The sequence below is a fragment of the Lepidochelys olivacea genome, assembly GCF_965140295.1.
Source record: "Lepidochelys olivacea isolate rLepOli2 genome assembly, chromosome: 1".
Lineage (NCBI taxonomy): Eukaryota > Metazoa > Chordata > Testudines > Cheloniidae > Lepidochelys > Lepidochelys olivacea.
In genome coordinates, this window is record NC_140411.1 from 153,837,186 (window position 1) to 153,909,274 (window position 72,089).

Below are 72,089 nucleotides of genomic sequence, written 5' to 3' on the forward strand. Positions count from 1 at the left end.
ATCAGTTAAGGTGAGCTATTATCAGCAGGAGAAAAAAAACCTTTTGTAGTGATAATCAGGATGGCCCATTTACAACAGTTAACAAGAAGGTGTGAGTAAAAGTAGGGGGGGGAAATAAGCAAGGGGAAATAGTTTTTACTTTGTGTAATGACCCATCCACTCCCAGTCTTTATTCAGGCCTAATTTAATGGTGTCCAGTTTGCAAATGAATTCCAATTCAGTAGTTTCTCGTTGGAGTCTGGTTTTGAAGTTTTGTTGTTGTAGTATTGCCACTTTTAGGTCTGTACTCGAGTGACCAGGGAGATTACTTACATGCCTCCAGCTTTCTTCCAGACCTTCCGTTGTCTACAGCCAAGCTCTGCGATACAACCGCATTTGCTCCAACCCCTCAGACAGAGACAAACACCTACAAGATCTCTATCAAGCGTTCTTACAACTACAACACCCACCTGCTGAAGTGAAGAAACAGATTGACGAAGCCAGAAGAGTACCCAGAAGTCACCTACTACAGGACAGGCCCAACAAAGAAAATAACAGAACGCCACTAGCCATCACATTCAGCCCCCAACTAAAACCTCCCCAACGCATCATCAAGGATCTACAACCTATCCTGAAGGATGACCCATCACTCTCACAGATCCTGGGAGACAGGCCAGTCCTTACTTACAGACAGCCCCCCAACCTGAAGCAAATACTCGCCAGCAACCACATACCACACAACAGAACCACTAACCCAGGAACCTATCCTTGCAACAAAGCCCGTTGCCAACTGTGTCCACATATCTATTCAGGGGATACCATCACAGGCCCTAATCACATCAGCCACACTATCAGAGGCTCGTTCACCTGCACATCCACCAATGTGATATATGCAATCATGTGCCAGCAATGCCCCTCTGCCATGTACATTGGTCAAACTGGACAGTCTCTACGTAAAAGAATATATGGACACAAATCAGACGTCAAGAATTATAACATTCAAAAACCAGTCGGAGAACACGTCAATCTCCCTGGTCACTGTAAGGTGCACAGTGTAGACGTAGCCTTAGTTTTTCCCATTTGTTCTGAGCTCATATTTTATTAAAAGGTGTTTCCAAACTAGCCAGGTTGCTCATTTGCAGCTTTATTTTCCTGTTATTCTCAAATATTAAGCTTGTACATTAAGTGAGAAAGATTTGCTTTTCCAACTGTTAAGATGTCAATTTTCAAACTCAGCAACACTAAAAGTTGAGTGAAAACAAAACGGAAAGGTACTTTAGAGAATATTTGTGGCAGAATAGGCTATGAAAGTTTTTTTTCACACTTGCATTTTTAACAAATACTCTCTTCCACTTTTGATTTTAGTTAAATATCTCCATCACATGTATCAGAAGAGTCTCTGAACACTTTAACAGAGTTGCCCACATTCTTCAATCATCAGCTTCCCCCTGACATATATGACAGCTGTAGAATTAGCAGTTTTCTTGGAACAAGATTACTTACAGCAAGTAGTCAACAAGCGAGGAGAATGGGGGAGCAGTTGATGAGGATATCAACTTTAGGGCTGCTTTGTCCCTTTAGAGGATGACAGACCAGGCTAGGGCATAGTGAAGAAATAAAATAACCAGAATTTCTCAATCTATTGCCAAATAACATTTGTGGATTTGAGTCCAGAAGATATGAAAGGGGATGTTTCCATAACCAGTGATGCAATGTAGCCTTTGGCAGAAGACATTTAGAGTAATATGATGGTAACTCTAGCTCTCTTATTGGTGATTGTAAAGACAGCAGTGTAATCTGTGAGTAATAAAATATTGCATTTCACAAACCTATAACAAGTGAGAAAATGTATAGGGTATGTAAAGCTTTCTTGAATCATTTGGCCTGATTCTCCTCCTCTAACACCAGCGTAAATCAAGAGTAACACCACTGAAGTCAATGCTGTGAGAGGAGAATTAGGCCTGCTAAATCCAGATATCTGCTTTATGAAGTTGTGGATGTTTTCACAGTTGCAGGGCTAGCTGCACCTCTTTCCCCTCCCTGGTCTCTGAGTGCTCCCCCTCGGTTGTCAGGCCTTATACCTTTACCTATCCCAGATGGAATTCCATAATTTTCCCTCTCTTAGCCTCTGCCCTGGGCTACAGTACCTCATTTATCAATTGTGCTTGCTCAGCAGATCCAGTGGGGTTTGGCACACTTTGGGAGTGTGTGACCAGTGGTATACAATGATCAGGCAGTCTTCTGAAAACCAAAGTATTATTTATTTTATGTGTAGGAACAAAATACTGTATGCAGAGAAAAAGGATTTTTAGTGTACATGCATGTCTGCCTTACCTAAACCCCTGCTATACCCTGATGGTAGCCTAGGAAAGCCTAACTTCTTCAGACACTCCTGAGGTGCCTGCACCTTAGTCTGGTCTCCCAAACAACTCATTGAACAGCTACTGCCTTCTTGAGAGAGAGAGAGAGATCCTTTGTAAACTGCCAGAGTTTTTTTGTTCTTCTGAATTCCTGAGCTTTGGTCCATTAAGACAAACCTAGTTTTGCAGGTTGACTAGGGAGAAGTAAAATCTTTAAAGCTAAGAAACCAGGTGTTGTCTTTTACCTCTCAAGTGTTTGCTGAGGGGTGGCTTATCTTGAGTCATTCTTTTTCCTTTCTGCTTGTTTTCCTTACAGCCCCCAATAAACTGAACCTATTTATTCAAGTAGTAAACATGACAGTAACCAGGTCAACATACAGTATTTATAAATTATTACAGAACAGCTCCATGACCATCATAAATGTCATGCAACAATGGTACAGAATCAGAGAAGGCATCTTTCTCCACTTTCTCTGTGAACCAGAAGAATGATTAGAATAAGGAAAACAGTATTTTCTCTCTCTCAAGCTTCTGCGTAGAATCATCCCCACTCCCCCCACCTCATACACACTCCACCTTTTAAAGAAACAGTACAAATATCCTCAGAGACACCTGAACCATGCCACACCTCATAACATTTTTAATATTTTTGGGTGGGGAATTTCTCGATTAAAAGAAGATATGGGATGCATTGGTGAAATGAGAAATAGCAATCAAAGCATGGGCTGTGGGTGGAGCCCCCCTTCAGGGAGGCTAGCCCCAGCTCTGCCCCTTTGGCCCAAATGCCTCCTCCATGCGGCTGGAGCCCTTAGACCCCCTGCAAACCCCCACCCCACACGGTTGGGGCCCCCATGCCCAGAGGAGCTCCGGGCCAGCCGAAGCCCCGAGCCCACCCCTCCCCCCCCGCCTGGAGGAATCCTGGGTCAGCTGCAGCTGCATCTCCCCTCCTTGCCCTTCCCAGACCCCAAGCTGCCCGAAAGGGAAAAGTGTCTCTCAGGTCCAGAAGAAGCTTTTGATATGTCCCATGCAGGTTCCAGGGTGGCTACAGAGGTCACTCCTTGATCTGCACAAGCTGGCAACTGACAAGAATGACCCTCATTTGTGTGACTTCTGTTCATCACTAATCTCCCTGGAGTCCATGGGGCATAATAAATCAAAAACATCCCCCCAAAACCCTGCAACTGTGGGTCCGGAAGACACAGCAGTTCCAGGGGAGGCTGCCTATTATACCCGCCGCCCATGAATCAAAGGTTCAACTAAGCAAATAAATGAACACAAATTACTTTGCAACTTGACTTACTTAGCAAAGTAAAGAGGGTAGTCAGATGCCAAATATAGTTTATGAAAGGGATGAAATTTGGAACATTAAAAGGAAGTAGTTTTTGATTCCAAGGTCGAATGAATAACAGAAAACATTTTTTAAAACAGTCTCAGGGCTAGCCCTTGTTTTCTGGGCAAACAGGCTGGAAAGGAGGACAATAGCAACTCTTTTTGATGATGTATGGGACTGTCATAAAAATAAAGGGAAGGGTAACCACCTTTCTGTATACAGTGCTGTAAAATCCCTCCTGGCCAGAGGCAGCATCCTGTTAACTGTAAAGGGTTAAGAAGCTCAACTAACCTGGCTGGCATCTGACGCTATAAGGGGACAAGATACTTTCAAATCTTGGGGGAGGAAGGCTTTTGTTTTGTGCTCTTTGTTTACGTGGTTGTTCTCTCTTGGGACTGAGAGAGACCAGACAGAAATCCATCTTCTCCAACCCATCCTAATCCAAGTCTCCAATATTGCAACCAGTATAGGTAAGCCAGGCAAGGCAGATTAGTTTATCTTTTGTTTTATGTGAATTTTCCCTGTCCTAAGAGGGAGGTTTATTCCTGTTTTCTGTAACTTTAAGTTTTTGCCCAGAGGGGGATCCTCCATGTTTTGAATCTGAATACCCTGTAAAATATTTTCCATCCTGATTTTACAGAGGTGATTTTTACCTTTCTTTATTTTTTTAATAAAAGTCCTTTTAAGAACCTGACTGATTTTTCCATTTTTTGAGGGGTTTGGGTCTTTGATGATTTTGTAATAAATTGGTTAGAATATTATTCTCAAGCCTCCCCAGCAAAGGGTATGTGTAGGGTTGGGGGGATATTTTGGGGGAAGACTTCTCCAAGTGGGCTCTTTCCCTGTTCTTTGTTTAAAACGCTTGGTGGTGGCAGCATACTGTTCAAGGACAAGGCAAAGTTTGTACCTTGGGGAAGTTTTTAACCTAAGCTGGTAAAAATAAGCTTAGGGGGGTCTTTGATGCAGGTCTCCACATCTGTACCCTAGAGTTCAGAGTGGGGAAGGACCCCTGACAGGAGCAATATTAAAAGGCTCTAGAGGGAGCAGTGTCCAGTCTGCCTAAGCTGAAAAAAAGTTAGCATAGAGGAGGTCATTTGAGAATGGTCAGATCAGATATAAAAGAAGGAGGGAAACTGAAAAGATATGAGAGATCCTGAAGGTAAATTAGAAATCTTGTCCATTTCAGTTTTGACTGAAACCTGAAAATCCTGTTTTCTAGAAGTTAGGATGTTGTGGATGTTGGCCTTGGCTCTTGCAGTAATTTTGTTTGGAAAACAGTTTTTAATACCAATGTGTTTGTAAATAAAAATACAATTATGGTACTCAAAATATAGTTCCTAATTTAAAACCCCATTTCTAAGTCAGTTTTTAAAATTACACTTTATTTTATAATGTGAATGATTTTTTTATAAAACAAACACCATCCAGCTTGGGCCTCATGCCTCAGAATGTACTCTGGGTCATCAAGTAAAACTTCATACATTATCACATGTCCCTGTAGACCAGCGGTCAGCAACCTTTTAGAAGTGCAAAAAGAAAAGGAGTACTTGTGGCACCTTAGAGACTAACCAATTTATTTGAGCATGAGCTTTCGTGAGCTACAGCTCACTTCATCGGATGCATACTGTGGAAACTGCAGAAGACATTATATACACAGAGACCATGAAACAATACCTCCTCCCGCCCCACTCTCCTGCTGGTAATAGCTTATCTAAAGTGATCATCAAGTTGGGCCATTTCCAGCACAAATCCAGGTTTTCTCACCCTCCGCGCCCCCCCCCCACACACAAACTCACTCTCCTGCTGGTAATAGCCCATCCAAAGTGACCACTCTCTTTAAAATGTGTATGATAATCAAGGTGGGCCATTTCCAGCACAAATCCAGGTTTTCTCACCCCCCCACCCCCCTCCAAAAACCACACACACAAACTCACTCTCCTGCTGGTAATAGCTCATCCAAAGCGACCACTCTCCCTACAATGTGCATGATAATCAAGGTGGGCCATTTCCAGCACAAATACAGGTTTTCTCACCCCCCCCCCACTCCCATACACACACAAACTCACTCTCCTGCTGGTAATAGCTCATCCAAAGTGACCACTCTCCCTACAATGTGCATGATAATCAAGGTGGGCCATTTCCAGATCACTTTAGATAAGCTATTACCAGCAGGAGAGTGGGGTGGGAGGAGGTATTGTTTCATGATCTCTGTGTGTATATAATGTCTTCTGCAGTTTCCACAGTATGCATCTGATGAAGTGAGCTGTAGCTCACGAAAGCTCATGCTCAAATAAATTGGTTAGTCGCTAAGGTGCCACAAGTACTCCTTTTCTTTTTGCGAATACAGACTAACACGGCTGTTACTCTGAAACCTTTCCGAAGTGGTGTGCCAACTCTTCATTTATTCACTCTAATTTAAGGTTTCGCGTGCCAGTAATACATTTTAAGGTTTTTAGAAGGTCTCTCTCTGTAAGTCTATATTATGTAAATAAACTATTGTTGTATGTAAAGTAAACAAGGTTTTTAAAATGTTTAAAAAGCTTCAATTAAAATTAAATTAAAATGCAGTTCTTATCAGTTTAGTGAAGTGGTTCTTAACCTAGGGTGCGCAATGCCCTTTCTGGGGGTGTGAGATGCTCTTTCTGTGGGTGCGAAACATCGAGATTTTTTTAGAAGGTAAATCATCGAAAACACAAATTAAGCACAAGCACATAAATACAACTACTTTGTTTCATCAGACCTATGTATTTTTTAACATACATTTTTTAACCATTACTACAATATACAAAAAGCCTGAGCAGGGCAGTCAGTGGGCAGGGGGTCCCAGGAGGGGGTGGTCAGGGAACAAGGAGCACGGGAGTGGGGGTTGGATGGGTCAGGGCTTGCGAGGGGGGCAATCAGGGGGCGGGGAGTGGGCCGGTTGTTTGGGGAGGCACAGCCTTCTCTACCCTGGTGTAGTGTATTACATTTCTCCCCATAGGAATGTGTTACTTACAGTGTACTACTTACGGCTGCCAGTCCTGGTGATCCACAAGTAGCACATTCCTACGGGGAGGAATTTAATACACTACAGCACGAGACAGAACCCCAGGCCGGCAGCGGGCTGAGCAGGGGCAGTGGCCGGGACCCCGGCTGGCAGCAGCGTGCCAGTAAAAATCGGCTCGCATGCCGCAGGTTGCCGACCCCTACTGTAGACAAAAAGAGATAGGGAACAAACGCTCATGGTAACTAATGCAAGTCATAAGGTTGCCTGAACATCAGAGGTCAGATGACATGGTACAAAGAACTAAGTTTCAATGGTTTCTGGGGTGATCAGAATCCAGACTGGTTCTTGTTCATAGCTGGCTAGTGCATAATATGTATGCATATACTCAGCACTGCCAAACCCTAGCATTCACTAATCATGAGTCAGATATCCAAAAATCATGAGATTGCAATATATAGATATATATTTTCACGTTCTTTTTACTTGCCTTATAATTCCTGAACTTTCAGGGTGCACCTAGGGCACATTTTCAAGCTTTTCTCCATAGTTATGTGGGCTACAAACTTACTTTAAAAAAAATGAATCCTGAAATTCTCACATAATCTCCTGATTCCAGGAGCTGGGGCTTTAAGTAAAAGACCAAATATCATGAGACTTGCAATAAAGTGATAGGAGTTGGCAACAGTGCATATTGTATTGAGCTGTACCTATTACGTGTCTTGCTTGAAGAAAAATATAGCAATCTATACTCTAAAAGTGCATGTACAGTACCTAGCAAGAGCAGGTCCTGGCCCATGACTAAGGCTGCTAAATGCTGCTGCAATATAAATAATATAATAAAAAATGAGTTTGCTGATGATTCTGCTTTCATCTCGGTATTTTTAAACGAATACAGTAGTCAAAGAGGAAGCCCAGTGACAGAGGAGGAAACAAATATTTTTATACTTTATTATATTATTAATTATTATTATTACACATTACCTGATTGCATCTAAGGCTGCTACATTTGTATTCAAGGACAAGCTGAAATACTCTTGTCACTACTGAGCTTGTAACTGGTGAAGTTGTAGTCCTTCCATTGATTTCAGTGGACATTGGACTGGGCCCTTTTATTGCCAGTTCACATTATATTCTATAGTTTTAAAATACTGCTGCCAAATGTTGAGGGAACAAATGACTGTATGTCGACAAGCCTTAATTTTCCTTCTGTCTATGGTACTGAGACACCCTCCCCCCCAGCCTCCATCACTGTAGTATCTGAGTACTTCATAATCATTAATGTCTTTATTTAGCCTCACAACACCCCTATGAGGTAGGGAAGTATTATTATCCCCATTTCCTAGATGAGGAACTGAGAAATTAATGGCCAGATTTCCAAAGGTATTCAGGTGCCTAATGACAGAGAGAAGTGTCTAACGGGATTTTTAAAAATCCTTAAGAAGGTTAGGTATCTAACTCTCATTTTATTTCAATGGGAGTTAAGCACCTAATCAGCGTAGGTACTTTGAGCATCTGGCCCCAAATTGGGTTGTGAATGTCACACAGGAGATCTGTAGCAGAGTAGGCAATTGAATCCAGTAGGTCTCTCAAATCCCAGCCTAACCCCCTAACCACTGGACCATTCTGCCTCTAATTAAATTATTTTCTCTGCTGTCAGCAATACTTCACTATGAGAGGGCAAAAAATAAAACAGATTTCCTTGCAAAAACACTTTAACAAAATATAGAGCATTGCCCCAACTAGGTTGGGCACATGGCATGTCCCCTTGCCTTCTCCATAGAGAATATCAAAGAAACAGTGAGAGACAAAGTGGGTGAGGTAATATCTTTTATTGGCCCAACTTCTGTTGGTGAAGGACGAGCTTTGGAGCTACACAGAGCTCTTCTTCAGCATTTTGCCCTCCAACAGAAGTTGATCCAATAAAAGATTTACTTCACTCACCTTGTTTCTCTAATATCCTGGGACCAACAAGGCTAGAACAACACTGTACACAAAGAAACATATCGGCCATTAAACAAAAAAACAACATTTTGCTTGTTGATTAATTAGGAAGCTTTGGAAAGGTTTGGACTAGTTTATGGGATCATCACAAAACATTAAACAAATGTAATCATGAAAAACAGAAAACTGGAACAAGATTAAAAAACAAAGAAATGAGGATCAATTCTTCTTCTCAATTCAGTGGGAAAGCTGCCATTATTTTCAGTTGAGGTAGCATAAAACCAAAGTTACCAAGAATATATGAAGTTTCTAGATGAGATTCAGAATGTAGCGGATAAAAAAATGCGATCAAAGGAGCATATTTTTCAGTACCATAATTTACCAAGTATAGGGTGACCATATGTCCTGTTTTTGGCCAGGACAGTCCATTTTTAAGTCCTGTCCCAGCCATCCTGACTTTTTTGGCAAAAGTGGGCATTTGTCTGATGTGCTTTTGCCAACTTGATCAGTTGGCAAGAGCAAACAGAACAAATGCCCACTTTTGCCAGAATAGTAGGGTGCGGAGTAATGTGTGGGGTGGGGGAGGCAGGGCTCAAGCAGGGTGCAGGAAGGGCTCAAATGAGCAGTGATCACGTCCCAGCCTCGCGATGGGGAGGGAAGGTAGCAAGCGGCTTGGGCCAGCCCTGCAGGCAGGGAGGGGGGCGCTTTGGACTAGCCCATGCAGTGTCCCATTTTCCCTTTAGGAAATATGGTCACCCTAACCAAATATTGTAAAAAGAAAAGGAGTACTTGTGGCACCTTAGAGACTAACAAATTTATTTGAACATACTGAAATTTTCCACAGTATGCATCCAATGAAGTGAGCTGTAGCTCACGAAAGCTTATGCTCAAATACATTTGTTAGTCTCTAAGGTGCCACAAGTACTCCTTTTCTTTTTGCAAATACAGACTAACACGGCTGTTACTCTGAAACCTGTCAAATATTGTAAGCAGCTTAAGATGAAGGGGTAAATTTCCAGAGACAAACAAAATTATTAAGCTCTTTACCCTCATTGGGAATCTTACATGTAGAGCACCGTGGCACAATTTGAAAGTTTACTCCTAAAAGGCAAACTATTTTAGAACACTTAAAAATAAATTTTGCTGCTCCACATTCTTCTTAGTCTGTATCCACCATCTTGCTCTCATGTACAAATACCTAACAGCATTGCATTGTTAAGAAATAATATTGATACTGCCATAATGTAATGCTCCCTCATGCAAACGCACAATGAGTTGTGCAACTGACCTTGTGAGAAACATCTAGCTGTAAAATCTGAATAAGGGGAGATTCAACCTCAGCTCTCAGCTGGTTGAAATTTCACAACTAGGAAAATACAAGATAAGGTTGCCTCATCATGATACTACCTTTGCTCTCTCCCTGAAGCATAAGGCATTCTCTGCTTCATAGAACTTCAGATTAGTTGACTTTGCTCCCCGTACTAAGGCAACTTTCATTCTAAAAGAAAATGCTCTTTAATTTGCGGAACCTGCTCAGTGCTGCAACTTTAAGAAAGAGCAGCAAGCAACTGGTGCAACATTTTCGGTAAGTGTATCATTTAGATTTGTCCTTCAGTTAGCAACATTTTGAATCATAAACCTGGAAACTAAAGTAATGAGTTCTGTAGAGAGATCAGTATCTCAGCTAAAGGCCTCCTTCAGCGTTCTTAGAGCTGTTTTGCTCTTTGTTTTCAGGCAGCAGACTGTAATTGCACATGAGACGGGAGGGTTTTTATCCTTTCACTTTTCAGCCCTTCTGGAATCATGTTCCATTCTTTGCAAATGGTTAGCAGCACACACTGAAATATTTGTTTTTTCTTAAATTCAATTAACCTTTGAGTGCTGGAGGTAGCATCATCACGTATCATAAACACCCAATCACATATCTGAATATAATGTAAGGGACTGTAATTTCTACAGACAAGTATTTTGATCAAATATTGAAGGGGAAAATTCTCCTTTCACAGCTTCACGGTGAATTTCAGCTCTAGTGTTCTGCTCTCTCTCCATATAATACATGCATGCAGGAAGAGCATAATACCAGGGTCAAGACTAAGCATGGAGATCTGAGAGCAGCACTTGGATGTAATTGTTTCAACAGTATAGATTGCGCATCTCATGTGGGCCTCTGAAAAATACATCTATGACAATATTTAATTACACCATTTTCAATCCTTGTCACAACTTGAAGAACAAGTTAAAATTAGAGATTTAGGGCTTGAATCTGCATCACTGAGATCTTTAGGTGTTTTGACATTGACTCCAATGGGAACAGGATATAACAAGTTTTAAGTGTTCAAAAACTGTATGCAAGGGTTACATACGCACAGATCCTATTAAACTATAAAAGTCATTTTCACTTGTCTTCTTTCTCCTTTGGACCAGTTTGAAAATGTTTTCTGAACTCTCTGATTTATTCATCCCCGCATGTGAAGGATGCCCTGTAATAGTCCAGCTTTGCATTTGCATTGTTGGTGACTAGCAAAATCTTGCTTTGGTTAGCAAACTTGATATGGAAGTCATTATGGGGAAATAACTACAGTGGCTCTGCTTTCTCAAATGTGGCCACATAACTTAATTGGGCTCTCTATGCTATTTTTACAGACTCACTTTTTTACCATAACTACCCTCTAAATCGGATTATAAGGGAGACTATGTTAACACAACCCTTACTAACTTAAGATATCACCATAAGCTCTGATCAATGCCAGCTAACCAAATGATGGTTTAGAGCTCCAGGAAGTCAACCAGTTATGATAATGATTTAAGGAAATTGCCTCTCTCATTCAAAAAGAAAAAACCTATTTGGCTTATGATTTTTCACATTGATTTTGCTTCCCTGTATACAAACTGCCACTAGTATTTATTTGGTCAGTTATGCCTCATTTGAAAAGACACTGGCAGCCCTGAAAGGAACACTACACATTGCTGAGGACCATAGCTAATAAATCTTGAAGATCAGTTTGGGTCATGCAGAATTTGGCTGAAATTTTTTTAGGGCTGGAAACAATAAAATGTTAGAGACAACTCAGTGAGGGAGAGTGGAGTGACTGAGGAGCAAGAGGTTGCAGAGCCATAGAAGTAGAACTCATGCATGGGCCCCAAATTCTGGTGACATTTAACATTAGGCTTCAGATTTATCTGCTAAAAACCTGGGAGTCAAATATTTGAATATTTCCATTGGCTCCCCAGAGCCATTCAGAAAAAAGCAAACAAACAAACAAAAACCCATGCCATCTCTTTATGTTCCAATCAATTCAGTGACCTGCTCACCCTGCCCTAATCTAAAAAAAGGGAAACAATTAAGAAACAAAGTTTCCTTACAGTATATATCCATAAAAGTTAGAAGCAGAATCACATTTAAGCTGTTATTTAGTCTGCCTTGCTATTTTATTTTTCATGAGATTGTGAGAACTGCCCAATACATATGAAGGCTCAAAGTCAAATCTGCTCTTCAGTGTCCAAATATATGTCAGTGTGTATCTTGTAAAATCAGGTAGAGCACTTGAACATATATGCAAATAAAGGATTTTGCTGGTTATACCATACCTGTATTGATTGCAAGGTGCTTTGCAACTGAGTGCTTTGTGTGATTTTTAGTTGTTTTCTTAGTTATTCAATTTGAAATTTTATTTTATTGCTTTATTTTTATAGTATTTTATTTTTAAGTTTTGCTAGACAAAGGTATAAATAGATCTCAATAGCCCACAGGACCTATCCTTTCAGAAATATCTTGCTAAGAACAACAGAACACATAGATTTAAAAATTAGGATCTACTGGTTTGTTGGGTTAACAAACATTGTGAACTTCAAAGCCAGATTTCCAAAGGGATTTAGGGGTCTAGATATATGGCTAGGCATCTAGTGGGATTTACAAAATCTCCTAACCATGAGAGTTAGGTGCTTTTGTATATTGCACTAGATGAGTAACTACTACTAGAGCTGGCAGGAAAATGGAATTTCCCTCCCAGTGGAAAATTTCCATGTTTTGAAGAAAAAAAATTGTTCCAAGTCAGGGCAAAGTCAAAAAAATCAAAATTATTCTGGAGGAAAATTCTGAAAAATTCCTTTCTGAGAAAACCAGAAATGGGAGCCTTCAGCTTGATCCTCGCTGCCTGACTCCAAGGGTAGCTGCCACTTTGTGTTGCCTGACTCCTCAGAGAGCTGTCTGCTTGCAGAGTTAGGAAGCTCCAGGTGGCAGCTGCCCAGCAGGCTGGGGATCCTGGGCTAGCAGGAAACTAAGCAGGCTAGTTTCTATGGAAAGTTTCAATGGACGTACCACCTTCCCACAGAATGTTTCCACAAAGCAGCATTTTCTGGAGGAAAAGTTCTGTCAGAAAATTTTCAACCAGCTCTACTACACGTCTTTAGGTGCCTGTCTTTGTAAACCTGGCTCAGAGCTACTAAAATACAACTAATAGATGTTTGTTACTAAGCAAATGTAAAATAATTATGGGTGAGGTTTCCAAAAGTGCTCCAGGTTGGCCTTACTCTGCTCCCATGGAAGTCAGTGGGTATTTTACCATTGCTTTCGCACAGTTATACCAATGCTTGTGAAAATTCCATCCTATAATAACCTATCAGTGCCAGATTTAAAAAACAATGTGGGCTACTCTAGGGTGCCCATACATCCTGTTTTGGCTGGGACGGTCCCTTTTTTAAGCCCTGTAAGTTGGCAAGAGCAAATGGGACAAATGCCCCGTTTTGTCCAAAAAGCAGGGTGCAGATGAATATGTGAGGGGATGAGCAGCGATGCCAGCCCCATATAGGGGGAGGTAGGGCTCGAGTGAGCAGCCATGCCAGCCCCAGCCTTGCGCAGAGGGGGCAGACAGGGCTCGCAAGCAGTGACGCCAACCCTGTGCATGAATGGGTGCTTGAGCCATCCCCGTGTGCGGGGAGTAGGGCACTCGGGTGAATGCTCAGGCCAGACCCGTGGAGGTTGGGGGGCGCTCGGGCTAGCCCCACATAGTGTCCCATTTTTCCTTTGGTAAATACGGTCATAAGGCTACTCTTATTCCTTGTCTCTATGCTATACATATCCCCTGAAACAGATGTCACTTTGGGAGGGGGGCGGGGGTGGAAACAATCCAGTCTGATGTTGTAGTTATTTCATATGCAAAACTCCCTGATGTTGTATGTAAATGTGCAGAATGAATGCAGAATCAGGCCCAGATGCTAGTGCACAGTACTAACCACTTCTGACCAGGTAGAAATCTTTTTGAATCTTCTGAATCATTTTAAATAGGAAAGTTTTCAATTGACATTCCTGTGCCAACGTTGGCGGAATCTCTTTTTGTGCTAGATCTTCCACCCGCTGACATCCATGGGTGTTCTGCAATTGACTTCAGTGGGAGCAAGGTTGCAGCATATATCTTTAATGGCTAGAATAGCCTCTTTGGGGATAGTTTTCCTTGCCCCTGGGGATAGGAACCAGGTTAACTTCGCGGTGGATCCAGTGGTGACCCAGCACCTCCCTGCAGCCCACCACCCCTCTGCGTGAGAGCATATAGTGAATCCTGATCGGCTGGGCTTTATGCCACGCAAGACAACTGCCCCACATCCTGCCCCTGCTTGTGCAGCTACTGCATCATTTCCATTGTAAAGAAGCCCCCTGCACCAAAAGAGTTGAGGACAGAATTTACCTGGTGGAGCAAACATTTTTAAAGGGGTCAGTAATAAAACAGTGTTTAGAATGGATATTTTCAGTTATAGGGAGAACTACTGCTTCTTGGGTTGAACATGTGACGGACTGTGAGATCTGTCGTATTTGCACATGAAGATTTAAGAACTGCCGTGACTGTGTGTGGTACCACAACTGTAAGGTCTGGAACCTTGTGTGTGCAGAGTTCCATGTCTTGCCTACGCCAGGAGGATCGTAGAAAAAGAGTCCCACTAGTTTGACATGATGGTAAAGACAGCAGAAGCCTCGAGAGCTTCATATGGCACTGGTGCTCCCATTCAGCTCAACTGCTAGTAGCACTCCTAGGGATTTTTTTGTCTGCAATTCCTGGCCTCAGAGACCTGTCAGCTGGAAGCAGTTTCAACTGAGCATTGGCTTGAGGCTTTACTCAGGAATGGACTGGAGTTGGAAGTATTTGCAAATAAAACCCCACTAACTCCATTCATTTATTATTTTATTCTTCTTGGTGTTTTGACTCTGATCTAATTAAAGTCACTGCAATTAATGAGAAAGACATACTTGGCTTAGGACCTTCTAAGCTTTAGTACTAGTGAAGTGCAAGTTGTGTTATAATAAAGAGGGTTGCAGATATAATCAGTCCCTGTTTAGCAGAGAAAGGGTTAAATTACCTATCAGTCTTCATTATTCGGTTTAAGGTTATAGGAATATTGGCTTTACTCTGCTGTTTGATCAAGTCATGTGCCATGTAAGATAATATGAACTTTGCAGTGTCACTTCTGTGGGAGACTATAAACATTCCATTTCATCTGGTTCTGGAATGAGCCCTCAAACCTACTCCCTTCATCAAATATTATTGAGCAATGAGCTGCTGGTTTCTCTTATTGGCAATATCAGTTTCTGGAAACGAATTTGAAAATTTGTGCATGTGGTTCACAAATCAAACATTATTTATATCCATATGAGCAGTCCTGGGCCAGCACCCCAAAGTTGGGATTGGGAAAAAGAGCACAAGGAGCCATCTTGCCCCAATTCTTTGCACCTCTGTTCAAAACAAGCTACAATGCAGCCTTAAGTGTTTAACCAGACCCTGAGTGGTTTTCTACATTTGGATTTATTTGATTATATAACCCAGATACAAATATTAGAAGTTAGAAGAAACAAAATCAGTTTCATTGATGATAATAAGAGAGATGGTTACAATGGTGATTAATATAGCGAACAACGCAGTGTTGTGGCTGTGTGAGATGAAAAGTCACAAACTAATTACCACATTCCATGAAGGTTATCTCACTGCATCAAATGATGGTAGTGAGAGAGATTTAGCTGGTTGTACATTAGCTTTAGCATGCGCAACAAATTAATACCCAATGACAAACAGCCTGTTTTTGGTGTAGGTCTGGGCAAGCAACTCAAACTAATGTTAATCTGAAAGGTCGTGACCTCCTAACTCTGCAAAATTACACAGCAGAAGAAATAAAGTATTTGCTATGGACGGCATCAGATTTGAAACAAAGAATAAAGGACAAGGGAGAGGTATGTAAAATTTCAATTAAAATCCACTTTGCTTGTTCAGTCACTCAGCTCACCAAATCAAGATTGTCATACAAGATCATGTGAATCAACAACTAAACTGGCTTGTCCTAAACAACCACTTCAACTCTTAATTAGTGTAAATTGTTTACATCAAATGAAGGGCCAGCCAGTAAAAGGCAAAGTGTTGTTCTTTGGATGAAGTAGGGGATTTATGCTGTTCAAAGGTGTGTACCCCTTATCTAATTCCCTGTTATTGGATATTCCCAGTGATTTTCAGTTGGGCTACATGCAGAAGTAAAGGTTTGCAGGAATAGGAGCATTATTCTGCATGTATTGTGGGAGCAAGATAAGAGTCAGAGATCTCTCTCATTTGTTTAAAATAACAAAACAAAAAAATGTAGATGCTTTTTGCCCCTAGAACTTTCTGTTTCTCCCAAACTCTTCCCAATGCTAGTGACTGCTTTGGCGGGGCAGAGGATTAGAACGGATACAATTACTGCTTTTATTATTAGTTTCCTGCAGCCATTAAACTGTGAAGAAAATATTAGATAATGGACAATGAGTGAACAATTTTCCAAATCCCTTTCCATTCTTGTTTTTCAGTATTTGCCTCTGTTGCAAGGAAAATCTTTAGCCATGATTTTTGAGAAAAGAAGTACCCGAACAAGATTATCCACAGAAACAGGTAAATTTAGACAAAACCATGTTATAATAAATACTTTCTCTGCGGAGTACATTTGTCCATATCATGAAACCATTACTTAATCATGTAGTTAGCAGTTTCTAATTAGAAGACATCTGAGGTTGGCGAGCAGCAAGGATGAAACTCAAGTCTGAGGAGAATGATAGTTTACTGGACAGTATGAGCAGTGTCTTGTTCCGTTATGCCTCATTAATACTACAGGAACATCTCTTTGTTCACTAAAATCTCCCAGGGTCAACTCTAAACAAGTTAGAACTGAAATAAAACAACAGGAAGCAGAAGGTTTTCGTGATATAAGCTTCATGCCATATTAGCTAGCTGTACGCTTGCCCTGCACTCATTTTAGAAATAAAACCAATTTAACCCGGCACAGGCTGTCATAACTAACATCTTTCTAATTTATTATGCATAACTGTTGTCAGTCTCAAGGCTTGTCTACATGGAAATTTAGTGTGCGGTAAGCCAGGATGTGAACACAAGCCTGTTACGTATTAAGTCACCATGTAGACCCTGCTACTGTGCACTACAAGTTCCGTAGTGTGCTTTGACATACTGTTGTTTGACACAGTGGTATGCCAGAGCATGATATGGACTTTTTAGTGAGTGGCAGCAAGATCCCTACAACTAGAAAGCTAGTGCACTGTCCATTCACACACTGGTTTGCTGCACCCTCAGGCTTCATGTAGACAAGCCCTCAGAGCATGGGTTTAGACTGAGAATCATAGCAACATCTTGATTTAAATTAGAGAAAAAAGAAAAACCCCATGACTACCTCTAGAGAAACAAAACTTGATGGGATGGAGGAACAGGGATACTGGCCTAATAATACTAGGCACTGTAGACGTGGATGCTAAAAGAATAAACACATACATAACTACTCATGTTCTTAGCAGAGGCTTACGTGTTTGCAGGATTGGGCCCATAATGTTTTTGCACAGACCTAACTATTCTAACGTTGCATCCAAGAAATCATTTAGGTTTGGTGTTCTCTTTATGGAGACATTTATACCCACCAGGTGAGGAAATCTTTGCTCCCACATTTACCCTGAAGTAAACTGTACTGGGCCCAACCTCCCTCAAGTAGAATTGTCCCATGTAAGGGACAGGTTAACTTTGTAAGGCCTCTCTCACTGAGGTTCATCCAGATTTCTCTGTAAGAAGGAAGAGAGAACATAGGAAGAAGGGGAGGAAGGAGCAGACTATTCTGCTCTCAAGTCTGAAGATTCCCCCAATATACATATGAATCTTAAGCAATTTGAGGCACCACAGGTGTCTGCATGGAGGTCCTGTGTCTTCCTGCTGACTCCATGCCCCTCTCTACTCCTTCTTCCAAATCACGATCAGCATAGCTTCAGAGGGGTTTCAACTAGGGTGACCAGACAGCAAGTGTGAAAAATCGGGACAGGGGGTGAGGGGTAATAGGCGCCTATATAAGAAAAAGCCCCAAATATCGGGACTGTCCCTATTGGTCACCCTAGTTTTAACCCCAGACCAATGTACCCACAACTCCCTTTAAGGTCAGCCTTCCCCCTTATACATCAGATCTCATAGAGCCACCTAGTGTCAGTTTCCTGCACTTGTGCACCAGGCATGTGTCAGACTGTTCCCTGCACCCCCTCCTCTGTCTAGGACAGATACAGACATCATGTTGCCCTTTGCTTCTAAGATCTGACTTCCACAGCAGATTCATGTATTCCCCCTCCCTCCACCTCCATGGTAATTCTGTACATCCCAGCTGCTATTTAAGATGAAATGGCAGCTTCCTCCGCAATCAGAACAAATGCCTCACACTGCTTTGTTGTGAAATAAATTCATTTCCTACCAATTTTCTAAAGTGTAAGTGAGGCCTACACTGGTTATTTGCAAGACTTCAGAGGCACACATTATCTCTAATGGCATTTCTCAGGCACAAATCACCCTGAGGTCTTGAAAAAGGTCACGTGTGGGCCAAGGCTTTGATAATCTGTCCTTGTGAATTTGCGTAAGCAAACATTACAACACTCCATTAAGCTGGTGGACAATTGAGCTGGAAATGACTGTATTTCACTATTGCACAGTGCAATATCTAAGAGTGTGTTAACATTGTGGAAATGTTAAAAAAAAAGAAAAAAAGAGAGAGAGAGATCCTGCCATTCTCATATCTGTAAAGAACTCAATTCTTAAAAAAATAAATACATGTTAATTTGCAATGCTATATGAGAGCATATTTTACATTTATAGTTCTTCCAACGTGTATTATTTCTAATTCATTATTCTGATAGGATTTGAAATGTAATGGAGAAATGGTGTTCTTTTGAACAAATACAATCTTGATGTTAATTTGATACACTCAAGATTTCTAGTACACGTATTATTTTAGCAGCTTATTAACATTAAAACTATTAGTGTAAATTAAGACTCGTCAATAACTTTCAGTGTTTGTAAAATAAACCCGTTTTTTCAGAACCTACCAAATGTATTGCTATCACTTCCTATTACAGTGGGAAAGGTCATCTGTTTGCAGTTACAGTCCCATACTCATTCTATGTACACATACACATAGTCCTTGTATGTTGAAAAAAGTGCAGTCCACATGGTTATATATTGGCTGTAAAATAAAGCTTCCTCTCTGTCATGGTATAAAGGTGAATGCCATTCTATGTTTCCATTATATCTGGCATAAATCATGCCGCCTCTCAGTCATGTCTTGCCGCTCCGATTGTAACTGCACTTAAATATCAGTGAACTGACTGGTAGTAAATCAGGCCATTCTACAGACACTGAAATATGGACAATATGCTGCAAGTTTGAAATAAGGGAGGGACACACAACTAATACTCAACGTTGAGGGCAACTTCAGATATATTCTTTCATGTCATGAGACCCAGGGCCTGATTCCTCTATAGTGGAATACCACTATCAACTACAAAGGAGTTACTCCCAATTCACACCAGTGTGAAAGAAAAGTGAGGTCCATAATGGTATAAACACACCATGTACTTATATTCACACAAAATTACATCATTTTACATCATCCTAAAGAATGAGTGAAACATATCCGGGAATACACTACCTGGCATTTAGAGTGCCCAGTAGTGGATACTGTCTGAACTGGCTATACTACTAAGGCAGATTACTTTGGTACCTTGTTATCCTCTTCCAAAGCTATCCTTAAAAATATTCATTAGGTTTCAGACTTCAGCCTAATTTAGTGAATGTTCCTCTAATTCAGTGGTTCTCAACTGTGGTCCACCTCTTGTTCAGGGAAAGCCCCTGGCGCACCGGGCCGGTTTGTTTACCTGCCATGTCCACAGGTTCGGCCGATGGTGGCTCCCACTGGCCATGGTTCACCGCTCCAGGCCAATGGGGGCTGCAGGAAGGGCAGCCACCACATCCCTCGGCCCGTGCCACTTCCCACAGCCCCCTTTGGCCTGGAGTGGCGAACCGCGGCCAGTGGGAGCCACCATCGGCCGAATCTGTGGACGCGGCAGGTAAACAAACCAGCCTGGCGCACCAGAGCTTTTCCCTGAACAAGTGATGGACCACAGTTGAGAACCACTGCCCTAATTGCCGCTAAGTAGAGCTTTTAATTTTAAATCTTTAAAATGCATTTTCTACACTACATGCCAAATTCTGTCAGGCAGTGCCAGCCAACTTACAGCAGAAGTGGAAGAGCAATGAGGAAATTGGCCACTCAAAGAGATTATTCCTCAGGGCCTCCATGATAGAACCAAGCTGTCGAGGTGTGTGGGTGAGGATCTCAGCCCATGACTCTACAAAGATAGGCGTGCACAACTCTCTGCACCAATTATTCATAATCTTAGTAGAAATGGATTGTATAGGTGAATTCTATATATAAGGCAACAAAAACAACCACTGTTTTTGAAGTCTATTTGCACCAGGCTGAGGAGTATTCAAACCTTTTCCACCACACTTCATGGAATGTGCTCCATGGATGTCCAGCCTTGACATCTCATTTTGTAACAAGCCCCCAGATAACTTTTTATAGGAGATTGTAACCGGGTGGTCATTTTACTGAGTGCTCCCTCATAGGTAGGGGTCACTTTGCAGGCACGCTACTCTGTAAGCCCCCTTTCACAGGCCCCTTAAGAACACCACATAATATCTCTTTTGGTTAACCACCCAGGGCTGGTTTAATCACAGAAATGGTTCAAGCAATCCTCAAAATCCCCCAGATAAAGTCCATAACCATAACACAAAAGTCAATACAGTATTCACCCTTGTTCTTTTGCTACACACAGAACTCTTCCTCTGTCCCAGTCTACTCCACCCAGAGCTGTCAATCCCCATCTTTCTGACTGGAGTTCAGCCCTCTGGCCATGGCTTCATTCTTCTGTCAGCTCTAGCCTGTACCTTCCAAACCCCCGGTATCAATCCAGTACTTTCCTACAAGGACCTTTCTTATTTCATGAACTTTCTCCCCTTCACTCCATCCACCTGCTGCCCTTTATAGGAAACTACCTGATTCCATAAAGGGCTGCATCTTTAGTAATGAGGGTTGGGTAGCCCATGGCCTTCCAGCCCTTTAAGGGGTAAGCCACACTGCTAGATGTTGAGTGATTTTAAGGAGAGGGATTTTCCTACAGGGACACGTTCTGCTCTGAGTTATGCGCCATGAAATCTCACTGAAGTGTATATTTTACAAAAGGCACATGTTGCTCTATGGACATATGCTTTGCCTCCTACACACACCTCTTTGTTTCCTTTTTAAAACTGGCCACAGTGAGAAGCATGTGCATGGCTTCATTACCTGTCTCTGCTTTCCAGCATGAGCTCGGGTCCTCACGATAGTTGTTTCATTTTAGCTACTAATATTCACCCCAAGATCAATCATTTATAAAGAACAATAGTTGTGGTGTTATTCTTTTAATATTTAATATGCTTGCAAAAGCACATGTGAAAAGCTGTAGTAATGGAAATGCCTGCAGTGCTATCTGCTGGTGAGAACAAAGCTGATCTACTTTAAACTTCCTTGAGGTTTAACAAAGCTACAGTTGCCCAGCACCTTTTGGATCACAGCTTCCCAGACAAAAGATTCTAAACTCTCCTATAGTTTATGTGGTCCTCTCTTCACACCAAATGAAAAACGACGTCAGCTTATTTCCAGAAAATGCTGTGTTTAAACTACTCCTACTTAGCGTATGTGCAATGTGCCTCAGGTGGCACATGACCAGGATTCATCACCAAATTTGGTCCACTGGGTTGGATCCTTAGCTTCCCCTGCCCAGCCTAGGTACTGAGCAGGAGCGTGACATGAACACTGATTCATGCTCCCCTTTAAACTACTGAAGATGTGTTTTCTGCTCCAGAGGATAGCAAATTACCATGACAATGCTGACCTGCCTGTGGGATGCTATGATGATACTAGGGTTTGTTTGGTTACTTCCTATAATCAAAATGGGAGATGGGAAGACCTGCTAGATCACCCAGTCCATTCTCCTGCCAGGGAAGAACTGTTCTCTAGTGCAGTGGTTCTCAAACTAGGGCCACCACTTATTCAGGGAAAGCCCCTGGAGGGCCGGGACGGTTTGTTTACTTGCCGCGTCCACAGGTTCTGCTGATCGCGGCTCCCACTGGCCGCGGTTCACTGCTCCAGGCCAATGGGGGCTGTGGGAAGTGGCACAGGCCAAGGGACGTGCTGGCCGCCCTTTCTGCAGCCCCCATTGGCTTGGAGCAGCGAACCGCGGCCAGTGGGAGCCGCAATCGGCCGAACCTGTGGACGTGGCAGGTAAACAAACCATCCCAGCCCGCCAGGGGCTTTCCCTGAACAAGTGGCAGCCCTAGTTTGAGAACCACTGCTCTAGTGGATGAAATTTACCCCAGTGCAGAGGGAGCCTCACAAGGCCACTTAAGCCCAGTTTAAACCCTTAGGCCCAGACCTTCAGTTGCACCAGAGCTAGTCACTGCATCTGAGCAGCTGGGGCACAAATATGGCTTTAAACCAGCCTTGTGCTCCCTCAAGCGTATCATTTAGAACATTGTCAGAGTGGTGCTAAATTATACCCATGTGCAACAGCCCTCATGGCAACACTCCAGCCAGGCCTCCCCCACCCAGACTGTGCCCAACATGCCCTCTACGCTGAGGCTGGGAAGGCAGGTGGCATAGGGCTATTTCCCCTTATGTTGGGATAATTCTCAACCAACTCTTTAAGATAGCTGTTATCGCACACTGGAGCAGTGAAAAGCAGGCAGAACAGAGGCCAGGATCTGGCCCGTAAGGTAAAATTCACATCAGCGCAGAGCCCCAGTACTTGGGAGAGCTCAGTGGTTTGAGCATTGGTCTGCTAAACCCAGGGTTGTGAGTTCAGTCCTTGAGGCGGCCATTTAGGGATTTGGGGCAAAAATTGCGGATTGGTCCTGCTTCAAGCAGGGGGTTGGACTAGATGACCTCCTGAGGTCCCTTCCAACCCTAACCTTCTATGATTCTACTTAAGTCCCACTTAAAATGGTGCATAGGGCTTGTGCCTGCACAGGAGTGAATTTCATCCATAGGGCCTGGTCCTAATCTCCTTAAACTAGATTTACACAAATATGTACCTTCACTCAGATCAGTGGCTATAAATTAGTGTGAGAAAAGAATAACCCAGCCCTTAATGTGGGGATTCAGTGATATTACCATGCATGAACTTGCATGGATTTTGCCTTGAACATAGGTTTGAAGTGGTGTCTAAAGGCCTTTTGGAGGGCTGTCTGAACTTGAATTGATTTCACCCTAGTGCGTATTTACCATTGTTTTGTGAAGTCTGGCATTAAATGTCCCAAACAAGGGGGTGCCTTCCTTACTGCTGTTGTTGTTGCAAATACCTGTTCTCTAGGATTTATTTTTAAATCTCAAATTGTAACCATTCAGATTGTGTTTTGTTTTTAATCTTTGCAGGGTTTGCTCTCCTTGGGGGACATCCTTGTTTCCTTACAACCCAGGATATACATTTGGGCATTAACGAGAGTCTCACAGATACAGCACGGTTGGTAAAATATCATGGGATTGTTTTACATATGTGAAAGTGCTAGATCTGGCTGAAATTGGTGAGAAAATGTTGTGAAATAAACACACCAGGTTGCCAATAACTTTTTGCATGATTTTAGACTCCCTAAGTATTATTTTCCATGAAATTTCAAAGGCACCCAAAATTCTCCACATTTTTGCAGTTTGCAAAAAATTCACTTGTCACCTTTTTGCATTTTTTCCATCCAGTGGGGGTGAATTGAGCCCTTGGATTCCCCCCCCCCCAGCCCATTCTACAGGAAGTTGACCAGAGTTTTTAAAACCACAGAAGTGGGAGGCTATTTCTTGCAGATGCTGTCACTTTGCCTCGCTCCCCATTAAGCCTTTATTAATGACTCATACAACCTGGAGTATTGTGCTGCTTTCTAAGAAGCCCCTCTGTAGTTTAAGATTAATGTGTCAGGGCTCAGATGCTCCAAGGTTAGTACCTTTCGAAAGGTCCTTTCTGCTCCGTCGAAAGACACACAACCTCAGGCTTGTCAAGCTCAGTTCAAGAAACATAATCAGCAAGCCGTGGTTTTCTCTCTCCTGCTGACTGTGTTCTTTGCAGTTGTTAGCTGGAGTGATGGTTTCTCAATACTGCATTGCTTTTCCCTTTGCAATGAAATCCAAGGAAAACATAGAAAAAGACCAAGCTTTTGGACATTTTAGAGTGTCCTTTTCCACCTTCATCAGTTGAAGGAGAGTGGATATGGGGCAGTGATGATAGAAAGGCAGGCTTGCAGTCTCTTCAGACTGGATATTGAAGACACCAGAATATGCATTAATTGTAATTCATGTTAACATGTTTTACTTAAAGCACCACCCAATGGCTTGCTTTGGTATCTATACGTGTAGGTTTCTAACACCCATTGAATGATGGGAGCTGCAGAGAGAGGCAGCCTAAGCTGTCAGGGAGGCACAGTACAGTCTCAGGTTCCATCTCTGGGTTGTTCCTTTGTTCAGTCCTACTTCATCTCCCTTCTGTTTGAATTCAAATGCTACAATGGGATTCAACCTCATTTTCCCAAAGTGACTTTCTTTCTACACCTAAGAACGTTGCCTCAAATGAAGCTGCTAGAGCAGCTATTGTTATATCCAGGTACGCCATCCAAACTCACCAGACCACATTCATCGCTGGTGTAACTCCAGGGACATTAGGGACAGGGAAGTATTACAACAGAAGGGGGACAGCTTCCCCTGCTCTATTAAAGGCAGAGGGAGAGCTCCTCCCCCAGCTCGAGAGAGCACTGTTCTCCCAGCCCCTTCCTGCCTGCTGGTTTCTCACTGGCTAGCAGTAAAGTGAGAACACACCATTTAAGAGGGTTTGAAAAGCAAGCAGCAGGAAATTGTTGACAGGCTTGAGAGAGGGAAAGGGGATCAAATGGACACAAAAATCACAGTGGCAGTTGGGAGATATTTGCCAAAGCTGGAACGTGAAGACCACATTTGATCAAGGCAAAGGTTAGGGGATTTAAAGAGCGACTGGATGTGGTCAGAGCAAAGGTGCAGCTGCACTTTGGATGGAATGAGGGGAGGGTCCATGATGCCAGAGAAGAAAAGTTGCAGTAATTCAAGTGAGAATTGTTTTTTTGTTTTTTTTTTTTTTTGCTTAAGGAATGGATGGATTTTGGAGAAGGGCAGGATGTGGTGGCAGCTTGAAGGTAGGGGGTCAAAGGAAAGAGGGAAGTGGAGGGTGGCCTCCAGCCTGCAAAGCAAACTGACAGGGAGGGTAGGAAGTTGCCAAAGGTGACAGAGGGAGGAAGAGAGGATAGTTTAGCAGGGAAGATGAGGAGTTTAGACTTTGCTGTTAGCAACTGGTTCCAGGGACAGGGGAAAAAGGGTGAGACTTACCAGGGAGAGTACCCCCCACCACTTAAAAGAAAGCCATCCCCAGGCAATGCCGCACAGAAAAAGCACAGACACTGTATTTAGTTTGGAGGCTGTTGGTCATTTACTGACCTGGCAGGCAAGCTGCTCGACTTAACAAAGACGTTCTGATCGATACAGTGGGCCTGCTCCTGCTCTGAATAAAGTCAATAGCAAAATCCTTTTTGACTTCCCCAGGAGCAGGACTGATCCATTCACACAAAGAACAAATGAAGCATTGTGAGTGACCTCCCTAGCATTATTAGCATATAGGTAGATACCAATATAGAAGCCTGGTTCAAGGAGCATGAAAATAAACAGACAATAAAAAACAAGGAATACTGGAGTTTTAACAAGTCTGGAGAGTATTTCAAATAATTACAGCTTCATACCTAGGGCTCTAAAGGCTTAGAAATAGTGGAGGCTGAAGCTTAATGTAAAGGGGAATAGAGGGCTGTAAAAGGCCCACAGGTTTTATTATAGTTGAAATACAGCCTCGTTGCAGGTCAGCGTTTGTCAATGTTTCCACTGAGAACACGTTTTAGTGACTTATAATTTGGCCATAACAGAGCTCCTCTGTGCTACGTAATAGCTCTTAAAGACATACACTTACACAATAACAGAGTTCTAGCCTATGAAGGGTCTTTAACATTTTCACTGTTGCTTAGTATGTCCAGCCCCTCAGGAAAATGGAAACGCTGCCAGCATTCCGTGTACCTGCCATGCCATATTGTTCTACTGTGACATCAGTACGGGTCACCACACATTACGACAGCACAGGTGCTGAGCTGCAGCACTGGCACTGAAGCAATCAGTTGTTAACCTTGAGAGTCCACTGAGATGAGCAGGAGTCAATTCCTACATTTGTAAGGGATAGGCTTGCACCCTTCACCTGCCCACCACTATATGCCCCGAAGCCATTTTAACAACCCCACTAGTGGCTTGGTAGCGTTGAATTAGAAGATTAAACCATTTATTCAAGAACCGTTTTTAGGGTTATACATTTTGGATAGAAACACTTCCCTGTCTCCTTGAATCTTTGGGCGCTGTTCCATGAGTCTGCGCTATTGCCACACCCAGTGCTCCCGAATCTCGAAATTAGCTTTAAAATTACAAGACTTTCAAAAAAATAACCAGGGAGTTATTTTTCTTTGCCTTTTGGTTTTTGAGGCTTTAAGGTGCACTTGGGTCATATTTTCAAGCTTTCCTCCACACCCATCAGGGCTAGCAATTGTTTTTAAATTAAAGTTGAGAGTCATACATAATCACATGTCTGCAGGACCTGGGGGCCTTATGAAAAACACCAGACATCGCAAAACTCCCAAATATCATAAGCATTACATTGAGTTAGTATCAACATAGAAATCTTGGTAACTTTCCCAGATACAGGGTAACCACTGGTAATCAGCCCCAGGGTGCAGGGCCTTGCCCCTCCGATTGTCTTCAGAAACTCACAGACACCCTCATGGGCTCCAGCTTCTCTCAAGATCACTCTGATTTAGTCCAGGTCTCCCTTTCTGGGCAAACCCAGCTATAGGCTATTTCTTTCAAATTAGCTTCAGCCCGATTCAGCCATGGGTGAGCCTGGTTTCCTCTCAGGCCAGCTCCAGCTTCCTAGTGACTTCAGTCTGGTCTAGATTCTAACAGGACCTTCAGTTCTCAGTTGGACTTTCTAGTAGCATAACAAAGGTATGTGTGACACAGTAATGCTGGTAAGAGACTGGCCTTTATTTCCTGGCTCCAGTTCTGTGACATGAGTCAGGGTTACAAAAGGTGATACCTTAATCATAAGGCATGTGGTCAGTATTCACTGATTCCAGTATTCACTGCAGTGGCTACCTTTTCAACAGGTGAGGCAAGAAATCTAGCATTAGGCCATGTTATGGCTGAGTTCCCTGTAGCTACCATACATTGAAAGGGATCTATCTTCTTGAAGCTCTTTATCAGTCATATGATGACGAGTTTGGATAAAACTACATTTTTCCCAAACACGCATCCAAGGTAGATTAAACAAAAGTCATACCTTTATAACGTGTTAGCTAGAAAAAAATAATGGCACAAACAGCAACCTTACAGGTTATTCTGTTCAGTTCTTCCTCTTTACCTGTATAGGTGGCATCAACAATTTAATCTGCAAAGACACTTCAGTAAAGAGAATTAACTCCCTTAATGGGAATCTTATCTGAATAAAGAATGTTTGACTTCAGTTGTAACAACAATATAATTGACTTCAATGGGAGACTTGCCCATGTAAGGACTCTGACACTGGGACCTATCTTTCCAGAGGAGATGTAAGAATCCATCATGGCAGGTCAGCAATCCACCAATTGTAAGAGCATTCCTGTGACATTTTAGGGTTCAATCAAGACCAGTAAGGGATTGTGTCACCACCTGCCCTGCAACTCTGGGTGCCTTAAATGCTATGCTGCTGGAGTGTCCAGCCCTAACGCCTGCAGGTAACACCCTGGCTCCCACTGCTCAGTTACTTTTTGCAGAGTGACCCCAACACCCTCCCAGTCCCAGATTTCCCTAGAAACATCTTCCCTGCAGTGTCCAGCCCTCTCACCGAACCCTTGCAGAAGTTATTAAGTTTGTTCCTCCTTTAAAGAGACATTACACTGCAGCCTCTTAATTTAACTTGGGTTAACACACCCTGCACTGAATTGGTTTATAGTAAAAGTAAAACAAGTTTAAGAAAAGGACATAGGTTTAAGTGATACCAAGTATAAGGAATAAAGATAGAAAGGTTACATGCAAACAAAAATAAAAATATGCTTCTATGACTAAAACCTGATTTAACTAATTAGACTCTCTTGTTCAAAGAAGTGTTTCTCATGAAGTCTCTTTTCCAGTATAGCTGGCCAGAACCCTTCACAGATCTCAGAGTCCTCAGTTCCTTTGTCTCTTCAGGTGAAAGATACCAGAATGGTTTTTTCTCTCTCCTTATATCCTCCCAAAGTTCATTGAGTCTACTTCAAGAGCCAGGAAGCCTTGCTGGGAACTCAGCTTGCTGTGTCCACCAGGGAGCTGAGACCATGTTCACTTTTGCAGTCTGCTGCCCCTATTGTGATAGTTGTGATAGGCTGTCTCCCCAGCTTGATGGCTTTGTTTACCTCTTATGTAAATATAGCATCATTGTCTCTGACAGACAACCAGGCTGGACAGACAAGCAAATACACATTCCCTTTTTTAGGGCAGACTAGGCCTATGTACTGCTTGCCAAACACATTTAAAGAATCTAATTCTAGTGCATATTTATAACTGTTTGTACATATCCTGTACATACACCTCACAATGATTTTCCGGACCAGTGTGAAACCAGTTTGTGTATGATACCTTACACGACACTTTTTAGGTCCAGATCATGACAACTGTGGAAGGTGCAGTGAGTGTGCCAGGCCTGACAAGAATTGCTGACAGAGTAATGAACCACCAATAGCCTTTGTGTCACAGTTCCATACCCTTCTGTTCACAGTTTTGCCTTTTTGGTTTTAAGATGCTACGAGAAAACATTAGAACATACAAAATACTTCAAAATCATTATACTTGAGTGCCTGATTACTTCCACAAAAGCACAGAATTGCAAAGCTAAGCCTCTGATTTCATGCTAGATTCACCTAAGAATATCCATATGATATAGAAAATGCAGTGCTCTCATTCCATACTCCTCTGTGAACCCCCACTTCCAAGGCACAACACCATGAGCTGTAGCTAGAGTGCCAGTGATGTATGCTAAATATCTTTATCCCTGTAGTTTAATTTAGAACTCTGATGCCACTTTAATAGTGTTACTGTGTGGGTCACAAAATAGATTTATATAGGTTACACATTAGGATGGTACTGTTGTTCTTTACATCTTTCTGAGTTATTGAATCCCTGTCATTTTATATTGTCAAACAATCGCCTCTATTACCTGCACATTTATTAATGTTGCATCATTAGTTCTGCTTTAGTGACAATCAAAAATGAAATAGAAAATCATTGAATGGGATTGCGTGTGGAGCAATAATTTCCTTTTACTTCTTACAGCTTGTTAAATGCCTGCATTTTAGTGGATTATTCAGACATCGTATATTATTCAGGCAACTGCAAAAAAATTATTCATTACCACCACTTATTAATATTTATACATTGCACATTGAAGAATAAAGCAGCAATATATTTATGATGTTTGACTTGGATATCTTTTGCTTTACCGTAGGGTGCTGTCTAGCATGACAAATGCAGTCTTGGCCCGAGTTTATAAACAATCTGATCTGGACCTGTTGGCGAAAGAAGCCACAATCCCAATAGTCAATGGTCTGTCTGATTCATACCATCCTATCCAGATTTTAGCTGATTACCTTACACTGCAGGTAATAATACCCTTCTCTTGATAAGAACACAGCTTTTAGAAAACTAATCAGTCTTGCTAAATATTGGGAAAAGTCCTATTCCAAGCAGTTTATCCTTAGATATTTTGAGATGGAACTGATATGTCATTTGGAATATGTGTTGGTTATAGAGGCCCCAATCGGACAATATACTTTAAGCAATTGAATAATCCCATCAATTTATGTGGGAATGAAGTTAAGTTTATAATTAAATTACTTGCTGGACTGAGCCCAGGATGTAAAAAAATGTGGAGGGTGCTTTACAGATTAGGATAACTGTGAGCTCCTGTCCCCATTGAAATCAGTGAGAGATTTACCATGGAGCCAGCATTTCATTCTGAAGTCCTTGCCGTAACCTGTTTATAGTTGAGACTGAGACCTTGTCTTCTGTTAGAAAGATGCACTGGGTCAACTAGATTGATTAAATCAATCTAGTTAAACTAGTGTAAGTCCCTAATGAGGATACATTAAACCTTGCTTACATTGAGAAGGAATGAATTAGGATCACATTTTGTTGTTCTGATTTTAATATAGTATTTTATGTGATAACTATGTAAAATTGTACACATACAGGGCCAGATCCTCAGCCAATGCAAATCAACATAGTTTTACTGAAGTTAATAGAGCTATGCCAATTTACAACCAGTTGAAGAACTGGCTTATAAAAATTCATCAGTACATTGTAGGGATGGATGAAAATTTTGGCAAATGCTTCCTTACTTTCTGAATGAATAGAAACTACTTTGTATGGATGTGGTTAAAGGGGGATATGACAGAGGTCTATAAAATCATGATGGGTGTGGAGAAAGTAAATAAGGAAGTGTTAGTTACTCCTTCTCATAACACAAGAACTAGGGGTCACCAAATTAAATTAATAGGCAGCAGGTTTAAAACAAAGAAAAGGAAGTATTTCTTCACACAATGCACAGTCAACCTGTGGAACGCCTTGCCAAAGGATGTTGTGAAGGCCAAGACTATAACAATGTTCAAAAAAGAACTAGATAAGTTCAAGGAGGATAGGTCCATGAGTGGTTTTAGCCAGCATGGGCAGGGATGGTGTCCATAGCCTCTGTTTGCCAGAAGCTGGGAATGGGTGACAGGGGATGGATCACTTGATGAGTACCTGTTCTGTTCATTCCCTCGGGGGCACCTGGCATTGGCCACTGTTAGAAGACAGGATACTGGGCTAGATGGAGCTTTGGTCTGACCCAATACGGCCGTTCTTATCCATTTCCTAGATCATTCAGTCATGTCTCAGCCTGTGAAGGCCCAAATGTAGGAGAGTATATGGCTAAGAACCAGAATGAGGGGGAGAGAAAATTATTCATGCAGGAAACTTTACATGCTGTCGGGCTCGTTCCTTTAGTGCAGTGATACTCAGACCTCAGTGGTTCAGGAGCCAAATTAGCAATCAACATTACCCAAAGAGCCCCAGTAGTGTGAATTCATTGTTTCATTTACTATAGTACTATGTATTCATATTTAAACAGTATGACAGGAAATATTTCATTTTTATATAGATATATATTCTTCTCACAGCAAAATGACTGACCAAGTATTATTACTATTTTATCAACTACAGCTGGTTAATAACATAGTTAAAGCATCCTGACTGGTTAATAATTAAATCACACAGCGTTTTAATATGTGCTGCAAAGAGCCGCAGGAGACATGTTATGCGCTGTTTATGACTCGGGAGCTTCAGTCTGCTTTAGCGTAAATGACTCCTTCTACATTTGATGACCCTGTTTTTGTTAGAAGTCATCTTCAGCTGTAAAAGTGAGGGGACACCAAGTCTTTATGGAACAGAGGTAACCTTGGAACTGAAATGAGTCATCCCTCAGAATGAGGTACACTTGAGAGAGATGCACTCAGCCAGCCTTTGTGTGCAGCTTAATTTATGTAAGGCAGTGAGTCATAACTAGAATTTTGGAAGTGATAAAAAGTCATTTGTTTCATTTAAATGCTGAGTGTAATTGTAAAACAGTTTCATCTGGGCTTTTATTTTTTGTCTTATAAACACTCTACCTATTAGCACTTCTTTTCCTACCAGAGATTAGCAAGTTTTCAATAGCCATATGACTCCTATGTTTTATATAACAGTATTATATTCCATACTTACCAGCTGCAGTGCTGCTCACTAGTGCACTGTCACCTGTACTCTGGGATGCCTTTCTGCTGGAGCTTAAAAAGCACAACTATTAACTTCCATGTTTCTTTCTGACTTTACTTCTATGGTTTGGAGAGAAAAAACATGACACATAGGTAGCAGGTTCCTGTTAGGGGGCTTATTCCTTCACCCACTTACTTCCCTGGTCCTTCTCACATGAACAGTGAGCAACAATACCTGAAGTCCAAAGATGCAAACAATTCCATGTTTATTGGGGTGAACTTCCAGCAAGCATGATTCCAGTTTCCCTCCTTAGTGTCCTCCTTCCCAGCTCTGATACCACAGAGCCTTACACCTGTGTCCTTGTTCCCATTCCTGCCCTCAGCCAAACATGATTCCAATTTCCTTACCCCTGTTCCCATCTCCCCCACCCTGCCTGATTGACTGCAGACTATATAGTAAAACTTGAGTTCAGCTTAGCTATACCTTAACCAATCATTTTCCTGAAATTTAACTAACCAATCCTAACATATTGTAACATGATTATGTAACCAATTATATCCCACCACCTTAATTAGTTTACACCCAGCAAAATTAATTATAAGCAGACAGAAACAATCACAGAACCAGACAGAGATTATACAGACAAACAATAGCAAAGTAGGAACTATAATGACAAAACAATACAGAAGTGAGGATTTCACATCCCAGCTATTGATAAGTGAGTTCTTGCCAGACAGGATGCTATCAAACTAAGTTTCCTTTTACATTTTCTAGGCACTTCCCTTTCTCTGGAGGTGATAGGCACTATCGGGACAGGATTGTATTACTAACAGCCCAATAGCACCTCCTTTCAATGTGACTAATTTGGAATGTGAGGATATGACCGTTCACTTTCCATCTTATGGCTGCCTCGGTTGCTTAGCCAAAGACCTTAGCCTAAGAACAGGGCCTCAGACTGTCACAGTAAGAGAAGGCCCCTACGCTGGCAGACAGTGATTTTGATTCTTTCTTTTATACCTCTATAACTAGCCAAGTGATAAGAATACACCTAAATTCTTAGAGTACAGGCCTTTGCAGACAGGCCTGAATATCTATATCCTAACAGTTCCTGACTCCCAGCCCTGCCCTGTGTTTTTCTGGGAGAGGTTAGAGGTAGACAGATAGGATGAGATTTTGTGTTTTGTCTGTAAGAGGGCACCTTGGGGGAGTGGGAGCTAAGCCACTTTAGTACGCTCCTGATTCTGGACTGTTCTGCTTCCCTCCATATAATTTAGACAAGTCCAGGCTCCTGTTTATGTTACTTCACCCTTACTGGGCTGCCCAAAATGTAGACCCACCCTGAGAGACCGCTGCCAACCCCCAACCTCTCCACCACATCCTTCATACCAAGGTTTGCAAGGGGGTCTTCAGAAGGTAGACTCACTGCTATCTCCCACACTCCCTGACTCTTCCCCCAGCCAGACCGGGCACTTTTGGCCTCTTCCCCTTATACTGCTCTGGCCTTTTTACCCAGAGTAAAAGAAGTGGAGCCTGGGTAAAAATCTCACCCATAGACTATTGGTGATGGCTACCCACATAGCCTCTTTTCCTCTCTGGCTTGCACTTCTGCAGTGGGATTTCCTTGGTTTTGTTCTCTCATGTATCAGACAGTAGCAGGGAACATATTGTCCTGTTGCATACTGTGTTGTAGTTGCAAAAACCAGTATTTTAATAACTCAGTGAATTTCACCAGTTCCAAGAACAGAGGTAGGATATTGCACCCGAACCGTTAGCTCCATAGAGTCCAGATGTTACTTCCTGTAACAGGACTACAGGGTTTTGCAAGATTTTCAGGGAGATGAAGGCATATATTATCTGAACATTGACTGTAGGAAGACTAATCTAGGGGAGCATCCTCCTAGTTATTTTTAAAATCAGCTAAAATGCCATTTTTGTGATATTTGAATTGATAGGCTGCGTACATATGAAATCTGTCGGACAGATGTACACACAAAATGCAATAGCAACAGAGAAACATTAAAGTAGGTGTGTATCTAAACAAGTCTAACCCCAGAAAGGTTTTTTCTTTAATAATAGCTATTACCTTAGCGTTATAAATATTTTTCTGCAATTTCTCTTTTGTCAGTATGCCCCCAGAATTCTTCCAGTAGAGGACTGATTTTTCTTTTTACTGTGCGTGCCAGTGGATCTCCATTTTCCCCGAATCTCTGCATGCTTTAACATCATTTTATTCTTCTCTGTTATAATTCCCATTAATTTGTTCTTCTTCTTTTTTACAGCATCACTTTTGCTATTTTAGTTTACACATGCATACTTCAGAAAGTGCTTCTGGTTTACTTTCAGAGCTTTCTCTATTCCTGTCCTGTGTTCAGAGCACTGCATTTCTGACAGGCTGTGAGTTGTGCTCCAGTCACGAAGACTGTGTTCATATGCCTCCGATTCAGTGTCTTATTCTGTAGCCATTGCCTGACTAACCTGGAGTTCTCACATGTTAACTCCATAAGACAGCTTTCCCTTTGCCAATGCTCAGCTTTAACTCTGTCACCTAGAGTAGGCATTGTGGCAAGAAAAGTATTTTTTCTTGCCACAACTATGATCTTCTTTTTCCAACCAGTTGGTGAGCTGAGTATCCTCCTGGGTGTAGTTATGACCCACCAGATCTTCTGCAAGTGTTTTGAGACCCAATTTTGGTTGTTCTTGAGACCTGGCCTTCTAGGATTATAGGCTTGTATGCCTTTAGTGTACACACAGGTTTTCCATTCTCTTCCATGCTTAAGGCGCATGACTGCCACTTCCATAGTTCATCCAATGCTTAAACTCTGTTCGATATAAGCTCTGGCTTACTTGGTGTTCTGTGAAGCTTGACTGATGAACAATTTTGCACTATTTAGATCTTGATCTCTCTGTCCATGTCAGCTGACTCACATGTGAGTGTGGATCAGTTTGTCAATGCCTCACCTGGTTCTTATCTCACTTGTCTGAAGTCATATGTTTCCTACACCACAATCCTTTTTGTAAAGAAGTGGTCAGGCACAATGCTCACTCTTTCTCAAGGCTATCCTCACCTCTGCTAACCGGTTAGTTGACCAGTGATATATAAATATCATTGCCCTCTTTGTCCACAAAGTAGCAGAAGTGAAACTTGGAATTTCAATATCAAGTAGAGCTGACAGATTTCGGAGTCTGCTTGTCTATTTCTGCCATTGTTGAGTCACTGCTCCATCCTCATAGATAGTGAATGCTGGGCATGTCAGGAAATACAAATACCATGCTGCTTTTTAATTTTTGTTTGTTGCTCACTTTATTATCTTTGTTTTCTTTCAGAACCTTTCTTTCAGAACATGCTCCTTCACCCCCTTTAAGTTTTCTATTCCTTTGTTGTTGTAGACTTTGAGAAGTTCCTCTTTAAGTATTTTCAGTACCGTGAGTTGTTGCACTATTGCCCAAATCAAAGACAACTGCCATATTGTCCCTGTTAGCTTCTTTTGCCATCAAAAAGCTTCTATGTGGCCCACAGAACCCAAACTAAGAGATTCTTGTCACTCACTTCATGAGAACGGCCATACTGGGTCAGACCAAAGGTCCATCTAGCCCAGTATCCTGTCTTCCGACAGTGGCACATGCCAGGTGCCCCAGAGGGAATGAACAGAACAGGTAAGCATCAAGTGATCCACCCCTGTCACTCATTCCCAGCTTCTGGCAAACAGAGGCTAGGGACCCCATCCCTGTCCATCCTGGCTAATAGCCACTCATGGATCTATCAAATGATGAGTGCTCATATTATGGTAGCACCTAGAGATCCCAACCAAACCAGGTCTCTATTGTACTAGGTGTGGTATATACACGTAGTAAAAGACAGTCCCTGCCCTGGAGACTTTACAGTTTAAATAGATAAAATGGGAAACAGAGGTAAAGTGACTGGCCCAGGGTGTCACAGCAAGTCAGTGGCAGAGCCAGGAATAGAAGACAGGTCTCCTGACTCCCACTCTGAAGCACTATCCACTGAACCACGCTGCCTCCTGTACAAATATGTTTTCTGGCTACCCCACTAGATTTATGTTTTAAATTATGCCAAATTATTGACTCATTAGTCAAATGCATGCTATAATTGAATCCTGTATGATTAATATTGTCAATAATTTACAGTATCAACTCAAGCTGGTGTTACAGTTTGTGGCTGGCTAGAAAGAAAATCAGATGATGAGATAGACCTGAAACTTCCTAATTAACTAAACTAGCCTCTTCCACTTTCAGAAGGAGAGGCTTGCGGCATGGCTTCCTTTAAAATAAGCAAGCAAACAAAAATAACAACAACTGATGTGTATTCAGTTTGTGTTTTTTCTGAAATTTTCTGATAAGCTGCAGCCCAGGGTAGGGACTGCATGAAACCTGGAAACTAAGTCTCGACATGAAAAGAAATAGATTGTATGGGCAACTTTAATCATATAGGTGGGTCTTTTCAGTAAAGAGCAGAAGCCAAGTTTTGTTGCATTTCAGAGCACTCCCAGACTGCCAAAGGGAGGCAATCATGTGGGGGAAAGGGCTCCAGACTTTAAGAACATTCAGTTTTGTGGTTTTACTTAAAACCAAAATACTTGGTTGTCATGCCTAAAATGAAAAGGGAAACTGTAGTGCAATCTTGGCCAACTGGATAAAATACCTAAGGCCGCGTACTAGGGTTGAGGGTGGAATGACAGCAGAGAAAAGTCACATGTCACTCTCTGTGGCTTCATTGTCATGGTCCTGGTTTAACCTAGATTGTTACCATTACAGCAAAAGTCTCTTGCTGTATTCCTTCTGTGCAGTTTTACAAGCAGTGAACTCTAAAATAGAAAAAGGAGAAGTGCAAACCATACAGGGTAGCTCCTAAGCTTCCTCAGAGCTCCTTCCTCTGGATTTGGGTCAGCACAACGCCCTTGTATCTCGCAACCATTTTTAAGGCTGCGTTTCTCAATGTTTTAGCATGGGCCGCATTTTAATATAAAGTTGGCTGTGTGGACCATCTCTGCTCCTATTTGCCATCCCATAGCATCTCTGTGGCCAAACTGGCTACATGAGAACATCACATAGGAAAGTATTTAATATATGTTTGCTTCTTTTAATGCAGTTTAGCATCTGGAAATAAAGAGGAGCTGGCACCATAGGAGTGGCCAGCTTTCCATGGCCCACCAACAAGTGCCTCACACACTACAGTTTGTAACTTCAGTTTTAAAGTAATGAGCCCAAAGAGGCTCAGTTGCAACTAATTAGCTCCCAGCTGGGAGTTCCACCCTGCTACTACTGTACCCTAGATGGGAATTAACCCCTGAAACTAGAGGCTTGGCATGGCCTCCTCTGAGGACACCACTAGAACGGGATACAGTGGGGCTTTTGGGGATGCAGGGAAAATCTGTCCAGCTGTTACTCTCCAATACCCTGTATCCACCAAGTCCTATCCTGTTCTTTTGTAAACCCCTAATAGTATTCCAGAAACATCCTTTCAGCCAGTGATCTGCCTACGAGTCATTTGCATTATGATTCCAGCTGGTGAAATGGTTGTAGCTGTGCCGGGAGGAGATGCAATTGCCTGCCAGCTACAAGGACAAACCAAATTGGCAATGCTGGGCTTACTACTGGGGATTTGTGAAGCCTCCCAAAGGATGATATGGGCCTGGGGTGAAGTCAGGCACCAGAGATTGGCTCTCAAGTACTTTTCTATGAATTACATTAAATATCCCAAATGTTGCTATTTTTGACACAAAAAAGCTGTGGCCACTGTCAGAAATTACGATATTTTTGCCCTGGAACAAGTCCACAAAAGTTGCTTTGGAGAGGCCATCTCTGGGAGAGAAAGGGGAGTTCCCTCTCTATTCTTGTTCAGGCCCCCAGATCTTTGCTGAGACTGTCTACATGGATGCTTGTCCACTATGCCAAACCCCAAGTCTTTTAATTTAAATAATTGTTCAATGGCAATGGCTTTTGGCTACTACAATACAACAGCAAACTGGGCGGGAACGGGTGACCTAGGGCTCTAGATCATGTTTCAAGTCCTCTCATCCTTACTGGGGGCACAGGGGAAAGAGTGAACATATTTGGTTTTATCTTTGTATAAAAAGCATATTGCCCTGGAGTTACTATGGTACATCCAGAGATGCTTATTTTAAATAAGCCCCTTTTTTGAAAAGGACCTTCAATTGGTCTGATCAGCAGAACTGTGGAGCTCATTTCCAGTTGCTCCTTCTTGGGTCTTGCATATACTGAGTATTTGCCCCCACTTCCAGCCATCAATGGTATATACGGGTATAGCTGCCCTGGTACAAACCCTAACTGTAAACTGACAGAGCCACTATTTGTACTGGTGGCATTTACCTCAGTTTGAAACCTCTACCACTACTAACTGTGGCTTTCCTTAACTATACAAATTTGTACTGCTGCAGCTACACCAATGGCCGTAACTGGGGCAAATCCTCAGTGCAGACACGGACTGACCGTGAGTGCCCATAGCTGGTTTTAAAATGTTGACGATTGCTAAACCTTTTGATACATGTGCAAAGCTAAAAATAGAAATAGGAATTTCACTCCACTTGACTCCCAGTAGACTTGGAGTGGGATTTTCAAAGCATCTAAGTGTCATAGGAGTACAATTCTCCTTGGCTTTCAAGACAACTTCTCTTTGTAGATCACCTAAGAGCTTTTGAAAATCCTGCCCTTTACCTTTTGATAGCTATATATATTTCTGCTATGAAAACACTACAATAAAAGTTTAAGTCAAGGTGAAGCAATAACACTCTGCTATATATAAGACGGGGTTCTCAAACTTCATTGCACCGTGACCCACGTCTGATAACAAAAATTACTACACGACCCAGGGGGGCAAAGCCGAAGCCCAAGGGCTTCAGCCCCAGGTGGGAGGCCTGTAGTCTGAGGCCTGTAGTCTGAGCCCCGCTGCCCAGCGCTGAAATCAAAGCCTGAGCCCTGCTGCTCAGCCGGGCGGTGGGACTCAGGCTTTGGCTTTGGGCCCATGGGCCCCAGAAAGTCTAATGCCAGACCTGGTGACCCCATTAAAATGGGGTCATGACCCACTTTGGGGGCCTAACCCACAGTTTGAGAACTGCTGGTATAAGACAAGGGGGTATACTCATTTAGTTGTCTTTTCTTGGATTTAAGGGGGTATACTCATTCAGTTGTCTTTTCTTGGATTTAAGTTCAGCTGTAGGATGCTTTTTTTCGCTCAGCTTTGTAAAGTCTTATTGCTGGTTTCTGGAGTGACCATCCTGTGACTGCTACAGGTTTGATCAAAGCAATGCTCCACACATGACAGCTACTCATAATTGAAGGTGGCAAAGTTACACTCACTAGTGTAACTAGTGTTGTCACCACTCCTGGCACCTTTTGCCACTTGTTTGCTGAATCTCCAAAATCATAATTGCGGTATTGTTATTTGCTTGTGAGGAACACTATGGATATCTGAAGGGGCTCACAATAAGCTGGATTGGTGATGGAAACAATGTCCTGAACTCCATCCTGATGAGTGCTGCTAAATTTGGAATGCATCTGCGTGTCGCTACTCCAAAGGTAAGAGAGTCCTGCACTTCGAGGAAGGGAAGTAAAACTTTCTAAGACTCAAGTTCTATTCTCAGACACTTGCATACCTCCTAGAAGCTGTGTATCTGGCTAGCCTGTGCATAGGCCACACAAGTGTGAAGAGGTTCCTCCCCCATCATTGTGCCACCACAATGTAGCCCACAGTGAAAACATGCTGAATTATTATTTATTTCTAGAGGGGCTAAAGTGCAGTTTCATGCAAAGAAAGAGATAAGCTCTCTACCCCACATTACTTACAGTCTAAAAAAGACCACCATTATGTGCTTCACTATGGGGTCTCAGTACCTTGATTTAAGGAGATCCCCAGGAAGACATAGTGTAACACCATCAGACCCCGGTTATTGATAGGTGGGATTGAACCTGGGACTTCTGGAGCTTAGTGCATGAGCCAAAAGTCAACTGGCTCTTAACTAAGGCTGTAGAGCAGACTCATTTAATTCTTTCTAACTGGTCTTGGTGCCACTAGATGGGACAGAACACCAGACGCAGACAGTGTGTGGTTTACAATAGCACATAGCCTATACCAGTGTTTCACAACCTTTTCAAGTTGGCAACCACTTATTCAAAGTAAACAAACACCAAACCACTTTATATTTACTATAGAAGTATTCCAGTGAGAACAATGCTAAGGCAATATAATTTATTTGTGTGTGTCCTGGAAGGTTGACAGAGAATACTTCCCTTAAAGGGTAAGGATGTGTGGGGAGTGGAGGAGTGAGATTTTCTTTGCTTTAGATTATAATAAAATTTTCAACATCTCATGATGCCCCTGATTTCCTTTCTGGTTCATCAGTTCAGAAACACTGGCTTAGGCACAGCAGATGGAGAGGAACAGGGTGTCAAGCTGGAATATAAATCTCCTTATCTTTGCTATTTGGTATCATAGTTGCCTTAATCTCAATGGATATGCACGTTTTGTTTGGTAGATTTTTTACATAGATTTGCTTTTATATATAAATTAAAATGCAACATGACTCATTGGGGCAGGGACTGCCCTTCTACAGTGTGTTTGTGTTGTACTCTACCTAATGAGGTCCTGATCCTGACTGGGGCCTTTCAGCACCTACTTAAATATAAATAATAGAATTGTGCAGGGGATGGACACTGGGCTTCCCAAAATTTTGCTTTGTTCCAAATCGGAATGAAACTTGAAAGTTTCAGAAGTCTCTGGAAAGGAAAATTACAAAGAACTCCTTGTTTTACATTGACTGAAATTTTTCATTTAGACAAAATTGTTTTGTTTTAATTTTAATTTAAAAATCTGATAACATATAGTATAATACAGAATAAAAAATCAAGACAAAGTTATTTCAAAATGAAAAATTGAAATAATCTGTTTCAAAAGTGTCAAAATGGAATGTTTTAACATTGTTGGAACACCTTGTTGATGAGGCCTGGCCTGGCCTGGCCTGGCCGGAATAACTAACACCTGGAGGGAGGTCTCAACAGTTTTTGGAGGATAGGATTAGGGTGATAAAGAGATCAGTAGGCTGAAAACAGAACATTTGTGCTAAATAAGCTAAATAAATATGTCAGCAGGCTAAAAAGACAGAATGTCTGAGCCAGCTAAGATAAGAGGGAGAACACCCAGAGAAACATTTACTAGTAACAAGAATAACAATATATGGACAGAATATGCTTCACAGGGATTGGTTCCTGCAACATAATCAAACCAATCCCAAAACGTATAATGCAATGTTTAGTAAATGCAATGTGTAACTCTCTATATATAAAAGAAGTGGTTTGCTGAGTAACTTTGAATGTGTGGTATGCCCTACCCACTCCCTGCGTTTGTGTCTGATCAACTCAGCTTTGCATTGCTGTATGCCAAGTAAAAATATCAGTGACGATGTCTGGAGTAGAACAGAGTTCTTGGGAGGCCACGTGGAAACAGTTCTCGAAGGGAATTCCAACACACCTTTCCCCAGTTTTTCTCCAAAATGTAATTTCAGTAAAATCGACGCAGTTTTGCAGAGCATTTTGATTTAGACAGAACAGCATTCTCCCATGGGAAATGGTTCCATCAAAGTTTTTCTGACCAGCTCAATAAAATAATAATGTAAATGTGCATTGTAACGTTATCATCTTTTTGACAGGGCTTTGAACCGGACCCCAACATAGTTAAAGTAGCTGAAGGGTACTCCAAAGAGGTATGAGCCAGTATGTTAAATATGGTTTACTTTATGTTTTAAATGAAGTTGTCTGACCTCCCCTGCCTTATTCACATTAGTATGGCACCAAATTGTTTTTCACAACTGACCCCTTGGAAGCTGCAAGTGGAGCCAACGTCCTAGTTACGGACACATGGATAAGTATGGGACAAGAAGAGGAGAAGGCAGAGCGAATGAAGGCTTTTCAAGGTTACCAGATCACAATTCAGGTAAAGGTCAAGTTGACAGTGTTTCCAGCTCTTGTGAATGTTTTGTGAGTGATGGTATTTCAGAGGGCTTTGGAGCTGGTCTTGCGATGATGCGAGAAGCTCCTGCCCCCTTGTAAAGTTCAGCCCTGCCAGAAGGTGGCTGAGTCTCTCCCCTTCACTTGCTGTTCTCACGGCGGGAGGGAAGGGGAGATCAAAGTGCCCAGCAGCTCAGGGATGCTCCTCTCCCTTCTCCCATAAGAAACACAGACAGGACTGTGCCTCTGCTCCTCCCCCACCCCCCTGCAGTACCTGGCCTGGGAAGGGGCAGAGGGGGGTGAAGAGCCCCTAGAGCCGCCCCCTCCAGCCTGGTAAGGGAAGAAGCCCCTTCCCCACCCCCCGCAGGTCTATGAGAAAGGAATGAAGAACACCAGGAGAAGCAGAGCTGAGTGGGCTGGATGGGGGGAGGGGAGGGTGGAGGCTGATGGGGTAGGGGAACTGAACTGAGGGTGGGGGCTGGGTGAGGGCAAAACTGAGGCGGGAAGGGGACAGGATTAATTGCTGGGCAGAGGGTGGGCAGATTAGGGGTGAGAATTCCTGCAGCAGAGGCCAGAATCACCTTACCCAATACATTTGGGAGAGTGGACAGCAGTAGCTGCCACACATAGACACACTGGGGATGGGCTCGGGTTGTTTAAAAATTAAAAAACAGACCAAAAAACCACAATATAATCTTTTTAAAAAAATCTCCTGATTTTTTTGGGGAGGCAGGTGAAGTGTCGGACTCATGATTTTTGATCTCTTGAGGTTGGCAGTACAGAGTTTATTTGTTCTGGTCCACTTCTGTAGATTCCATTTTTAAAGATCAACACCATCAAAGCACTCATTTGGTAGTTCTTATGAGGAAATGTCATGGGTATTGGTGTATACTTCACACCAATGCAAAGCCCCCTAACCAACACAATTGCTATCTGAGTTACCTGAGGCTTCCCCGCCAAGCTTTCTCTTTCAGTCTGGCCTTTCTGGATGGGCTCTTACTGAATGCATAAATCTGGGGCACAAACAGAGGGGAGAGTCAAGGCTCTGCTTTCTCCCCTTTTCAAGGACTCTTTATTTAACCTTCTGGTCCTCCCAGCCAACTCTCCTTATTATATCCACACTCCAAGAGAAGATCCTTTGACTGTTTCTCAGGCTAAGTTGCAATAATGCTCATATTGCAATTCATAGAGAACACAGCCAGGACACCATGTTGGGCAGATTTGTATGTATCTGTAAATGGGCAAAGCTTTAAATAAATATTTTTAAAAACCCATTTAGCTGAAATATTTATCAGAGCAACAACTGCTAGAGATAATGGAAACAAAATATTAGCGATTGGAATATAAATAATGACATTTTAGTCTCTGTTAGAATCAGTGATCTAACTGATCATGTTTTAACTCTCGGTCCCCAGAATGCTAGTAGGAGGCATGGTTCAACTTGCTTAAAATGCTGTAATCCTTTGTTCATCTATTAGATTGATGTATTATGAGTTACTGATGTCAAAAGAATTGACCAAGGCCTTTTTAGGCCTGTCTTAATATGCAGTTATTGACATTATCCATATATTTTGTTGGCATGTGGTGTTACTGTCCAGGGTGTACTTATTGATTGACCTGCTGCTTCACCACAATTTTTACTCTCCTTTCAAAGACAAAAGTCTAGTGATGAAATCCTGGCCCCACTGAAATCAATGGTAAAATTCCCATTGACTTGAATGGGCCCAGGATGTCACCATGGATTCTTATCTTATTTGCACTCGTATCAATCTGGACTAACTCTGCTGACATCAGTGGAATTACTTGGGGTTCGCACCAAGTGTAAATGAGATCAGAATCTGGCCCAAACCAGTTGCTCACCACTTAAAGATCTTGCTAATGTACCATCACATCACTCAACTCTTTCATGCTTTTTTATCTTTAGACTGGAAAATATGCAGCCTCTGACTGGACCTTTTTACACTGTTTACCAAGAAAGCCAGAAGAAGTTGATGATGAAGTATTTTATTCTCCACAATCACTGGTTTTCCAGGAGGCTGAAAACAGAAAATGGACAATTATGGTATGAAAAGCAAATAACAGTTTGGGCATGGGTGGCCGGTGACCTGGCTGTTGGGGGCAGCTAGTCCCTCCCCTTGTGTCCAAAACCCCACCTCACCTCTCCTGTTCTGTCCCCCTCCCCTTCAGGAGCCCAGAGCACCCCCACCACAGACTCCGGCCCCAACTCCAGGCAGCCACGGGGCGAGGCCCCAGCCCTGGTGCTCCGGGCAGCAGCACGGTCAGCCCTGGTGTGCCAGGCGGTGCAGCCGTAGTACCAGCCCCCTGAGTCCCTACAGGAGGCAGGCCAGCCAGTACCAGCCAGCCCGGGCCAGCTAGGGAGCTGGGAACCACAGAGAGGGGGCCTGGCCTGGGGGTGGAGCATGGGCAGGGCCATGCTAGGCTGTTTGGGGAGGCACAGCCTACCTCTGCCTACGATACCTGCCACCCATGAGTTCGGGGTTAGGCAGTACTTGACTATCGTTCTACCCTTCAATCCAGATTTGAATTTAGCATGACTTCTCAGTAAAGCCCGTGCCTTAATATAAATGTTTCAAAACCCTACCCTAATATGTCATGGTTTTAAGTGCATCAAATGTCAACTCTTTCCTGCTTGTACCTAAATCTACTCTTGCTTGACCCAGATTATTTTAATCGAGTGAGATCTACTCTTTTAACTGCAATTTATTGTATGGAAGTCATTGAGTTACACTAGCAATTAGCTTGAGCCTTGTCTACACGTAAAACTTAGGTTGACCCACCTTTGGCACTCGGGTGTGAAAACTCCATACCCCTGAGTGCTGCAGCCACACTGGTCTAAACTCCCAGTGCAGATGCTGGTCAGTCAATGGAAGAATGCTTCCATTGCCCTAACTATCATCCCTTGAGGAGGTGAAGTTACTGCTGCAATGAAAGAACCCTTCTGTCTCTGTAGCGTGTGCCTACACTGTAGGGTTACGGCACCAGCACCATAGCTATGGTAGTGTTGACAATCTCTTAGCTCCACCTCTTTCAAACACTCCAAATACCAATCCCAAGAATGGTGCTATAAAGGCTACAGTTTTAAAAAATGGTTATAGCAGATGGCATCAGAGATGGCTCTCAGAGCTGCCATGGAAGGTAGTGGGAATTTTGCTTAAAGGATTGCAAAATGAAGCCTTTGAAGTAAAAGTATGTGCTCTCTACTTACATATTGGGCTATAGCCCTGGATAACGCTAAGTGTACCATGCGAGCTACAAGAATATATTCAGCATTAAACACAAATTGTAACTCCATCCTCAGTATTCCTACCAGTGTCATATTTTTCACAACTACTAGTTACTGTAGGTTTTAGAACAGTCATGCTGACAAACATCAACCTTCTCGAAGTGAGAAAACAGAAATGGGGTCACCAGCATTCGCAGAGGAACTTGCATTTGTTCTAAGCACACCTTTCCGATCAGATATTACTGTAAAACAGTGGCAATATAAACTAGAGAAAGAACAGAAGTGCACGGTCTGTGTATACAACACATAGAGAAAAACAAATCTGATTAGATACAATCTTACTTCTCTCTGACTGCCACTTTCCAGTACTCTCATTCTACAATTGATATATCTAAAGATTGTCAGAAAGTATGAAGCAAGCAAGAAAGTTGCATGACACAATACAGCCAGGGTTTTCTATTTTATGGGGCAACAACAACTGTAGTTAAACTGGGCCAAATCTTGAGGTCCTTATTCAAGTAAAACTCCTATTGATGTCAATGGAAATTTTGCTCATGTCTGCATCGAGGGTCGAATTTTGCTCCCATATACACAAGTGCGGATCAGGAGTAACTGCAGACAGAATTCAGTTAAAAAGACTTTAGAATTTGGTCCAGTATTGATATTGGTTCTAGCATTGTTTTTCTGAACTCCACCCCTATTGTGCATTCACGTATGGTGCGCACAGAGGAAACCTATTGAATACTAACAGAACACACTAATTTTTAGACTCTTTGATGTTTTGCCATTGGAAATTCTAGAAAATAAATCTAAGCATGCAGTTTCTGCTGGGAAAAATCGTTTTCAGCACAAAGCCTTGGAACTCAAAAATATTTTTTCCCTGTTTATTTTGTTTGCAGTGTCTGTTTCCAATATGACTGGGGTTTTTTTTCCCTCCCCCTCTAGGCTGTCATGGTTTCCCTGCTGACAGATTACTCACCACAGCTGCAGAAACCTACATTTTGATGCTTGGGTTCCTGCCAAGAGAAAATATTCCTCACCAGCAGAATATTCTGGTCTGCAAATATATAGCTGTCTTTCATACAGGATCAAAGCAATGAATGATTCCTTCATAAAATTGCATAGGTTGGCTCCACTGAATGTATGATATTGCTTTGCACTCATGAAAACCTTGGAGATGATGTGAATTAAACAGTGCAGCATTGCAAGAGTAGCGCTTTTCCTAGATGCTTTAAGTTCTGTAGCTTTTATATCGATTCATGTCTTTTAAGTTTTCCAAAGCTGTAGTTTAACAAATGGATCCAACAGTATCATAAGCAGTGGTTTATGTATGGTGTGGTAGAACTAGTGTTGTAAAGCTCCAAATCTATTATATAACCACTATGCAGCTGCCCCTAAATCTACTGGGTTTTCTTGCTGATCTCGGAGCACATGTGCAGAGAACTAGCACCTCCTTACTATACTCTGGGACCTCAACATTCCCTTGTTAGTACAATTTCCCTAGTTGCACCCTGGCCACCTTGTAACCCCACCTCAGCCTGGGTTTGAGACCGCAGAGGCTCTGTCAGATTATCATAAACAGGAAAATTCCTGAGGGCTTGCTGGAGAATAGTGATGTGGTTCACACAGAGGGACTGCCACAGGGTTGGGTATGGGAGAAGAAAGATGGCAAGAAGTATGGGCTCACTATTCTTCCTCGCCCCGCTCCGTCATCCCCCCCGGACAGAATTTTGACTAACGAAGCAAGTCTTCCCTTCTTTTCATACTCTCTGTGGCAAAAACCAGAGATGAGGTGGTCCTAAGTGAATGTTGCTGTATGGCAGGAGTTTGCTAGGTTTCATCTAGCAGTGACATGTGGTGTACATACAAGTTAATCCCTCTTGGTAGTAAACAGAAGTTTGTGACAACTGTAGGTTGGTTGTGAATTTTTGAAATTTCAGTGAAAACTTGACATAAAATGTTTTCAAACCTTTCCCCAAATTTCTATCTTTTTTAAACCAGCTCTTAGATGAGTTGGAATTTTTCAAAAAGGTGAAATTCCAGCAAAAAAATATTGATGAAAAAATCTCAAAACAATCTAGTGCATTTTTTTTCTGCAGTTTTTGACTAGCTCCAAACACTATTTGATCCACTTCACAATTGGAATTCACTGCTGGGCCACACATTATTGAAACAGCATTTCATAGGGGATAAAAAAAATTCTTTTAAAACCCATTTGACTACACAGTGTGTGATTGATTCAGTTTTTCATTTGTGTATCTCTTGTCAAAATTACATTACAAAATCAGAAGAGCTTCAATAATCATGTGATTATTTTGATCTCAAAGAAGATGATCAAAGCAGTTAAGATAGATGAAGAGGGCATTTACATGGAAATAATATCCAACCCAGAAGAATGAATGTTTTACTTCCCCATTTTGTGTATGTGTATGGTGTTCGCACAGATGTGTGCACTCTGGCATATGTTTGGTTGTACTAGGTACGTCTTAGTGAATTTGGCCTCAGTGCAGCAAGGTACTTCAACATGCGTTTAGTCCCAATGAAGTTAATGGGATTAGTCACATGCTTAAAATTACCCAGCTGCCTATGTACCTTGATGAATCAAAGCCTTAATGCTTGTTGAGAGTTAGCCAATTACTTTTTGCCAATCCTTTCCCAAAATTGTATTTTGTTGCGGTTCAATGACAAGACAGCACAGAGCTTTAAGCAAGCAAACAGGCTGGTCTGCCAACGGACTTCTGCCTGTCAGCTTTCCACCCTCTCCTTTATTCTTTCTCTCCCCCCGCGCATTACATTCTCCAATAGATAAAAGGAATACACTGGCTTTGTTTAACATTATTTACCAATTTCTATCTACCGCATTCCTTGCTCTCGGGCCTTGAGCCCAGTCCTGGGAGGCTTCCCACGGTTCATGTCATCTGGGCGAGATTCCAAGGTTCATGCTCTTGAAAGGAGCTGTGTGTGCACAGCTCCTACACAACACTCAGGGTGTGCCCTGAATGTTGCCAAGCGCATGAACCTTGTATGAATCCTACAGTATTTAGGATAAAACTAATCTTATTATGGTCTGGATTAATATACTGTCATAAAAGACAGATGGCTTTTTAATAACACTTAATTTTATTGTTGATATTTTCAAGGATAAATATTTTACAATAAACTCATTTAAAAATCACCTTCTGTCTTACCTACCTCTGTGCTTTGGTTTCCTGATCTGTAAAATGGGCCTAATAATACTTCCTTACCTCACAAATGTGTTGCGAGATTTAATTAATTAGCGTATGTAAAGCATTCAAGATCTTTGGATGGAAGTTGCTGTAGATGTGCAAGGTACTATTATTCCTTCCAAATGTGTCATGAATTCATTACACCGATAAGCGAGAGATGAATGCAGATGAGGTAAGCAATGCAGAAGCAATAAAATGGAAAGATTTTATGGGAAAAATATTTTCCAGTTATTAGCAATCAAAGAACCTAAAACAAATGTATATTAGATGACAGCATGTAATGCCTTGCAGTGTCCTTCATTATGTTTATTATGCTTTAATCAGTAGAAGTGTTATTTTCATTGGTGAATGTACTTGAAGTTGTTGTTTTTTTTTAAAACATGGTTACTTGGAATGTCGTGATTGCTGCAGGGGTAGAACCCAGATCCTCCTTCTCCAGAAGCCCTGTGCCCTTCTTACTTCAGTTAAAGAAGAATCAGTTCTAGTAGTACAGGGCCTATGATACATAGGGTGACTTACATTTCCCTATGCTGAATACGGGACACCTGGTAAAATTACTTGTATTCAAGCGAGTTCAATGGCAATCAATGAGAACTATACAGTACAAATGTTCAAATTAACATCAGGTTGACTGAGCCCCTGTTAAAAAGAAACACTGCGTAGTTGGATTCTTTTTATTTACCTTTTTTTTTTTTAAGGCTTTAGGGTACACATGGGGAGCGGTGACACATGCACTCCCATACACCTCTCTCACACAGGGAGGTGGTGACTGACTGACCCTCCCCTCCCTGCCTGGTGCTTTCCACCCCTCATGCAGGGGCGGATTAGGGTTTTGTGGGGCCCCTGGTCCAGAGCAAGTGGGGGGCCCCTCTCCACCCCTTCCACCTGCCCTCCCCCTGCTCTCCTCCTGCCAGGGCAATGGGGCTGAGGCGCGGGGCTTCCCCCGCTCACCTGGCGCTCCAGCCGGGGAGCGGGGTCGGGGCACGGAGGCTTCCTTTGCTCTGCCCGCCTGGCGCTCCAGCCGGAGAGCAGGGGGAGCCCCCATTTCCCGACCCTGCTCCCCACTGGAGTGCCGGGTGGGTGGAGCAGGTCAGGGCAGCACCCATTTTTCCAGGGCCTCCCAATTGGCCGGGGCCCCTGGGCATGAGCCCCATGGGCCCAGTGGCTAATCTGCCACTGCCTCCATACATGGCTGGGCCCCCAGGACGGACTAACTTCTTTTGGTACCTGGTGCCGCATCTTCCCAAGGCAAAATGTGGCAGGGGCATGAAGGGTCACATGCCCCCCGCCAGATTTCTCCCAGGGTTCACACCAGAATGTGGCCAGCAGCAGCCTTTCAGCACTGTGCAGGAGAGAAGGGACAGGAGCTGCTTCCAGCTACAGGGGAGCACGGAGGATGTGGGGGATGACTTGGCCAGTGTCTTTGAAGAGATCATCTCTACCCCCTCCTCCCCCTCTGTCCTCCCCAGTGGCTGGAAGCAGCTTGTCCATTCCTGCCCGCACAGTGTCTAAAGGAAGCGAACGCCTCCAGGGTGCTGCTGGCCACCGACATAACCCAGCCGCCTCCTGTCCCCTGGCCACAGTGCGGGCACAGTGCACCAGGGCCCAGGGAACCTAACTGCAGGGGCTACAGTGAACCCAGCCAGAGAGGTGGCTCAGCAGGAGAGGGTGCCTGGGGGATAGAGCAGCCCCACACTCCCTGTGGGCAAGACCCAGGGTGGGGAGAGGAGGGGTAAAGAGGGTGCTAAGGGCTGTTGTGGAGCCCACAGGCTCAGGGCACGAACAGGCTGGAAATCACTTCCCTCCCGCCACTCCAGAGCTTAGCTGAGGAGCAGAGAGGCTTTGGCACATGCAGGGTTCGGCTCCTTCTGTCCAGTGCCTCGGGCCAGAGGTTTTCGGGCTTTCCTGGGGTGCCAGCCCAGCCAGAGGCAGTGGGGGAAGGACGGAGCCATGGACGGTGGGTATTGTAGGCAGGGGGAGGCAGAGCCTCCTCAAACAGCCTTGTGTGGCCCTGCCCACGCTCCACCAGGCCCCTTCCTTCCTGCTGCTCTCTTCTGTGGCCAAGAGCTGGGACAGGAAGGCTGGGCACCATGGTGCGCAAGACCAGACCATGCCATGCCACCCGTCCTCCCGGAGCTGGGACCACATTGGTGCTAGGAGCACTCCAGTGGTGCTGCCCACTCACCCAGCACTAGGACCATGTTGGGGCCAGGGGCACTCCGGCAGCACTGCCCACCCACCCAGTACTGGGGCTGGGGGAACACAGAGGGGGCAGTGGCCAAGGGGGGGTGGGGTGATCCGGGCTCCAGCAGGGGAGCAGAAGGGGTGGGGCCATGGTCAGAGGGGAGGGGCTGGGAGCTAGCCTCCCCCATGGGTGTGTTCACCCGCTGCCCACGGGCCAGTCTCTTGGAGAGCTGAGCGCTCCAACCAGTGGCTGGATCTCTGCACAGCGATGGGAGTGGGACGTGCCCTCCCATGTGCAATATAGAGGAGCAGCATGACTGTGGGGTGCGTGTGAAGGGACAAAGCAGGGAGAGGACTGTGAGATGGGAAGCATGTAAAGGGCCAATGAATGGGCAGCAGAGGCAACATGTAACCGGTCACTGCCCGGCGCCTGCCTGCACTCACCAACCCCTGCAGCTCGCAGCGTGCAGCCAATGCCGGCCAGAAACGGAGCGGGGCTCTGTTGTCCGAGAGCCAGCACACAGCAAGGACTGTGCTGATGGACCAGCAGGAGGAGTGGCCAGACCTGTGTGCTGCAGCTTTGACCCACCAGCAGCCTTGCACACTCACCCCTATCTTCAGCCACTGGACCCTCCACTCACCGCTGGTGGGCAGGCGGCTGGTGAGCAGGGATCTGGCCAGGACTGATGCGTAGGAGACAGAAAATATGGGACAATTTGCCCATTTTTAAGAAAAAGTTGGGGCACCGGCAGGAGGGCATAAATACAGGAGTGTCCCTTTAAAAACAGGACATCTGGTCACCCTAATGGTACATTGTCAGGGTTCCCTCCTCACTCTGAACTCTAGGGTACAGATGTGGGGACCTTCATGAAAGACCCCCTAAGCTTATTTCTACCAGCTTAGGTTAAAACTTTCCCAAGGCACAAATTCTTTGCCCTTGGAGGGTATGCTGCCACCACCAAGTGATTTAACAAAGAATCAGGGAGAGGACCACTTGGAGTTCCTATCCCCCCAAAATATTCCTCCAAGCCCTTACACCCTCTTTCCCAGGGAGGCTTGAGAATAATATCCTAACCAATTGGTTACAAAGTGATCACAGACCCAAACCCCTGCGTCTTAAGAAAATAGAGAAATCAGTCAGGTTCTTATGTAAGCAGTGTCAGGATGGCAGGAGCTGCTTGTGGGCCATGGAGCTGAGCGAAGGAGTTCGTGGGGCGGCTGGCGGAGCGGAGCGCAGCTGAGCGAAGGAGTTCGTGGGGCGGCTGGCGGAGCGGAGTGCAGCTGAGCGAAGGAGTTTGTGGGGCGGCTGGCGGAGCGGAGCGCTGCTATGGAGCTATGGGGCGGTCAGCTTCAGATCACGTAAGGTGCCTCTTACCCCCGTCCCATTTCCACCCAGGTTGGGAGGTAAAGCTCCGCAGATAAACTTTCGAACTCTGGGGCTGCCCTGACCAGGGACAGAGACTTTTGGGGCATTGGACTTTTGGGACTTTGGGTGATTTGGGATTGCTGGACTCAAGAACCAAAGGGAAAAGGGCATGCCCCAATTTGCCTGGGGTGGGTTATTTTTTGCTCATGGGTTGTGTTATGAATCCTGTTGGTGGTGTTTCCCCAACATAATGCCACATTGTTTCTCTCTGTTATTAAAAGGCTTTTGCTACACTCAGACTATGTGCTTGCGAGAGGGGAAGTATTGCCTCTTGGAGGCGCCCAGCGGGGGTGGTATATATTTGTCCCAGGTCACTGGGTGGGGGCTCGAGCCGGTTTGCATTGTGTTATTGGAATGGAACCCCTAGATATTGAACCCGGCCCTTGTTGCTGCCAACTCTGACGGGCAGAAGGGTTACACTTAAAAGAAGGATTTTATTTTTAAAAAAGGTAAAAATCACCTCTGTAAAATCAGGGTGGAAAATAACTTTACAGGGTAACAAAAGATTCAAAAACACAGAGGATTTCCCTCTGGGCCAAACTTTAAAGTTACAAAAAGAAAACCAGGAATACACCTTCCTCTCAGCACAGAGAAAATCACAAGCCAAAACAAAAATAAGCTAATGCATTCCCTTGCTAGTACTTACTAATTCTAATGGAGTTGGATTGCTTGCTTTTTTGATCTGTGTCCAGCAAGCACACAGAACAGACAGACCAAAACCTTCCTCCCTCCCCCGATTTGACAGTATCTTTTCCCTTTATTGGTCCTTTTGGTCAGGTGCCAGCCAGGTTACCTGAGCTTCTTAACCCTTTACAGATAAAAGTATTTTGCTTCTGGCCAGGAGGGATTTTATAGTACTGTATATAGGAAGGTTGTTACCCTTCCCTTTATATTTATGACATACATAGTCAGTGGTTCTGATTCTATTAGAGACCAAGGGGCATATACACACTAGCCAGTTCATTACAATTTACTGTAGGGATCAATTCAGCAGAGGGTGCAGTTTGCACGGTGGGCACACACACAGCTTAATTCCTGTCTGCACTGTCCTAGAGCTTAGACGGTGACGCCTGGTCGACACTCACAGGTGTAAATTATGTAGTCAATTAGCAGGGTTGCTGCAGTTTGTGCACTCTCCAAGCTCTTGCTCTTAACTCCACTACCAGCAGAGCGGGAATTCTTCAATTACAGTAATGTGGTGGCCTGACAGGGACACACCACAGAACTGCCTGGGATTCAGGAATGAATCAGAACCTAAAAGCCAAATAGTATGTGATCATTAGTGTACTATTGTCCTGGCAAAGTGTAGGAGACAAGGTAATGAAGTAGCAGGTTGTCTACATTATATAATATAGCGTGTCAGCTGATGTTGCAGTATGTGACTATCACAGGATGGTTGGCCCCTGTAAATGAAGTAGGTCCAGTGCCAATTGCCAGACCTGGTGCTACCAATTTGACCAATTAAGAGGATGGGGCAGCAGCTGGGAGAATCAGAGGACAGCAGGCTGCTGGGGAAATTCCAGTGAGTCAGAGTAGACTAGGCCAGTCAGGAAGGGCAGGTGAGAGTTGCCAGAGACCAGGGGCCTGGAGGAGTCCTAGCAGAAAGTGATTCCTGGAAGAAGGCTGCAAAGCAGCAAGTGGGGTTTGCTGGTTAGCATACCCAAGCCAGGTCTTGAGAGGGTGGAAGACAGCAGAGGGAATTCCTTGCTGGCTCTGAGCTGAGGGTTGAAGACAAGGGAGTAATGGAGTAGCTTACCTGCTGACTTCTCAGAAACTGTGAGTGGGCCAGGGGAGTGAGAGATCTCCCCAGCAGAGAGACTGTGGGGATTGCTTCTGAGAGGTGCAGGGGTTGCATTCCAGTTGGAAGGGTGGGAGTGGCTGTCCTGGTACAAGGACAGGAGAGGACTGACTGTGCCTCCATGTGGTAGATAATGCTGGTGTGTGGCATGTAGGGTGTCGACGGATGAGACATCTCGAGTTCTAATGACTGCTTGTACTGGAGTAAGAAATGTCCTACATGTTTGGGCCTTTTGTTGTGGACTCTTAGGGCTGGTTTATTACAATAACCTAGTCCTAAGGAGGGTAACATTGAGACAAGAACCCTGCAGTAAAGTTATTGGGTCACCTGAGAGGGGAAACGGAGGCAGGAGTGCCTGCCATGCTGTGGCCTGGCACAGAAAGGTGCTCCAGGCAGGGCTGCCTTATGACTATGCCCATACTAGAATTTGTAAGTTAACAGCCTCCAGCCAACTTTAACTAATACCTTCTTTCTGCTCCCCAGCTTCTTTGCACATTGGCAGAGCAGATGTAAGTAGATGAGAGAAATCTAAGTAAGGCTAAGGAGACCTAATCTATAGCACCTTATAAATCGCTTCTGAATAGAACCCTGAAAGTCCCCACTGTTTTTGATCATTAATATGAATTTCTAGCCTGTGTGTGTTTATCCAGCCTTTTAAATACTTCTCCATATTGTGTAGCTTAGAGTTACAGATCACAAACATATTGGTGATTTAGCAGACATAGGACCTTTCTTTGTGACCGCCTGGTCCTTACTGACCCTTCCTAAGGGAGGGCTGGCCTCTTAGGGACTTTTACCATCATGGCTGTCAGGGACAAGCCCATAAAATTTGGCTAAGACACATGGCTGCAAAACTATATTGGCCAATTTGCAACTGGTTGCTCTTTTTTGCCTCTCCCGATCTTCCAACATGTAAGACTGCCTAACTCCTGTTATGATTTCCCCTAGTTTTCCCTTATTCCTGAGGAGAGAGTGCATTATTTTTCTGCCCAGCCATCTCCTATACAAAGGGCATATGTCAAGACAGCAAAAGCTGTTCTTAGGCTAACTTACTGAAGCTAGCTTGAATCCAACTAGGGCACATAACAGTAATACTCAGGTTTTATATAGATCTCAAAACACAGTGCAGGCTTCAGAGCAGACTAGCGAGCTGAGCACATAGCCATGGTCAGCACTGGACTTGTATCACTTGTGCGGAAGCCTGATGTGGTGGGGTGTACAAACCCCATGCTGGGGAACAAGGAATTAATGGATTGTTTTGGATTCAGCCAGCCCTGCCCCGCCACACCTGCAGCAAATGTTCCATCTGCTGGAGGAGGTAAGAGGCAGGAAAGTAACTCATTTGGGTGGTAGAGCTGGAGGGAAGCAGACCTGCAGCCCACAGCTCCAGCAGAGCAGAGGGAAGCCTAAAGGCTCTGACACAGGGAGGGCTCCTTTGGCCAGTTGTGGGAAGAGAGGACCCACCCCAGGGATAACCAGACAGAGAAGTATCCCATGACCTTGGATGTTGGTAACTCCCTCTTTCTTCTTTTGGTTTGGCTTTCCCCACCAGAGGAAGGCCTTGGACTGAGCTGACCCTGGAGGACAGAGAGGAGGACAGCCTCAAGCAGCCTTGGTTGCCAGACTGCTGGTTGCCCAAAGGGCCCTGGGTTGGAGCCTGGTGGAGTGGGAGGGCCTGGGCTCCCTTCCTCACATCCCCCTTGGCAGTCAGGGGTTGCGGCCATGACCACTAGGCCATCCTCCCCAACCAGACCCCAAGTGAGGACCATTACACCAGTGTTGTGCTGCCTTTGCTGCTCTTGTTACTTGTGCTAGCTGCATTCAAGCTGATGCAGGAAGGCTAGGTGGCATACATCTTTTTCTGTGTAGGCATAGCCACAAAAAGATGGGCCTGTAGCCCCAGTTGCTGATGCTGTGAGCATCACGACGACATATAAGCCTCCCCTAGGCACATCAAACATCCACTGTGTGTGCTGGACTGGGGCTATGTTGCTGGTCAAATGGTGCATCTCTTAACCCCCCTTTTGGGCTTGCTGCTGGTCAGTGCAGCTTGAGGAGAGCTTTCTGGAAATGAACTTGGCTAAATCAAACTGAAGTAAAATAAAAGTAACTTGAGTAAAATTAAGAGGCTTCAGCTGGCCTACTAAGCAAACCCCCTGTGGCAGCGTGTTCCTATGCTTTTCACTGAGAAGGAGCAGGAACACAGGCTCTGAGGCAGTGCCCTTCCTTAAATTGACTTAGACGTCAATGTCACTAGAGTGCAGCTCTGACAGACACCATTTTGCTAAGTTTCCTGAGCTTGACACCCCCACTTGGCAATGAACAGAGGCCCTCAGAGAAGAACTTTCTGTTGGGGAAACTCAGACATTTTTAAGACACAGTCTGGAACATCCCTCCCCTTGGGGTGGCATGACAGGTTAGCTAGGGAAGGTGCAGATAGGTCTTTTAATTGTTCTCTAGTATCTCAGATTTCATTTAAAAGAAAAGTATGTCTCCAGCTGTTATGGTTGTGAAGAAAACCTACAAGACATGACTCAAATGGAACAGACGCAGCAATATCATCCTGAATTTGCACAGAGCCTGAAACAATAGCTCTGAGGTGTGAAGGACCCCAATCATTTCAACAGGTGCTAACCCAGATGCCAGTGATTGACCCTTTAAATGTCAGTATGGTTAACTACGAATGTGAAAGAAAGGAGACAAAGCATCCTATTATGAAGATCTACACAATGTGCTGTGAGTTGACTGCTCATTTTGGGTAGCTGGATGTGGTGAGATTGTGATTGGTTGCATTTTCCGTAAGTGGGGTTCACCTTTCAAAAATCTGGGGTAGATGCCTCATAGTGCAAAGGAAAGGCTTCTTCCTACTGCTCTTTCCCATCATTCAATTAATCGGTGGATTAATGTATTACAATAAAACTTGTTTAATTATTTGGCCAGGGCTATTCAACCAGCTGCCTAATGTACACAGAACTCAGACTGTCTGGTTCTTTCCCAAAGTTACGGATAAACACTTCACGATCCAGAGTAAGCATTTCATTCGGTAAAGTACTTGCTGCGGTGCCTAATGGCATGCAGGTATTTGCATGGCTGTTTGGTTCTCAGTGAATCTCACATTGCAAGGGTTATGTAAATGAATGTTTTTGCAGGCTCCTGTAAATACTGGTGATGTTTCATGTGTATGTGAGAAAAATATTTCCTCGAGGCCTTGGGAGAAAGAGACCTGAAGTGACTTCATGCTGAACCCAGCTCCTTCCCATTATCATTCAGACCACTGCTTGGCTCTGCCAAACTCCTTGGCAAACTCCTTGTGGTTTTTATTCCTTTTTATTTATTAGTAGGCCATTCAAGTGTGGACTCTACAGCTGTGATAAGCAGGCCCTCCCAATAATATCTGGATAGAGGTAAAAAATGACTGCCCTATATCTGACCTCTCAGTCCTCATCGTTGAAGGAAACATCCATGACCCCTTCAAAAACCAAAGCTATGAGCTTAAATTCATGATGCTGCCAGACACTAAGGCTATGTCTACACTACAGCTTACGTTGGTATAACTTATGTTGCAACATGAGTTACACCGACATAAGTGTGGCTGTGGACAGTGTTATGTCAGCAGGAGAACTTCTCCTGCACATTGGTGCAGCTGTGCTGATGTAAGCTCTCTAGCGTAGCTGTACCCTAGAAATCATGGATTTAATCAAGACACCGGTTCTATGGATCATTACAACAATCTGTAACCCACTAACCCTCTTCTGTGCTGCCACTATAGAGGTGTTAACTGCCCATTCTCTTGCAACATGTGTTAACTCCTGTCAAGGTTCCTTCCCTGAACTCTAGAGTACAGATATGGGGACCTGCATGAAAAACCCCCTAAGCTTATTTTTACCAGCTTAGGTTAAAACTTCCCCAAGGTACAAACTATTTTACCTTTTGCCCTTGGATTTTATTGCTGCTACCACCACCAAGCGTCTAACAAATATATAACAGGGAAAGAGCCTGCTTGGAAACTTCTTTCCCCCCAAATCCTCCCAAACCATACGCCCCCTTTCCTGGGGAAGGCTTGATTAAAAATCCTCACCAATTTGCATCGGTGAACACAGACCCAAACCCTTGGATCTTAAGAACAATGAAAAATCAATCAGGTTCTTAAAAGAAGACTTTTAATTGAAGTAAAAGAATCACTTCTTTAAAATCAGGATGGTAAATACCCTACAGGGTAATCAGATTCAAAACATAGAGAATCCCTCTAGGCAAAACCTTAAGTTACAAAAAGACACACAAACAGGAATATACATTCCATTCAGCACAGCTTATTTTCTCAGCCATTTAAACAAAACCGAATGTAATGCATATCTAGCTAGATTACTTACTAAGTTCTAAGACTCCATTCCTTTTCTGTTCCCGGCAAAAGCATCACATAGACAGAGAGAACCTTTGTTTCTCCCCCACCTCCAGTTTTGAAAGTATCTTGTCTCCTCATTGGTCATTTTGGTCAGGTGCCAGCGAGGTTATCTTTGCTTCTTAACCCTTTACAGGTGAAAGGGTTTTTCCTCTGGCCAGGAGGGATTTAAAGGTATTTACCCTTCCCTTTGTATTTATGACAACTCCTTATCAGTTCCATCCTTCTATTTAGCTGTCACACTTTCCCAGAGCTGAAGAAGAGCTCTGTGGAAGCTTGTCCCTCTCAGGATAAAGCATGTAACACAATGACTGACGTAGACAAGGCAGATATAGAGAATAAAGTCCTCTCTCTCATAACACAAGAGCAAGGGATCATTCAATTAAATTAAAAGGTGTTGTCACAGGGGAGCTGGCTCTCTAACGGGGTTGGGTTTCAGTTTCATTTGTACAAGGCTTAGGCTTCCTCCTCAGGTAAAGGAAATGACAGCAGCAATCATGTGATGAGGGTGAGCCTGTGGGTAGAAAACAGTCCTTTGAGGGACTATAAAGACAGCCTGAGTTGACCCAGGGAGAGTTTGGGAAGGGAGCTTACTAGGTAGAGGGCAGGTAACAATTGTCCAGAGCTCCTAGGCAGAAGGATCTGGCAGGGCAGGAACTGTTGAGGGCTAAGTCTCAGTTGAGGGGCATGCAGGAACCAGGAGCCTGATGGGTAAGAAGGCCCAGCTAAGAGGATTGTGAGCCTGGAGGGAAAGCTTTAAAAAGGGGAAACTGAGGCAACACTTGGGCCTGAAGCTGGACAAGGGAAGCCTTGCTGTAGATGTCAAATTCAAAACTGATAAGAGGAAAAGAAGTTAACACAATGCATCATTAGATTGTGGAACTCATTGCTACAAGAAGCCACTGAGGCCAAGAACTTAGCAAATTTCAAAAAGGGACTGGGTACTTTTATGGGTACCAAGTATACCCAGTTATGGTTGTCACTGCTAACAAAAATTGGTGAAGAGGTATTAAACCTTATCCTTCCGGATTGAAACCAATCTTGAACTATTAGCAATTAGGATGAAACCTAATGTAGGAGCCAGACTATCCTACTATGAGGTTCTTGCACCTTTTTCTGAAGCATCTGGTGCTGACTGCTGTTGGAGACAGGATAGGGTACTAGATAGACCTAAGGCTTGATCCAGTCTGCCAGTTTCTATCTAGAAGAATGTGAGGACTCATTAGGTTTTTATCTGCACCTTTTGACCACTGGGAGTTATGGCAGAGCTGTCATTGTAGGGAAATCCCTGGATTAGTGGCTTTCAGAATTTGTTGATGGTTCACTAACTAAATGACTTACCAAACAACTTTATCAGTTAAAGCGCAAACACACATGCAGGTCAAATTCATCCATGGCCTGGTTTATAAAGCTACATGAAAAGGGATTGCTTCACTTACATTGTGAATAGAATTTGATTTCTGGCAGCTGATTAAAAGTTCTGAATGTACCATACCATTGGATACAAAAATGAGGCTATTTTAACATAATGGGGATCTTAAACTCCCTGGACAATGAGACTCTTGTAGTTAGAAATGGCTCTATTGTCACTGACTGCATATGGGGATTGTATGGTCATTTTGTGTGTATGGCAGCTTTGGGCTTTCAGTGGGCCACCATGTATGAATAGCACCATACCCTGACTGGGGACAAATTCCCCTGTGGCATGCTGCATTTCTGGGGACACACCCTGCTCCCTCCAACTATTTTCTGTTGTCAAAGGGAATCCTGCAGCACAGTGTCTGGGGTCCTGATCCATTTTACCTTTTCACATTCCCCTGGCCCTTGTGTGTTAAGATCACTTTCTAAGTGCAGCAGGAGTATTTGGTACACTTCACAGAAGGATTTGCAAGCAGGAGAATTGGCCGCCCAGCCGAGCTGCTATTTTAATCTGAGTTTAGTCACTGTTCACTGCTCTTTTAATCTGAGTTAACTAACCCAAGTTAATAGTAAGTATTTTTTTTTTTTGCACTGTAGACATACCCATAGTTGAAAAACAAAATGTGGGAAGGGCAGGGGCTCATAGTTCCATCAATTGACCAGCTATGTCACGGCAATGGGAATGTCCACTGATCCCAATTTTAAACCAGTGTCAGCTCTGATGAATAGTTTCTTGAATACTGGGTGGGGGGATGGGGAAAGAATCCTTGCTTTTATAGCATTTGCTTTCAATCCTCCAAATTCCTGTTCCAGAATTTACTTTAAACCTTTGGAAGCATTTTCAGAAATAAAGAAAACTCCCCTGGTTGATGATAGTCAGCTGAAAAAGTGATGAGTGCGTTGGGCTAAGGGAGACTGTTGAGATTAGTAGCCAAAGGTAGTCTTGTTTAGAAAGAGACAGAGGACCTGCTAGTAAGTTTCCACTTCGTATATAAATTGCCACCACCACAACAATAAAAAAACCTTCTCCCTAGCACATCTTACCTCCCCTATTGCTACTAGGCTCTTCTTGCTGGCCATTGTGGATTATGCTGCCTGTACAGGGGCACAGTAAGGGTTACATGCTATATATGCACTAACAACAGGAACTACAGGGGTAGGGGGAGAGCGTGTGGGCATATATTAATTATTATTTGTGTACCTCAGAGGGTAGCTCTTCAGGGTAATGGAGGGAGGAAAAGTTGCTGCATTTGCTGGGGAATCAGAAGGAAACTGCACAGCCAATCTCACTGCTGGCTGTATCCACTGCCTTGAAGGGTGGGAGAGGCTGTGTTGTGCCTTAAGAAGGTCTTTGCATCTATAACATTTTATCACCATTTACAAGCTACAGAAAGGAAATACTGCAAGAGCAACCTGCCATATTTATCAGTTATAACATACCCTAGCAACTGAAGGACCATGAAAGAGTCTGAACCACCATCCACTTCCCAAAGAACATTACAGCTGCTCCTGCACTTCTGGAAACTGGATATAGCCAGGAATGGTTTCAGCAGGAGTGCTTGCCTGCACTCTGCAAGCAGGTCCATCTCCGATGTTCCCTCTGCCTCTGGGTTCCCCTCTCCCAGGCAGTGTGTGGTATATGGCTCAACCTTCAAACCTGCTGCTGTGGGACCTGTGCAAGCAAAATGTGTGACATGTGAAATACCTGCATTTTAGAGCATCACACCATAATTTACAGGCTATAATAAACTTTAACACCCCATCCCCCAACACCTATTTTAAAGGATATTTGCTCCCTGTGTGAATTAAACTAGGTTTTAAAAAATTCTATTACATGCACCTATAAACCCCCCAACATGAGTCAGCAGCAGGCTTTGAACCCTGGACCTATAGATGCCCCACTTGAAGCACTAGGCTTTCGGGGGACCCAGCCACTAGGTGAGTTGGGCCCTACTTTCCCAACAGGTTTTACAAGTTGTTGGTTTTTTTTTTTTTAGACCGGGACAGTGCAGTTAGCTGTTAGAGAGGGCGGAGTGACGGCCTCGGGGTGGGAGGAGTGAAAAAGAGATCAAATGTTTCTTAAAAATCAGTTTAATCTAAGCTAGGAGCTCACATCAAAATGCCTTTATCGTAATCTAGCAATTGGCTAATACTCCTCATATTGAGATGTATTACACACACCCCCTACACACACGCTCATAATGTATTGGTGGTGTTGCTACAGAAAAGAGTTAAGGTTCCCTGGATCCCCTGCCTCTGCACTTGCATGCCTCAACATATTTGGATTCCTTTCATGGTTGGTCCGAACTCTGAATTTCCTGGGTTTATAATGCTTGGGCTTTGGATAATTACCTTCCCTGTAGTGTATTTTACCCTAAATTACTCTTATATATTCTCAACCTTAAGTCATTTATTGCACTTTTGTCTGGGAATAAGTATGATATTTATTATTAGAGATGCATTAAGTATGCTCTGTTTGCTTTTTGCTTCACATCCCCTTAACCTACCCATTATCAGTTGCCCAAATTTTAGTAGGTGTGTGATGCTTTGGAGTTCACCCGGACCAGTAAGGGGTTCTGTCACTGCCTGCCTGTCACCTGGGGGACCTCTGTGCTGTGCAGCTGTGGCTCAGAACCCTGACACCAGCAGCCTGCTCCCTGTACAACAGTCTCACCCTGGCTTCCACCAGCCTGGTTACTCCTTGCAGGGAGACAACTTCCAGTCTCAAGTCTCCCCAAAACCATCTCCTCTGCAGTGTCCAGTCTCTCTGATTGGACATTCACAGAGGTAACACCAGGTTTGCTGCCTCCAAAGAGCCAGTGTACACAACAGCTTGTTAGCTCAGCTGGGATTATACACGCCACCTTAATACACAGTACTGAGATGGTCTGCAGTAAAACTAAGAATAAGTTTATTAACAAAGAACAGAGTTAAGTGATGTCAAGGAAGAGTGAAAGAGGGATGAAAGGGTTACAAATAAAACAAAAAATAATATGCTTTCTAGTGTCTAAAACTTAATTCTAGCAAGCCCTAGCTTTGCCTAACGCAGCGTTTCCCAAACTGTGTTCTGCCCTATGTGAATAAGTGTTCCGTGAAAGAATCGTAATTAAAAAAAAAGGGTCTTGTACTTGATTTTTGTACTACTATATATGCTCTTTCCATTTAGCAATTGTTAGTTCAAGTTATTTTAAATTTGTATTTTTGCTTTGTTTTATAAAATAAAATATATTTGAGCATAAATAACGCAATTTTTAAATTTGAAAACCAAAACGACTACAAAATAATATGAGAAGTGTTCCGTAAATATATAGCAGGTGTTCCATGGCCAAAAGAATTTGGGAAACACTGGCCTAACAGTTTCTTACTCATACCAAGTTGTCAGCATTTGCCAGCCTGTTTTAGCAGGTCCCATCTTTCATAGATACAAAGTGCTGGCTGCTTTGTTCTCTCGGGTGATGGATACCCTAATGTCTTTCAGCAGGTCCTTATGGCCCCAAAGTTTCTTTGTCTTCAAAGCCAGGAAGCGCTCTTGGGGGCTCAGCTTTCTGTGTCCACTAGGGAGCTGACGCCATGTTAGTTTTGGAGTCCTCTGCATTGTAAATTATAATCTTCCTGAAATCTCCGATGCAAATGAATAGCCCATTGTCTCTGTGTCTGGTCACACCTGGCTTGATTTACAATTGAGCCAAAGTGGTGGTTTCTTTTCTCCTCTGTCTGGGGGGAAAAAACCTGTTTTGCCTCCTTTTGTCTTTTTACTGACTTCAACAAACATATCATATAATTTTCACATACATTTACAGTGACATTAATGATGTGTGCTATTAGTTTTCAAATAATATATTACAAGACACCTTTTAAATACATACATAAGTACTGAGCTGGTCAGGCCAGCTGAGATTTACTGTTCCTCACCAGGGAGCTCATTGGCATCTAGAAGTGGGGTGCCCTTAGGGTCACAAGGTGTAACAGAAGCATTTGGTTTTGAGAAGAGAGCTGAAGGAGGCAAGTGTAGCAGCATCATAATCTGCCTCCTACCAAGTATAAGAGGCCCTCACTTTCATGAACACTAAAAATTCACTCCAAAAATTATTCCACTAGGCATGAAATATCACAGTTGTGAGTGTCATTCTGGGTGTTTCAGAGGCTCACTGTGCTTCAGGAGAGCATCTGAACTCTGCTCCAGAGACAGCAGTTTAATTCTTACTGTAGCACCAGAGTGGTAAATGCAATTCATAATAGCTACAGGAAGTTGCAATACAACAGGCCTGTCTATTTGACTAGTTGCCTCCAAGGGAAAAGAAAACCATGAGAGATTATATTCATTCTTCCAGCACCACTGCTGATTTTGTCAGGGTAATAAACTCCATTAGCAGGACTGCAATCAAAGACTCAGCAAAATAATGAAATAAAGGACAGCAAATGAATGTAGTAGTGTGACTCTGGGCTTTTTTCTTTCTAGTGTCAGTGTAATTGGACATTAAAGAGTGGGGTAATTTTTGTTGTTTTGTTGTTGCTAATTTAACAGTAGAGAGGTTGGTAGTATCTTCACTAAATTCAAAGCCCTATTAAAGAGAAACTCTGGGTTTGTTTATTTTTCAAAAGAAACAACTGCAAGAGTCATGAACATAAAAAGTGACTACTCACCCTCCCTCACCCACACAACTCCAGCTGCCTATCAGAGGCACAGAAAGGCAGAAAATATTTTGCTCCCCGGACTCTTTAAGGTGCAGTTAGTTATTTCTTGTCTAGTTTGCAGTTTTTAGTTCTAAACATATATATATAAAAGTCACCTGTTTGTCAATCCCTTTCCCACAGCTAACACACATAACTCCCCACACATAACAGAACATAAGAACATCCATACTGGATCAGACCAATGGTCTTTCTAGCTCAGTATCCTGTCTTCCAACAGTGGTCGGTGCCCGGTATTTCAGAGGGAATGAACAGAGCAGGCAATCATCAAGTGATCCTTCACCTGTAGTCCACTCCCAGCTTCTGGCCAACAGAGGCTAGGGACATTCAGAGCATGGTGATGTATTCTTGCCCTTCCTGGAAAATAATCATTGATGGACCTATCCTCCAGGAAATTAACGAGTTCTTTTTAGAACCCTGTTATACTTTTAGCGTTCACAACATGCCCTGACAAAGAGTTCCACAGATTGACTGTGTGTTGTGTGAAGAAGTACTTCCTTTTGTTCGTTTTAAACCTGCTGCCTACTAATTTCATTGGCTTACCCCTAGTTTTTGTTTTATGTAAAGGAGTAAACATTTCCTGATTCACTTTCTTCACAGCGGTCAAGATTTTATAGAAAAATTTTATAGATTTTTATATTTCTATCATATCCACCTTTAGTCAGCTCTTTTCCAAGCTGAAAAGTCTCATGTCTACACTATGAAATTAGGTCGATTTTATAGAAGTAGATTTTATAGAAGTGATTTTATACAGTCAATTGTGTATGTCCCCACTAAGCGCATTAAGTCGGTGGAGTGTGTCCTCACTACCATGGCTAGCATCGACTCACAGAGCAGTGCACTGTGGGAAGCTATCCCACGGTTCCCGCAGTCTCTGCTGCCCACTGGAATACTGGGTTAAGCTCCCAATGCCTGATGGGCAAAAACATTGCCATGGGTGGTTTTGGGTACATGTCATCAGTCTCCCCTCCCGCCCTCCCTCCATGAAAGCAACTGCAGACAATCATTTTGAATCTTTTTTCCTGGATTACCTGTGCAGATACCATAGCATGGCAAGCATGGCGCCTGCTCAGTCACCGCTGCTGTTGCGAGCATTGTAAACACCTTGCGCATTATCCTGCAGTATGTGCAGAACCTGGCGAAGAGACCCCAGCACGAGGACGATTGTGAGGAGGACATGGACACAGACGTTCCTGAAAGCACGGGATGTGGCAATTGGGACATCATGGCAGCAGTGGGGCTGGTTGATATAGTGGAATGCCGATTCTGGGCCCGGCGAACACGTACACACTGGTGGGACCTCATAGCGTTGCAGGTAAGGGATTATTCCCAGTGGCTGCAAAACTTTCGCATGCGTAAGGCCACTTTCCTGGAACTCTGTGAGTTGCTTTCCCCTGCCCTGAAGGGCAGGAATACCAAGATGAGAACCGCCCTGACAGTTGAGAAGTGAGTGGCAATAGCCCTGTTAGAGAGCTTATTCCTTCACCCACTTACTTCCCTGGTCCTTCTCGCATAAACAGAGAGCAACAATACCCAAAGTCCAAAGGTGCAAACAATTCAATGTTTATTGGGGTGAACTTCCAGCAAGCATGATTCCAGTTTCCTTCCTTAGTGTCCCTCTTCCCAGCTCTGACACTACAGAGCCTTACCTGTGTCCCTGTTCCCATTTTCCCCCTTAGCAAAACATGATTCCAATTTCCCCACCCCTATTTCCCCCCCTTACTTCCTGATTGACTGCAGATTCTACAGTAAAACTTGAGTTCTGCCTAGCTATACCTTACCCAATCATTTTCCTGAAATTTAACCAACTAATCCTAACATATTGTAACATAATTATTTAACCAATTATATCCCACCACCTTAATTAGTTTTCACTCAGCAAAAATGTTTATACAGCAGACAGAAACAATCACAGAACCAGACAGAGATTATACAGACAAACAATAGGGAAATGGGGATTAGAGTGATAGAACAACCAATGAAGTGAGCTGTAGCTCACGAAAGCTTATGCTCAAATACATTTGTTAGTCTCTAAGGGGCCACAAGTACTCCTTTTGTTTTTGCAAATACAGACTAACACGGCTGCTACTCTGAAACAGAAATGAGGAGTTCACATCCCAGCTATTGATAGGTGAGTTCTTGCCAGACAGGATGCTATCAAACAAAGTTTCCTTTTACATTTGCTAGGCCCTTCCCTTTCTCTGGAGGCGATAGGCATTATCAGGACAGGATTGTATTCCTAACAGCCCAATAGCACCTTCTTTCAGTGTGACTAGTTTGGAATGTAAAGATGTGACCATTCGATTCTGCTGCTTAGCCAGAGGCCTTAGCCTAAGAACAGGGCCTCAGACTGTCACAGTAAGAGAAGGCCCTTACACCAGCAGACAGTGATTTTGGTTCTTTTATACCTCTATAACTAGCTAAGTAATAAGAATACACCTAAATTCTTAGAGTATAGGCCTTTACAGACAGGCCTGAATATCTATATCCTAACAAGCCCTGTGGAAGCTTGCAACGCCTGACTGCTACCGGTCAGTCGGGAATCAATTTGGAGTGGGCAAATCTACTGTGGGGGCTGCTGTGATCCAAGTAGCCAATGCAATCATTGACCAGCTGCTATCAAGGGTAGTGACTCTGGGAAATGTGGAGGTCATAGCGGATGGCTTTGCTGCAATGGGTTTCCCTAACTGTGGTGGGGTGATAGACGGAATGCATCTTGGCACCGGACCACCTTGCCAACCAGTACGTAAAATGCAAGGGGTACTTCTCAATGGTGCTGCAAGCACTGGTGAATCACAAGGGACATTTCACTGACATCAGCATGGGATGGCTGGGAAAGGTGCATGACACTCCCATCCTTAGAAACTCTTTGAGCAGCTGCAAGAAGGGACTTACTTCCCAGACCAGAAAATTACTGTTGGGGATGTTGAAATGCCAGTCGTTATCCTTGGAGACCCAGCCTACCCCTTGCTCCCATCGGTCATGAAGCCATACACAGGCAGCCTGGACAGTAGTAAGGAGCAGTTCAGCTACAGGCTGAGCAAGTGCAGAATGGTGGTAGAATGTGCCTTTGGACATTTAAAAGCTCACTGGCACTGTTTGCTGACTAGATTAGATCTCAGCTCAACCAATATTCACATTGTTATCACTGCTTGCTGAGTACTCCATAATATCTGTGAGAGTAAGGGGGAGACGTTTATGGCGGGGTGGGAGGTTGAGGCAAATCACCTGGCTGCCAGTTTTGAACAGCCAGACACCAGGGTGATTAGAAGAGCACAGGTAGGCACGCTGCACATCAGAGAGGCTTTGAAAACCAGTTTCATGACTGGCCAGGCTATGGTGTGATAGTTGTGTGTGTTTCTCCTTGATGCAAACCCGCCCCCTTTGTTGATTTTAATTCTCTGTAAGCCAAAGACCCTCCCACTTCTGATCACAGCTAGCAAAGGAAATAAAGTAACTATTGTTTTGAAACCATGCATTCTTTCTTTATTAATTAAAAAAAGGGAGATAACTGATAAGGTAGCCTGGGTGGGATGGGGAGGAGGGACAAAGGCACATTGCTTACTGTAGCCACACTGCAAATCAAAACTGTTTGAATGATAGCCTTCTGTTGCTTGGGCCATCCTCTGGAGCGGAGTGGCTGGGTTCCTGGAGCCTCCCCCCTCCGCGTTCTTGGGCATCTGGGTGAGGAGCATATAGACCTTGGGGAGGAGGGCAGGCGGTTGTACAGTGGATGCAGCAGTGGTCTGTGCTCTTGTTGGCTTTCCTGCAGCTCCACCAGACACCTGAGCCTGTCCGTTTGCTCCCCCATTAGCCTCAGCATTGCATCCTGCCTCTTCTCATCGTGCTCACTTAATGCTTTCCTGGACTCTGTATTATTCCAAAAATATTTCATTTTAACCTTATGAAAACAGTAAGAATGAAATGTTTTGTTCAGGTTGAAACATTTTGTTTCAACTCTATCATCTCAACTTTTATATTATATTACACTTATAATGTTAAAAAGTTGTAACGATAACGTCAAAATGAAATGTTTTGATAATTTCCTGTGAAAGTTTTGGCATTCAATACATTTCTGTGACTGAATGCACCCCTGTATTCACACCCTAAACATTATTGTAATAATATTTGTAAAAATATGCCTTGTGAGGTATCATTTGGATAATAATAATTTACTGGTCAATATCTTGATCAAATGCGTGTAGCAACAGTATATGTAAAGTTATTAATATAATCTGAAATCATGACTGAAGTGTGTTTATTAGACAAGTCTGGGGTGTGGGTAAATCTGTTTCTCAAAGACATAGGATAAGCTGATGTCTCCAGCCTGTTGTCATCAAAGTTGATGGGCAATCACCTATCAAGTGGCCATTCTTTCTCAAGGAAGAGGGTCAGGAACAAACAGATCTGCATCTTAGTAAACAACAGTATGAAACCTCTTTCACCATGAGACTCCATGACTCCAATCTCAAAATGGAATGAACTTTATCTAGGGGTAACCCTCAGGAAAATGTGTTTCAAAGGACTATAACAGGAAGGGCAATAACACTTCAAGGTATCTCTCTCTCTCTCTCTCTCCATCTCTTGCTCTTTCACCTAAGAAGACAAAAGAAACCGGTCCATTTGACTTTGGGAGAGATCCTGGCATGAAAATTGGTCAGCTCTGTTGCTGGGAGCACGTGGTAGGAATTTTATTTTGAACCAAGTCTAGTAGGTTAAGTTTAATAGTAGGAAGCATTTTATCTTTGTTTCTCTTGTAACCATTTCTGACTTTGATGTCTTGTACTTGTACTCACTTAAAACCTCTCTCTTTGTAGTTAAATAAAAATAAATAAATAGTTTATTTTTTAATCAAAACAGAGGGCTGGACAATACAGGACACGCTTTTTTTTTTAAAAAAACCTGGGACTAGGAATGTGTTGGGGGCACCCAGCAGGTAGTAACCAAGGCTGCTGGAAGCCAGAGTGTGGTTCATGTTCTGCTGACAGGCTGCTGGGGTCAGAGTTGCTGGACCAGAGCTGTAGCTATACGTAGACACTCAGGGTGTGACCTGCATGCTGTTTGCCTGTTTGTGGGAGACACAAGCAGATCATTGTAAGGCACCCCAGGTTGCAGGGTAGGGGTGACATAGCCCCTCACTGGTCTGGATTGCACCGCAGAATGTCATAGTTCCCCAAACATTTCTATTTCATGGAATCAGCAAAATTCCAATGGAAAACTGTTCTGTTAGAAAATTATTGACCAGCTACAAAAGACAGACTTTGTCAGGTTTTCTGGTCCTCTTTTCAAGGTGAAAATTTCAACAGGCAGATTATGAAGGTCTGTGGCAAACCAGTGGACTTTTCTTTAAGGGAAGTAGCCCTAAAGATCCCTCATCCTTTCCCATTTCTGGGGCTTAGGCTTCAGCAGTAAAGGGTAAAGCCAGTAGAGGTGTGAGCACACAGGAAACATGGGAAGGGGGTGGCACCGAAAATACAGTGAAGGTTGAGTGCTGTAATTCAAAACAAAACCAAACTGAATTTTACTTATCTGTATTATATGTAGGCTTGGAATAAATTATCGGTAAATGTTGACCTCCCCATACTCTCATAACTGACAAAAAACATTTCTGTTGATAATGAAATTTACAGATGGACAAAAGAAGAAAAATGCCACTTGAGAACTTCTTGGAGTCAAAATTCAGTGATTTAGGCTTTTGTATTAGGCTTGTTACAAATGGACAAGCGAATGAATAATTTTAAAAAAAGGTATTTGACTTAAGGATATTTACTTTGTATATTTTCACATGTGATGTTGACAGTTTGTGTGTTAATGGTTTATAAAGCTTTGACTTTTTGAATCTCAACTGCTATCTGACTCTCTTCCCCCTTAATTTCCTGCAACTATGAAAATTCAAATTGATAATCTTTAAAAAAAATGCTTAAAAATAAGCATTGATATCATCTGTCAAAAGTATAACAAAAATTGAATTCTGCTAAGCCTAATTATATGGCAGTTTGTAACCACTCCCCTTTTAGGCACATTACTGTCCCTGCATTCTCAGCTAAGAGAAACAATAATGATAAAAAAAGTGAAAAAGTAAGTTGAAATCCAAAGCACTCAGAAACATTCACATTCTGTTTTCCAGCTCTGCATTATCTCCCTCCCTCTACCCCCTTGGTCTCTCTCAATATTTTAATAAGGTAAAATAACAAATCAGAGTGTTTTATTAAACTCTAATAACTTGTCTAGTGCCTGCTAATCTAAAAATTAATTATCATTATTTCAGATGAGACTTCCCTTTCTTTTAGAAAGAAAAAACACACTACCTCTAACGCTTTCCAGTAGTTTCAAATGGCCTGTGAGATTTTCAGCCAGGATAGTTAGAAAATGCTAGATCTATTTATGCAGGGAACAAAGAGGAAAATAGAAAAGCCAGTCATTATGCACAATGCATAAGCAAAACACTTTTACCAACTACATATTTGTAACTATTTCCCTGGGCAAAAGAATTCAAATCCAGGCTTTATTTAGGAACACCTCTTTGGATTTAAAAACAAAATCTTCACAGAACAGCTGGAGCCATTTGCTTTGACAAATCTGATGCTACTCTCAAATTTCATGGGTTGTTAAAGCCATGCAATAGATGGTGTATAATACACTTTTGTTGTCTACATTCTTGTGTTGTGAACACAGATATTGTAATTTGACAACAAGGAAGAAAGAAAAAATATGGCTCCAGTTTGCAATGGCAAAACCATACATTCCCTCAGCACCCACTGTAATTAGTGATAGGGGAGTTTAGGAAAGCCTGTTTGGTGAACATGCTTGAACTCTTTGGTTTTTCCTGCATTAAGGTATTGTTCTGGGCTGAAAACAATCTGGCTCTTCTATTGCTTCTTGAATGCTTGCTTCCTGGACCTCAGTCCCACACAGTTTCCCACAGTCTCTACACATTTCTACAGAGAACCTGATAAAAACAAATAGGAGCGGGGAAATGACGATTTATAAAATTAGCTACTTGGTGCAATAACTATGGAAATTCTGTAAAGTAAAATTGAGGTGAAATATCAGTGAGATTCTTAGGAAAGTGTGGAAGTTTCACTACTTGGGACAAAGCCCTAACGAGAATAATCTACTGAAGGGATATTACTGTGCTGTATTTAGCTATATCATTATCTTGTTTTCTATGTATTAAATTTCTTGGGGTCTGTTGTTGGCAGAGGTGGTCGTTACATTTGAAGGAGAGTAGATATAGCATTACAGAAGAGATGTATGGTACTTTTTCAGTTTGTCCTTTTTTGTTGTTAATATTCATATTATAGTAATAGTTATGCTAATTAATAAAGTGCTTTGAAATCCTCCAGTTAGCTGTTAGTCAAGATTGAAAAAGTCATTTTTGTTGGCAGGGAAATCACTAGCTAAAATTACAAGAAATAATTCTAGGTTTTTTGGCCTTTTTTTTTTTTGTCTGGAAATCCAATAATAATATCTTCCTTGTTGGCTGCAGGAGACTTTCTGTTCCAACCTGTGATGGGGCATCTGCCCAACAAAAGGAGCAAAAAGCATTAACCTTAACAGGCAGCAGTCGAGGTGAGTCCTTCTGAGTGACCTAGAGAGGCTGCCTGGGGTGCAGCCAATAGGAGAGAGGCTGCAAGCAGCAGCCAATCAGGGCCCAGCAAGCTTACATAAAAGGAGCTGCAGGTCAGAGTTGAGGTCAGTGGTTGCTGGGTGCTCAAGGAGTGGGCACTGTTCCTGAGAGGCTGCAAGAATAGGAAGCACCTTTGATAGACCAGTTGCTGGCAGGGCCCAGGGGAGCTCCTGGTGAGCTGCAGGAGTTGAACAGCTGAGTGCCCTGAGGCAAGGGTGAAGAAGGAGCTGGGGCCATGGG

General features: G+C 43.2%; 1 protein-coding gene across 1 annotated transcript; it reads left to right on the plus strand.

Annotated features, from left to right (window-relative positions):
- The first annotated feature begins 10,022 nt into the window (after positions 1–10,022).
- OTC (ornithine transcarbamylase) lies at positions 10,023–48,249 on the plus strand. The gene is made up of 10 exons (XM_084612933.1): positions 10,023–10,181; positions 15,671–15,809; positions 16,413–16,494; positions 23,390–23,477; positions 29,568–29,721; positions 39,284–39,406; positions 41,533–41,586; positions 41,667–41,816; positions 43,755–43,892; positions 46,020–48,249. The coding sequence occupies exons 1-10, from the start codon at positions 10,105–10,107 to the stop codon at positions 46,077–46,079; spliced, it is 1,065 nt and encodes a 354-aa protein (XP_084469059.1). The 5' UTR covers positions 10,023–10,104; the 3' UTR covers positions 46,080–48,249.
- The last annotated feature ends 23,840 nt before the right edge of the window (positions 48,250–72,089 follow it).

Bases quoted from the DNA above. Each gene is read 5' to 3' on its own strand.
- OTC (XM_084612933.1), top strand. From the start codon at position 10,105: ATGCTCTTTAATTTGCGGAACCTGCTCAGTGCTGCAACTTTAAGAAAG. The intron at 41,587-41,666 runs GTATGAGCCAGT...TATTCACATTAG, and splicing joins CTGAAGGGTACTCCAAAGAG to TATGGCACCAAATTGTTTTT. The intron at 43,893-46,019 runs GTATGAAAAGCA...CTCCCCCTCTAG, and splicing joins ACAGAAAATGGACAATTATG to GCTGTCATGGTTTCCCTGCT.